The following is a 66531-nucleotide window of genomic DNA, read 5'->3' as shown; positions in this document are numbered from 1 at the left end:
ATTCCTCTTTGCTGCTGCAGCGGGCACGGTTACAGTACCAAAAGTCTAAAAACAACCCACAGATGTTCACTACTCGTCACACAAAACTCCTTAACACTGCACTCTAAAAATAGAACAAGATCCCAATATGCACTGGGGTTTATTTTTGGGCTGCACATGAGCTAAAAGTGGGCTGTGGATTATAGGCACACTATATTGCTTTTTGATGATGAGAGGCACACAGGCCTTGGAGGCGTCTCTGAGAACTCTCTCAAGTCTTTTGAAGCCCCCTAAGTCAGTCCCACCGATGCAACTCTTTCTCGTTTTTTTTTTAAAGGTTCTCTGAAGCTACGAGCTCAGCACAGGCTAATGGGTGAGCTGTGATGAAGGCTCATACACGCAGGGATCATATTTCATCAAGGCTCAGCCATAATGATCTCCTCCTACAGTGTGCCGGGCCAATGGATTTCATCGTATACAACTCAGGAAAACAAGATTGCAGCACCGAAAACTGCTGTGTCATAAAGAAAATGATGACTGGAGAATATAACAAGCAAAAGACTCAAACGTTAGGACACAGCAGAGTTTTGTGGGCCGTCAAGCTGTCACGACCGATACATCTGCCACAGAAAAAGGCTAATTACCTGCGCAACCATATGAGCAACGATTCACTTTTTAAGACATTAAAAGAGAGGCGATAGAAATAACAAGCCTGCTGTGCCAGGTGCTGCTGGGTAATGCTGTGGTACTCATGAGACAAACATTGGGCATGTTATCATAAAAATGACATCTTACTGTACCCAAAGGACTTCCATTGGCGACAGGGGACGGCTCTCCCGCAGCCCGCGGACGACAACCTCCCATGGTTCTCTGTGACGTCGACAGGTAGGGAGGCATGTCTAAAACAAAAGGAAGAAATTGTGTTACAAAGCAAACGCACTCCTCACACTGACATAGAAGGGCATACGTTAAAGAAACCATCAAATGCTTTGAGGCTGCTCTGCATTTAAGTCATCCATTTTCCATACAGAGGATATTCCCCACCGGGGTCTTGTGACTTTGATGTTCGTACCTCCCCGATGCTCTCTATTTCTCAGACTATTTTACAACAGTTACTGCATCATATTTCTGTCAAATCAAAAAACCTAGCAAAGCAGATATGACATTCTGTGGTGTGACTTCCCCTTAGTCGGAGTGCAATTTTTTTTTAACATTACAAAAAGATAACAAAAAGGTCGCAAAACATGGTTGGTTTCAAGCCACGCGGTATTACCACGCGTGCATACCACAAAATACACTCATAATTAGCACATTACAGGGAGAAGAGAACAGGACACAGCGTCTACATGGCATACGCTTGTTTATAGTGTCTGCATGACTTTGTGCTGCAGCTAAAGCGATCTCCCGACATTTTTTGGGACCATTTGTAATAGATTATAAGTATGTTCTTCATTATCTAACGAAGCTTGCAAAATCCCACTCTGAAACCCTGAGTAATATCACAGGCTAATTATGTCATGGCTGCTGTTTCACCATGGTGAATTATTAATTTTGTAAAATGCTAATATCTTAGCTCTGGCTGAGTTAGAACTGTGAACCTTGAATTAGTCGGAATTTATATTCCTGTCTTCTAACTGGTTACTTTGACATAGTGCTGCAGAGTCAAACACTCCTGTTCTATTGGCCTTGTTTCAGATCTGTCAGAGCAGGCCTGACGCACACACACACCCACAGTGACAGTTCATAAGAAAAGGCAGTTCTTCTTTTCCGCCATGGGGAGAACTTCTCGTCCTTCATTGTCTTTCCTTTCTTTCAGCGTACATAGCGCAAACACATTGCTGTGTTTTGTTTCATAGGAAAGCGAAATCCAGTTTGCTCAGTCAGAAGGGACCAACACAAAGACGGCGAGCTCGGCGCCCTACTAACGGAATTGAGCGTTGTTCTCCATGGACACAAGAGGAAGGAGAAGAGGGAAGATGGTAGGTTTGTGTAATCCCTGCGACAAGACGACACCGGACCTGAAACAAAACACTGTCACTGACACATATCAGTTAAACTGCCCTGACATGTACCCTGGCTGCCATGGACGGCCAGCCAGCCCTTTCTTGGGGTTAGATATAGACTTCTGTGTGAATTAAGCAGGTCAGTCCACACATTGTGCTCTTTCAGAATACTGTCCTGCCTGCAGATAGAAAACCGCAGCTACAGAGCAATTTCAGCAAATTACTCATTTGTTACAATCAAAAGAAGTGGCAGGAGTACAGTCTCTTTGCTCCAATATCAAATGAGTTCCTCTGGTATGCCATTCAGCTTTGTAAACAATCCGACAATATGTAATACACTAAACAATACTACAAATTGGCATGAACACAAGCGAGTTAAAATGGGTTGGAAACGCTATTCTTGCTGCTGTTTGTTTGGAGACTTTGAGAGAGCAAAGCTTTATTCTGTCCATTGTCATCTCTACAGTCATCTCTTCTCTGTTCATCTAAAGTCACTGTGGAGAATTACTGCGAAATAAAAGCCAGAACCCCTCAGAGACTTTTAAGAATACCAGCAGTCACTCACTATACTGCAGTTCTCTGACAGGCCACTCTGGCTTTCATTTGTGTCGGACGACCAAACCTATTCGGTGAAAAGAGGCTCTTAGCGCCGCCCGCCACCATCCCAAACGATATGAAATTTCAATTAGCCCCCCCCTGTTGTCAGACCACCCCGAATAAAAAACAACTGCCTGCCATCCATCACAATACACAAGCGCCACCAGGCACAAGTAAACAGGTATAAATACCAAGAGCGCAAATAGACTTTCAGAACTTGTTCAAATTGTAGACAAGAGCACTTTCATTCTGCACTCTAATTGCCATTGCTGCGATCAAGTGTCGTCTGCTCTAGGCTTTTGACGTGCGCGAGTCTGGCTTTTATTGGCAAACATCTTATCATCACACGTTCGCTGAAGAACAATCCAATGAAAGCGGGTCACTGAGGGCTGCCGAGCGCCTGCTTTTTTTTTCTTCTATCTCACCGAGTTCCTAATCACATCTGAATGAAGCCATTCATTCTGATTACAGAACAGCAGACCAATTAAACACCGCCGAGTTGTTGTTCCTCTCTCATTACCCACGGAGTGTGTATGGAAATAACACACAACATCAGCGGCAGGGCTAGTCTCTCCACACAGAAATATAAACACCCTCTCTACAAACTTCTATCAAATCAGTGCAACGCAATCCTTTTGGGAGCATGGCTTATTTATTTATATTGCCTGAGCCAAGTTCAGCGGCTTTTCTATTATTAATGATAGTGAAACCTAGCAGGCCTTGTAGTAACCCACACAATTTTTAATAACAGCCACACTCACTTCTTGTGTCATAGTGTGGCACATTAACAGGGCGAGAGATGTAAGTGACTGTAAGTCTGCCGTGCGTTGTCAGCAGAGTGCTGCGTCGGCAGTCGGCTGTGATTTTTTAACAGCGTTGTAAGCTCTGACACAAAACGGGAACTCGGAGCCAAGATAAAAACAATTGACTGATAGATAACTTCCCCGCAACAGTCAGAGCCATTTGGAACTGTCTGCTGTTTCACTTTAAAAGAGATGCTACTGAATAACTCCACGGAGACACTATATCCATAGGGGAAAGCATTAGAGGCAGCTGCGGCGTACAGTTAGTTTTCACAGAGGCTGTTCCTTTGTGTCTATACAGTAAAGCCCAATCCCTTACGAAAGCAAACAAAGGCAGTAATCATTTTTATTTTAGGACGGAAAGTGAATTTGAAACTGAATCATAGCCCATATTGTAACCCATTGATGTGAATTGCTGAAGTTATCTTTCCAAATCCTATATTTCCTGTGAAATGGCGGTTATCTCAAGTTTTGTTATTAGGTGTCCAGTTTGTATAATAGCATATTACTTATTATTATTAACTATATATTATATAAATGGCTATAATACTCTTTATTAGAGAATATTTGTGTTTAAAAGTATACTGCATATCAAGTGTTTAAAATTGCACAACTTGAAACTAATGATTTTTTAAAAGGACGGGAATAGCAATTAAGGGAAATATTTCAATGGTACAAATTTAAATATTCAGTCTTTCTTTCTTAGAATAAATGTGTCGCATGTTGAGTAGCTTTACATTCTACGGTATCCCCGACTGCACCTGGCACATAGTGGGAGACCAGCTGCTCTTGAAGCTTTCCATTGATGTGCAGGATTAGTGCCATCATCACGTCCATTGCTCAAAGGCAGAGGCAGAAGTCAGCAATCACTTCAATTCAGTCATATCATTGGCTTTTTGCATCCAACCCATGTGTGCAGCTGCCAAAGATCTGTTGGTAGTGACGTGCCTGTGACGATCAAACTACACCAGCTTACACAGCAGCACGAAGACAGTCTTGGCACATACACATTAACATTTCACATTAATGAAGGGAAGATTTTTTTTTAGGAACTGTGGCCAAATTCACATCCAAGAAAACGGCACGCAGAAGGCTGCTGCCATTTGGATGCTTTCCAAAACACATCAAAGCATCAATTTGATGGGACAGGATTGTTGTTCGCCTCTTAAAAGCCTTGCCTTCCATATTTGTTGCTATGCTTTTAAGACTCACTCCACCATCAGCAGTTGCTCTAGCTATAGGGCCGTGAGATATGGATAAAAATACATCTCATGACAACCAGAGGACCTTCTTCTCAAATCAGGTATAGCACATCTTTGTACCTGTTAATATTCATTACACTAGACTGGACTAATGGAGATTCCTGTATTAATAAAACATATTGGCTTCATTAATTAAAAAATCGAATGATAATAGATGACAAACAAATGTCAATAGAATGTATTGCAAGACACTGCACAGTATAGGTGTCCAGCCACATCATGATGCCCGACAGAGTCAAATTTCAAACACTGCAATTATCAATACTGAGTTTAAGACTGAAAACCAGTCATGGCCTTGAAACTGATTGTGCAAGCTTACCGTTCACAGAGATGTGTGTGCAACATTTCATGAGTAACCTTAATGAAAGTCCCTCTTTCATCCACAGGCAATTTCACCCGAGGCAGAGTTTTGAACTTCTAAATCTGTGGATAACATTCATCATTACGTGTGTAGGTTTTTGAGTGAGGATAGGTTTTGTCAGACTACCTTTGAACAGTTAAACAAAAAATTATAAACATTGATTAAATACTACAAATTGCATTTTGATGTAAACTTTTTTCTACTAGGATTACAATTTTTCCCCTTGCGTGCATTAATTCACATGCACATCTCTCACTCTCTCTCACACACACACACTCTCACACACAAACTCCCACACATATACATTTACTGTGATAGTATCAAGACAAAGACTGACACACATTTTCGGGCAGTGGCCCTCAATTTTGCGCTGGGACATTTAGAGCAGAAAGTAAAGCCGCATGGGGTGCGCAGACAGAGAAAGCACCAAAGGAGAGAATAGACATTGGCCTGGAAATCTTTCACTAAAAACACGCAACAAGCTCATTCACACTCATAAACTGGTCTAGACACAGTCAAGTCCTTATTACACAGAGAGGCAGAGGCTGCTTGGATCCCACAGTGAGGCATCACTGAAGAGAGAAGGGGTGTGCTTACCAGAGAGTGGCACATCTCTACACACACAAGTCATATTTCGTAGCCCTATTACAAATGATGGATTCGCATCACATTTATTTATTTAATTTTTAAATCGTCCCACATCTCAACTCCGACAGCAGAGACACCGCTCCAAATCTAAAAAAAAACAAGCTAACAAGAGAAGAGGGGGACGTGACATTGCACTGCACTTGACATACAATTTCATCATTTTCCTCCGAACTGTAATATCCACAAACACCAATAACAAGCCCTATATCAAGGCTGCCTCAACCTTTCAGAGAGCAAAAAGCACTCACTCGGGCAAGCAGCATGATGCTAGGATTTCAGCTTTACAAACTTAAATCGAGACACTTAAAGGTCCCATATTATGCTAAATGCACTTTTTAAATGTGTTCCAACATATCCATGCGTCCACGGTGTGCCTAGAGACTGCCAAAATATAAAGAAAATAACAATCTCTCCTTTTCTCACTCTCTCCTTTTCTGAAACCCCCACCCCTCCCCCTCAATATACTCCAGTCAGAATTCTCCCAGTTTCTGACCTCACAAACTGGAAAGCCAGAAGCTTCCACTGTGCAGCCCACACCCCTATTTCTTATTGGTCCACGGCCCTGACAGACAGAGGGCGAGGCGTATCTGGCTTCACTTCCGGACAGGGGCGGGGGCAGCTCAAAGATTGTATATTTACGAGGGGAGCTGCAGCTCTTTTTAAAAAATAGGCCATTGTGAGATTAGCTGAACATCAGCATAGTACAATAAATTATCTGAAAGTTTTTTTCAGCAAACAATTAAAGAAAAACGTATTATGGACCACTAAGACCATATAATATGGTGTATAATAGAACCGAAAAGTGTATAATATGGGAGCTTTAAATAAACAAGATGTCTTCACCAAAGCATTTTCTATTGGCAATATCAGACAGGTTTATAATTATGAGCAGGAAAAAAATAACATACCTGACCATTCTGGATGAGTCACATTCAGATCTGGAAAACAGAAAAAAACACTGTGTCATTGATGTTAGTATGGCAGCTAAAGACATGTAAAGTAACATTGGGAACAATTGCTTTTCCTGCTGGGAAGAGATACTTGAAAAAGCTAACATAGCATCCTACATTGGTTTGCTGATTCATTTGAAATTGCCTCAAGGGAGAGCTGAATCTTTCCAGTAATTCAACCACCTGTCTCCATGGCTTTTGGGTCTGCTTGTTTATTGTATTGTATTTTTAAACAACATAAAAAAAGATATGTGTGATTCTGTTATGTTTTAGGTTTCAAGAGTTTTAAGAATATTTTTGATGACTGCAGGGGATAATATCTTGAATTGCAATTATTTGAAAAACATGTTACTTTACTCTGCCCCATGGATGTTATCATGTAGTCGCTGTCGTGCACGCTGTGCTCTCCATTTTCGTTCATTAAATTTCACCAGCACTTTTAGAACTAGGCTGCAGTAAACGGCAATACAACAGCGAGGAGAGAACACTTTGTACAACAGAAATTAAACGTATCCTGTTCTGTGAACCATAGCGCAAAGGAGCGATAAAGCCACTGCATGGCTGCATCAGGGCAAATTTATGAGCTCCCCTGTCGCCTCTTTTAACTTTTCACATGGAGAAAACAATGGAGGTCTTTATGGTAAAAAGACCGAACATTGAGGAACTATACAATTAGGTGATTTAGCTGCAAAGGTTATCTCACTGCACTTTTACACTTTTTCTTTCATTGGCTTACAGAAATAATGATAATCTGTGTTGTATAATGCTGTGGCCAATTATCTGATGGCTGAGTGATTTCTTTTCTCCTTCCTCATCACTCTTAGTTACTCGTTAGATATCTATTCTGCTAGCTGGGCACCTTTCTTGACACTCTTTTATGACTTAAACATCTGCCTGTGATTGTTATATCAGCAGAGACGCTCTAGCATCCTTTGATTATCCCGCAAAGCAAAAGCACACAGCAAACCTGATACCACTGCGGTTTTCATTAGAGCGAAACCCCATTATGACTGTGGAATTAGGTTGAGGTGAAACCTAGAGCTGGGTCAATATAATGCAGTCGTACGGGTGAGATTCATTGACACACATGCTGCAGTCCACCTCCAATGGCAATTACTGAAGCTATCGATTGCTGCGTATAGACAATACATCATTGAAAAAAATGATCAAACCAAACCATATATTACAATATTTTTTGCTGAATAATATGGCCGTATGTTAAGCTGCTTGCACACATCAGCTTAGCAGCACCAAGATCCTTAGAGCAAACCAGAGCAAGGAAGAAGTGGATAGAACCCTGGACAGCTCCTTATTTTCTTGCAGTAATACCACAACAGATGACCACTACTATACTGCTAATCTACAAAAATCCTCATCTGATCCCAGATCATTTCTAATACATTCTGTACGTTATTTTAGGCTCTCGGTTTCAGTGGCAAAGCTAACTATTTTGTCTTGAAATGAATGAATTCCACATTTTACCATCCTAATGATGATAGATATGTGAGTGGGAGTTAAAATGAAAGTTAAGTTTTCCTTCTGCACTGCGCAGAAAACACTGGCAACTGAGGTTCATCCAGGTACAATACAGAAGACTTTTAAATAATGCATGAAATGCCAAATCCCATTGGAAGTATCCTCCAACAGGAAGGCCTCTCCACAAGCTGTGAGATTTGTTTCTCCCACGGTGGTCCACAGAGAAGCCAAATCTCAGGGGGCCAAGGCAGGGCCGCCCATAAGGGGTAGAAAGTGGGAAAGCTTTCTAGGGCCCAGCCACCAGGGGGGTGCAGATTACCTAATTTAGCCAACCTTTATTATGAACGCTATATTCGCAAGAGAACTTTCTATAAAAGAAAACATTTTATTCATTGTTACTTGGGTAAAATATATCACATTTTCAAAATAAAAGTCAACTCACGTTTGTCCAGTGAAATGCTATTAATGTTTAGCCAGTGAAATGCTTTTACTGTGAAGCCGTAGCCTTAATGCTCCTTTTGTTGAACAGTAACTTAACCGCTGCGCGCTGAACTATTGATAGTGTTTTTTAATGTAGAGAGAGCCGTGTCCCTGGCATATAGAAGCTACACACGTTTAATTGGTTAGAAAAACCGGCAGAGCACAAATCTTTCCCCAGACAAAGTGGCCTGTGGTCTCAATAACTTACTAATCACTTAGACTAAATTGGCGAGTGTTATATTTGAGCCCTGCATGACACTCTCCGCTGATCACAGTGATGGTGCCGCGGAGACACTGTGCATGTTATCTTGTCTTCTAACTTTATAACTCGCGTGTGGGTATTTTGACAGAAAATGTTATAGACTACGCATACGTGAAGTGGAGCCGTGACGTCAGCGTTACCAGGGGAAATGGTTTTGGTGTTTACAAGAAACCAAAACCGTTGTGTTTTCCAAAAAATCCTTCCTGGGAGGTGATCTCAAAAACCTGCGGTTTCATGCCTGCGTTTGCTGTTTTCATGTAAATTATATAGTGCAACCGCAAGAATATTTTCGCGTATGCACCGTTTCATGTTGTCGTGTAAAGTGCCCCTTAATCTAACTGGCTAGAACCGGCCCTGTGTACAGGTATGGGTTTATGTAGGAATAAGCGCATCATGCACATTGATACAAGTTCAGTACGAGTAAAGGGGGCCCAATGACTGGACCTTTTCAGGGGCCCAGTCATTTGTCTGGGCAGGCCTGGGCCAAGGCTAAAACTTCAGGCCAGCTGCTTCACTTAAACCAAACTTACACTGCTGTCCTTTCTGTCAAGCCGGTGTCTTTAACTTGCCCTCTTACTGAGTGCATATGTGTGTTTGTGTATCACTTGTATGGGATGTATGCGTGGATGGCATATGTGCCCTTTATTTTTCACCCGGCTCAGAGTGTTTTGCAATAAGGACAGGGCCTGTTTCCTGTTGTGAGGGAGGAAACGGACACACGGCCCACCCAGTGCATAAAAATAGCTGAGTCAGAGTTTATCAATCTGCCTTTCTGCAGGGGTAAGTGCAACTGGACACGACTGCAGAAATGCAATGGTCTGCTCATTTAATCATAGCTCCCGGCTTGGATCCAAACAAACTGGAACATCATAAACTGCGGACCACACAGCTGTAACGATCTTGCATCCCTTTTTTGAATGCATTTGTAGCCTGCATTTACCATACCCACTTCTGTACCCTCATGTACCGCATACCATGTATCATAAAGGCTCCCACACTTCCCCTTAAAGTGGTTTTACTTCCCTTGCCTCTTTCGGGAACAATCTGCTCCGATGTAATTATAAACCAATTATTAGTTTTTTTGGCTGTAAGATATTGAGTAGGGTTAAGCCGTGAAGAAATTGGTTCTTCACCACCAATAATGGCTAAGAGAAAAACAGCAGTGTGCTTAGGCAACGCAAAAAAGGCTATTTCCCTTTTCTGACTTCAGAGTAAAATCAGAGGTTATTACAGTTTGTCCAAGGTGTGTGATTGCAGACACATTTTCCAAGCTTCCAAGTTTTTATTTTTTTAAGTGTCCGTACTGGAGTTTGTAATAGGTGCAAAATATTATTATTTTACCTTCTTTACTCTAACATTTGAGAGTCCCTCCACTTGGAAATCAGAACACGTAGCCCCTAACTTACTCTATGATTATGAAAACTATGGGATTCCTTTATAAACTTTACAGAGTGCTCAAGTGAACTGATAAGAGAATTTATTTGGATAGTTACCCAAACAGTTATCGGGTTTACTGAGCATTACTGGGAAACTCAGCGGAAACCGTCACGGCCATGAAAGACTTCAAGCTTTAGCAAACAAACCCCTTCAAGCCGTGATGAAAAGGAATAAATCACATTTGAAATAACTGAATTCACAAAATGTTTCTACAGCGAAAAAAGAACAGCACTTCATGTAGCTTTCAGGCCTCAGCCTCCATTCACAACAGTGTCACAGAGTGATCAATGACTTGAACCCTCGGACGCCCTATAACAGCTCATTTACGCTGACAGGTTACTCAGAAGGCAAACTGTGAAGCTTGACGTTCTCGTACAGTATTTCATAGTTATGGTCAGTATTTTATAAAATCCATTTTTCTTGAAAGCACACAGCGGCGATGATAAAGCGACAGGCGTTTCAGCGTTTGATGCAGATTTTTCTCAGTCCAGTGCATAAATGAAGGGCATTCATCATGCATTAGGCTCTCCAGTGGGCTACATACTTGTGGCGTTCATATTACTAAGACCTTAATGGTCTGTATTAATCAGCGACTCATTAGAGGCAGAAATGTGACTGGCTAAGCAAATCTAATGAGTCAGTCCAGTCCTCTGTAATGGTCTGACTCCCATGGTTGCTGTCAAATTATGTATCTATGAAGAGGTTACTGGTTTGACCCCCAATAGCTGTTTGCCCCTGGTGACACACACACACACACACACACACACACACACACACACACACACACACACACACACACACACACACACACACACACACACACACACACACACACACACACACACACACACACACACACACACACACACACACACACACACACACACACACACACACACACACACACACACACACACACACACACACACACACACACACACACACACACACACACACACACACACACACACACACACACACACACACACACACACACACACACACACACACACACACACACACACACATCCAGACTTGATATACCGACTTTGTCACTCATCAGCATTGTTGTCAAGCTGTGAGCAGTGTCTTGATCTATGAGACTTTGGAAGGCCTTTCATCTGTGAAGCTGCACCCAGGTTATGGATCTAAATTCTTAAGACGTAGTTTTGGGCCTGGTTCAGAAGCTTGACGCACATGCTTGGGTCAGTTTAGTTTAGTTTTTTTGGTTAGGATTAGGGTCAATTAACATAAAATATATGTTGTCACCTGACCTAAATTTGCCTGGAATCGAGAAAATACCACATTCACCCCGGCTGCATTCCTGAACATATTGCTTGTAGAGTGGCCCTCAGAATTCCCCGGGTTGCGCGGAACACAAAGTGCCCTGCAGGGTGGAACACACAGATTAATAGTATTACAAGATTAGTAGATGGCAACTAGTTCCAACCAAAGGCCAAGCCAGCTGTGAAGAAGTCCTTGTTTGATGACTGAGATGATTGTGTGAGCAGAAGATCCTCATCTTTGTTTGGGTGTTGACTCAGCTTCCACCTCATGAGTGATCCTCAAATGCTCGCACACTGCACTTGGCAAAAACAACAACTAGTGGCAGCGTTTCAAAAAGCTCTCCACAGGTACATTGCAACAAATTGCCTTTGATTTAGCTGCTGCTTCAGCTGGTTTTGACAGCTGCGAGAGAGATAATTGGTTCACACTGTGAAGAGATACAGAATGAACCGCAACCATTTTTTGGCCCCCATTTGTAGACTTGGAAAGCTCCAGGTAAAAGGGTTGTAAAATAAACAAATAGTGCATCAAACTGAAGAATACAGACTAAAGAGTTCGATGAAAAGACCACTCTCATGTCAGTAGGCTGAGGCTCCACTAAATACGAAGATACCGCCAGCAACTAGCTAGCATAACTTAGCATTAAAACGGGAAACAGAGGGAACTAGTTGACTCTGTCAAAAGTTAACAGTCTGCACTTAAGCTCACAGACTAACATTTTATATATAACTTTAATAAAAAGTTTTATAAAAAGCTAAGCTAACTGGCTGCTCGCTGTAAATCGCTTTTTTCACAAACAGACTGACTGGTATCAATTTTCTCATCTAACCTTTGGCAAGAAAAGTAACACGTGTTTCACAAAATGTCATGCTATTAAGGTTTTGTGTTCCACTTTGAAAGAAATTATAATTATAAGTGTACAAGACCTATTTACCTCCACTTTAATATCACTAGCCCAAAGATATTAAGTAGTTTTCTTGTAACGTTTCTGTTGACATTTAGTGTTACTCACTAAAACATAGCTTGTGTATCCTGGACTTCTGACAAACATGTTAAATGTATTGCTTTCCTCATCAAAATACTTTCAAAGCCCACACTGAACCATGTATTGTTCAAATGTTTACTACCTAACAAACTTATTCCCTGCCTTTGCTAGTGCATTGCTATAAATATTTGCACTTTATTACCTCCGTTTAGAGCAGTGTGAAACCACTGATAGGATGATCATGTCACTCACATGCTCGTGCTTGAGAGCAAACTGAACTGCGGATCAACTGGTAGCCTAATAATATGGCTTCATATAGTGCTGGTCAAACCGCCGACAAGGTAACATTTTAGTGCAGTTTAATGCAAATCAGACTCAACTTCATTGTTTGAAACTAAAACGTGTGCATTCAACAGAAGCTATATGATGGCCTAACACTGATCAGTTTGGGGCTTTTGTTAAAACCATACATGTATATTCACACATACACATGAATCTGGCGGTTTATGCCTAAAGTTCCTATGGTTGCAGATCATTCAGGTAGAATGCAAATGAGGCACAAGGCTTTGCTTTTACATCTGCATTTCATTCTAGCCAAGAATATGAAATCTGAATGATCATAATCTAAAGCAGTTTGAGAATAGTCACAGGAAATAATAGCATAATAATAGCAGGGCTTTATCTTGCTCTTTAAAGGTTAAATCAAACTGAGGCAGCTGTGCAGATTTGAGTTTGGTGAATTAAACATAATATGGTTGTATGACTGATACTAGGATGTGGCATCTGACCCCCCCCCCCCCCCCCCTGGGCCTGGTGTGGGCTTTACCAGTAACACCATCAGATAGCGCTAACCGTGCTCATTAAGGGAATGGTCATCCTTTCTCATAGGCAGTCCAGCTTCATTAAAGCGGCTACGAGTAACATTTAAATATCTTTTAAAAAGCCTCATGTTTCCTCTGATAATCATAAATTACCTTTAACAGCAAACGAGACCATCAGTGCAAAGAAAGACGTTTTTAAATAGTTTTTATTACTGCTTTTGGTCTGGTCGCACACCCAGTCCGATTTTCGGTTCGCTCGTGCAGGCTCTATGGTCACATATCCGTATTGGTCGCAGATTTCAATGTGGCGCAGCAACGTGAATTGAGAAGCCTATCCCTCCAGGTGAGGGAAGGGGAGCGGGAGCCTTGTTTGATACAGTTATTTGTCGTCATAATGACTGATAACGGGGCTGAACCATCAAAGAAAAAAAAGAAAATGCAATGAAAATGCAATGAAGAAAAGCTAAAAGGGAGAGTGATATAGGCTACGGGGGGGACGAGGGCGTTGCCAAGCAACGTGTATACAATTTCACGAGAGCGAAACTAGACTGCAGCGTTTACTCCTAAATGAATGAGCGGTTGGTACTAACACAAAGTTTGCTTTGCTTCACCATCATCAGATAACCATTATCTGAAATAGTAATTATTTACAACAACATAAACACATTACCTCATCGTGATCCATACTAACTGCTGTCTATCGTTCATTCGCTTTCTGTGAGGAGTCGGACACGTAATCTTTCAGCTCTGTGAGAGAGAGTAGTTAGGTGACACTGCTGCATCAACTCATTGCAATCAGGTGCGTGTGGCAGTGACTGGCATTAGTTCATGCAGTGTCAAAACCACTCTCACGGAGCCGAAAAGAGTCCTCACACTTTCAACACACGGACATACACTATATTGCTCCCTTCTCAGTTCACACTCATGCGCCTGGCACGAGCTAGAAAACAGCTTTGCGACAGCGGGCGTCGTAAAAATACTACCGCTTTTGTCCAAAGGGGACGCCAACGTGCCATGTTACTCGTAGTGGCTTTAAAGGACACGGACCAATCCTCAACTGTGTACTAATGTGCCTGATTGAGGGAACCAGAGGCCAGCAGTGCCTGACTTTACCTTCCGTCAAGACTGCAGCCGGCCACAATGAGATCCAACATGGGACGGTCCATTACGGATGAAGGCAGCCTGCAGTTGATTTTGTGTTCAAGTTGCAAATTGTCTTTGACCATTGGATGAGATTTATTGGTGGGTCTGAATGCAAATCATGCGTAGACATTAATTTAGCAGGGGTCTTTCATTAGAGGGGGGCTTTGCTCGAGAGATCGAGTTCATGTGCTCATAAATCTAGTCTGACACACTGATTGTTCAGCAGAACTCTGGGTAAATAAGTGGACACCGCCAGCCACAAGAAACAGCTTTCACCATCATTCTATCATTTCCTGCCGAGTGGTCCCACCACAACACATGCTAAAGCTGTTACGCTGGCTTGGGGTGAACTATTTATGAACTTGCCAATCTCAAGTCTGCAGGCCTTAGGTTAGCTGAGGTTTTTCTAGGCAGCAAATTACGGCATAAAAGCCAATACACAGTCAATATGACTAAAACAGAAGGCAATTAAATCCATAGGTGACTTCAGAGTCATCATTCAGTACAGGCCAAAACCGACATCCTAAAAAGAACCTTTATCAAATCCTTCAATGTCTATTGATCTACTCCTCCGTCTAAAAACTCCTCTGGCCTTGCTTCCAAGTACGTTAGGGATGTACTGTTCTGTTTAACGGACGAGATCAATGTTGTAATAAAGTAAATGAAATGTATACTAAAGGATCTGTCAGATCGACATCAGTAAAATCATTTGAAATCCGACATATTGCAAAATACCATGCAATGTAACAATTATTTCATTATTGATGAATCTGCTGACTTGTTTTTTGTCTACAAATAGTCCATCAGAATTCCCTAGAGTCCATGATGACATTGTCAGACTTCTTGGTATGTCCAACCAACACACAGATATTTAGTTAACTACAATGTAAAACCAGGAACAAAAACAAATCAACACATGTGAAAGGCTGGTACCATCAAATACTTCTCTAATATATTCTCGCAAAACATTCTCGGTTAATTTACTGTTGATTGACTAAGACAACTTCAAATCTTTTCAGCTCTACAATAAAGCAAAATGGTATTCAATGAAATCAAAGATTTTGTCCAGATGAAAGTAAAAACAAAGCCCCAAAACAGCAGCAAAGCAGGCAAAAATAACAGTGAAATACCTCCCATAACCACTGTTTGAAATTCAAGAAAAACACATGTTTTTGTACTATTCGTCTTTCACCCAAAAGTCTTATTTGCATAATCATACAGCTACTTCAGCTTGTCAAACACATTCAACGGCAGGTCTTCAGCATCAAAGCCATTGCAGTTACTGTAAATAGCAGCTGAATATATGCAAAGAATGTCAACCATCTAAAAAATATGGATATAGGCCTACTGTATCTTTGGATATATATTTTTTTGGTTTCTCACAACCAGGAAACATTCTGGCACACATCCTTTACCAGGATCTGGCACAAACTCAGCAGCTGGAGAGCTTTGCTGCTCATTCATCAGCGCTGAAAATTCCTATTGGCTCCGTTAGAGCATTAACAGGAAGAGAGTTGGAGTTAGCAATGATTTGTTATGGTATTCATCAATATTTGATTACTCAAGATTACTTATGCTTATTCACTGACAGGGATTCATACACATAATTTAAATGAATAAAAAACAAAGAAAAACATCCACCTCCACAAACACTGCCGCCGCAGCCTTCATACTCGTATCCAACACCAGTGCTTGTATGAGATATAACACTCCCCTGAATAAATCTGTTCTAGTAAAGATTGTATACCCAGCTGTCTTGTATGGTGTAATCGGTAGCAAACTACCAAAGGGCATTGACATAAAAAAGTTTGAATAACTTTGTGTGCATTTGAGAAAAACTTGAACCATGGCTGTGCAGACAAAGTTATTTCTCCAGCATCAACATCTCCGAATACTGTTCACACTCGGTCAGCTATCTGGGCCTGAGACGAAGTTTGAATGTTCAATGTAGGCTGGCAGATGCATCCACCAGCACCAAGATAAGAAACAAAGGCACTTGCAGACACTCTTTCACTCCGAACCCTGAGCAGACAGGATCAAATCATGGTGGATCCATTATGATATAAATCAATAGCCACTCCTGCATCATGCAGACAAAATGTTTGTCAAGACCACTCTTCCATTTGTATTCAGAAATATTTTATGACTTTTTGTCATAGGTATTCAGAACTTTTACTTAAGTAACAGTAGCAATACCCTATTGTGAAAATACTCCACATACTCCTGCATCTCAACCCGTACAGTAAAAGTATACATTACCAGCAAAAACTAATTATAGTACGTTTATATTCACTGATCAGACAGACCATGTGTGTTTGCTTGAAAGTCGGTTAAACGTCGGAGTCAGTCAGACTTAACTGCTCCTGAAAAGTATATGCATCACTTAAGTGTGCAGCAAAAACTTGCAACCCAATCTTGTATTAGCCGTCATTCAATTCCTAAGTGAGCACAAGGGCTAGCAGTAACTGTAGTGTTGTGTTGAATGCAAACACCATTAGGAAAGAGAACTGCACAGGGTCAGCATTAACACAGTTGAACCAAAGGGCTGACAGGGCAGGAAACTCAAGAAACCTGATATGTGTGTGATTGCTAATTCTTTTACCGAAGAAGACTGCACCAACCATCTGTTTGCATAGACCTTTGAGCTAGAAGGAACTAATAATCTCAAAAACAGGATTTTTTTTGCATTGGATTTACAGAAATCGCTCAATTTAGAGTGCCTCCTACTGTTGTCTTTCGGGGGTCGGGAGGGGGGGGGGTCTACAATCACTTCTGCGGATGATTTTATGGATCCGCACCAGGGTCAGTGCACGCCAAGAACCAATTCTGAAACCTGTGCAGCGGTCGCACATCCTGAGAACTTGGCCGACAATGTTAACCAGGAGCCTGTTCTGCAGAATACACAGAGAGAAATCTGTTGACTTGGCACTGCAGGTCCCACTATCGGTGGTGCATCACATTTCCTACTCTCTGCATATTGAGGGTGGAGGGAACAACTGTGCAAACAACATACAAGGAAAAGCCTTTCCATTTAAAGCCAACCCAAGATAGCAGCAAACAATCTCATTTATCATTCAATAGCAAGAAATTATTTATCCGTGACTCGTTTTTGGAACAGAATATGACTGTTATACACGTTGTCAGATTTTTCTTACTTACAGTTTACGTGCACAGAAACTGAGAGGAAAATAGAAACAGAGAGGGATAAAAGCATCAAACTGACACAGATGTTTGAATCGCAATACGAGAGAGAGAGAGGGGGGGGAATGCAATATGACTATATATCCTGAAACAGTATTACATGGAGACATGCACCTCTATGCAAGAGCACACATGTAGATGAGAAATTGCAGTGAAACAACTTTGCATATATAGAGTATGTAAAGCAGGGTCACTGAAGGCTGTGAATAATAGCAAAAAAACATAATTTGGCCTTACTGTGACCTCTCCCCATGACCCCCCACAATGCTTATTTTCCCTCCTAATAAAAATGTTTATCGCCCAGCATGAGCTCAGCGGTTGGCTCTTGGCACGGCGCTATGATCCAGGGTGGAAACCTGATTGGGTCTTTCCACTGGGGAGTTTACATGCTGTCAAATACTCCCACAAGGTGCAGTCATGTCTAAAATCTCCCTATTATGAGATTTTTCACACACTATTCAAGGGATTAAGATAGTTTTTTTGTCTCCTTTGGACAGCCAGTTATTAAAACAGGTGTTTCAGAAATCTAATCTTGCTAAATCCTTCTACTTGTCGTATGTCCTTTTTGTGGATAACAGATAGTAGAATACTCTCTTTTTATCTCTTCCTCTCTATTTGAGACCAATAATGGGCTACTATTGGTTTTCCAATCTCCTAGCTATACTTGATGGCAATAGCAGTTATTGCGCATGCAACTGTTTTGACCTGTTTCCTTGTAGGTAGGGTGTGGGAAGGTGAAAGTCAGTTCCTGATTACATAGCTAGAATGACAACCACCATGGAAAAAGGGCAAACGGACAGGCCTGACCGCACAAAGAGATGCTGTGTCCACATTCTTGGCATAATGTCAAAACCATTGTCATGTCGCTGAAATGAACAGCTGATGTTCTAGTTTAATCTGTGTTTCTCATGGAGGATATCGAGGCAAGGCCAAGGTGTGAAGTATGTGTTTAAACAACCTTCTGTTTGTGGATGATACATATTTGGGCCACTTTCTCCAGCAGTTTTATTAAACTGTTACATTAACACGGTGAGAGTGTCTCCACTCAGGTATGGAGAGTGGAATTGGACATGTTTGAGTATTTTCAAAATAAATTAATGATTGGAGTAATATTGAGTCTCAATTTAATCGGATGAATCAATAAATGATCACTTTTGTCAAAGGATAGAGACAAAAAATGTACTAAAAATACAAAAAGAAATTAATCAGAGATACAAGCAGCCGTATATTATCAAGCTATCTCTGCTCATCATGACAGGAGTATCTGTACTGAGAAGTGATTTTAGGTGACATTCTCAGCTGCATCAACAAATACATTTTTGAGATGAATAATTTAGTCTTTCAAATATCAACAAGACTAAGGGTCACACAGCCACAACAGTGAATACCTAAAATAAAAACAAGTATAGGCTAAAGTAAAGATGGCTAATAAAAGGGCTATCTGAACTGCTCTGGTTGGCACACTGTTTTTGACCTTGGCAAGTAGCAACAAAAAAAAGGATGGCTGTACAGCGATCATTTTCAACACAAAATATTTAAACGCTATTTCTACATTCTGAAATGACCTTTTCAGATCTTAGAATCTGTCTTGCCTAAGATCCATTTATTTTTTAAATGGCTCACCGCAACCCTGAATTACATTTTAAAGCTATATCCTCCATAAACCATGCTTAACCATTATTAACTGCTGTCATATTTCATCAGGTTCACTGGGATAATCGCCCGGCTCCTCGCTAACCTCCTGTGCGAGTCAACCAGAGCTGGACCGAAAATAGTGTGCAGACAGTGTGACCGTACAGAATGAGGGACGATGACAGGCCGATTTCTTTTCAGGATAATGGGACAAAATACTCCACAATGCCCTGGGAAAGATTTATAACAGGGGCATGCAAAAAAAAAGGGCAGTGTGTTACAGTATGTCCTGAATGTTGTGAGTCTGGTTTTATCAGCCAGCAAAGACATGCAGTCCATGAGTCATCAGTATTGATTTTGTGCCACTGATCTTCACGACACTATCAAGGCCCACCAGGACACAAAGGTCAAGCATGATCACATGATCCAGCTGGCTGTCAAAAGCTTGAGTTAAAACATCTGCAGGCAGTAGTGTGTGAACTTCAACACTGGACTGGTGCAGGGAGGGTAATCCTGACATCGGATTTCTCACTATCAAGATCTAAGCATTCCTGGTGTAAAATTCCACTACATCTGCCCTCTCCCTGCTCTTCTCTTCCAAGGGCTTAACCCACTGCCTGCCAATAGATCTAGGGCCAGTTCTAAAGGAAACATCCCAACTAACTTATGTGCCTCTTCCCCCCCCACCCCACCCCCAGGTTGTAGCTATTTCGAATTCCATAGCCTACCATGGATTAAGACACAAACGAAGATGACAAAGCAGAATCATCTGATGACCCATCACAGACAACTCACAGCACATTTTATGTAGGCCCAAATATGAAACATTTTAGCAAACACACTTGCAAGTTAATAGAACCATGCACATGTTCGCATCAGTGTGTATAGTCTATTACTCAGCACATCTCAATCTGAACTTGATTTGCTAAATATTTCACATGTAGGCCTATACACACACTCAGAGTGAAACTACACTGGAAATAAATGCCTTCGGACTACATGTTTGTGTGTTAGGCTACTATCACTCCCCAAAAGACATTGGTTGGTCTGGGGAAAAGTCTGCATATATTCCAGATAAGGTCGGAACTCGATCGTTGCTCCCAGAGACACCCATCTTCTGTAACTGGGTCGTGCGGAATTCAAGGGCCCATTATCTACCAGCAAACATAAGTAAGAGGAAAGCCTCTGATGCTCTAATAGCCTAGTTGCAACTGCGGATCGCTGTGTGGCAGTGTTGGACATGAACTAGCCTACATATGGGATCTAATTTGCAGGAATTATAAATCAATACAATTTGCAACTTGCAAAAACACTTATAAAGGAAATAAAGTCAAACAGAGAAATACCACACACACACACACACACACACACACACACACACACACACACACACACACACACACACACACACACACACACACACACACACACACACACACACACACACACACACACACACACACACACACACACACACACACACACACACACACACACACACACACACACACACACACACACACACACACACACACACACACACACACACACACACACACACACAATGATATTAAGACTTACTTTTCGTGCGTGATGTTTTCTTTGATGGCTCCCAGAGCGAGCAGGCTGTTGCTGCCATGCAGCAGCCTGCAGGTTGCCAGGTGCCGCTGGTACTGCCCCGTCAGACAGGCGTTCTCCGTGCACAAGTCGGACACTTGCTGCTCCAGCTCCTCGATCCTTCCCCTTTGCCTCTCCAACAACTCCTGCTGGGTGTCGATTATCTTGTTAAGCTCCTTCAGATATTCCACAGCCCTGGTTGGGTTCTCGCTCGGGCTTTCCATGTCGCTCCGGGTGCGTTTTGAATGTGCGCTGTGGTTCCCGAGAAGCCGGGGGGGGAAAGTAGTTCCCTGTAGTCCAGGCTCGAGAAAGGCTATTAGGCGCAACAATTCAGGATGTTGCGCCTTTTACGCCTCGCCATTGTTTAACTCGGTGTGGATGATCATTCAGATCAGCAATTTACTCCCAGACCGCTCGTTTTTTAGAAGTCCCACTGCACACAAAACTAAAGGCTTCTGGTTATGCCTCGAGACCCAGCTGTCGGCTTCAAAATATCAATTAAGCAAATGTGACTGTGTGGAGACATTGTTAGGACGGTGTTCGGCTCTCTGTGAAGTCTGGCCGTGTCCCCTGTTAGCAGCGCGGTATGACATGTTCTGTAAGGTGCCTCTCGCTCCATGCTGTTCCCGTGACTTTTCGTAAACAGACGCTGGCTGTCAGGGAGGCGGGGTTTCCAAGTTTTATGAATCTGCAGGTCGCGTCGAGCGCAAGTTCCAGGGACGGCCCCAGACTGTTGGGGGCCATCTAGGCAGGATTTTGGTTTGGATCCCCCCTCCTCCTTATGTCCCTCTTCCTCCTAATTGTTATGCTGCCAATTCACCCGGCACTGTAGCCTACCAACTTGTGTATTGCCTATTAAATAGCCTACCTTCTCTTCTGATTTCTTATGAGGAACTTCTCTGAAGAATATAATCATTTGGGGTGACAGCAAATTCTAAACTGGTTGAAACATCCACTCTGCAGGCGTGTAGCCTAATGATATACCATCTGGACATTGCAATATAAAGACCATTCTCGCACACAACCTATAACTGGTCACTGTCTTGATTGTTTGTTTGTTTTTCCATAATGTCTTGTTTTTAATGATTTTATGATGATTTTATGCTTTATAAGGTGACTTTGGGTGTCATGAAAGGCGCCTATATTATATTATTATTATTATTATTATTATTATATATATATATCCTGGGACTGCTGGTTTTGTAGGGGACAGCCGACTCAAATTTTCCATTATGCCCATCTCTGAGCTTATTGTTTTGTCACTATTTGTTGGGAAAATAAGCCTTAACTTAAGTAACTTTTTATTATATTTAGTTATATTTGTATGTTGTTATTGGTTAAAAATTAACATTTCCTAGGGGGGACCGTTAGCAAGTGTATCACTGTCATTAGCAAGTGTATCACTTGTATCACTTGTATCACTAAAAAGGGTAGGGCAGGCTCTGAGCAAAATAATAGTGAAAGAAGCTGCCTCATGAAGGGAGGTGAATATTCAATTAGTCGATACATTTTTTTCCATCTTTTATAAATACGTCAGAAAATCTTGATCCATTTGATAAGCATGTGTCACCTTCTCTCTTATCTCTCTCACACAGACACACTATAATTGTAAATTCGAGAAGTACACATTTTTAAACAACTCAATTGGAACGTCACCTGGCTGTGTTTAATGCTGCCTACACAGTCTGGTAGACACAGTGTGCTGCTGCTTCTTGCCTGCAGAGTTGTTTACTATGCTGTCTGTGTATTGCCATTCAAAGTGCAGGCTGGCTGTTACCCCCCTCTGGTGAACGGATCATGATGGATAGGGACAGGGTGTGTAAGTGTTCAAATAAAAAAATGAATTCACCATCCAGCACATCTGTAGGCCTATGTGAGATTTGCACAGGCAGCATCTCATCCCATGTAAAGAGGCTGGTGCTTAAGTTTCACGGTTGGCCATCTCATTCCCATCTGCCCATCTGCCCTGCCCTGACTGAGACTGTGGCTGAGGCATTCCGATTGTTAAATGTTGCCATAAAACTGGATCCAGTGTGACAACTGACATTAAGATGATGGTAGGATTTCGATGACATTTTAAAAGAGGAACCAAAAAAAGAAAAAAGGAAGGTCTAGGTATAGTGTAGTAGGAGAAAGAATATTAAAAAAAAGGTTAGTAATCAGTGACTGAAGCTGGTCAATGGATGCTTGCATCATTTGCTCTGCTCTCTCCTTGGAATCGCTCTCCCATTGCTGGCTCAGTTTCCAGAACAATGCAGAGTAGTAATAAATAAATGATATTGACTCCTTTTTGATCATTTATTTAAGCTCAGTCAATGTGAGTGGCACATTACCTTAAGCCTGCACACGGGCGATATGAGATTAATTGTGTTAAACGTGAAGGGAGGCAAACCAGTGACAGTGGGAAGCATTTTGAGGACATGGAGTACATAATGTTTTTCTCCATTTGTCCCTAATCAACATTGCAGGAGGCCTCGGCAGGCTGCAAAGGGCCTTGGCATGCCACCCAGAGGGATATACAGTATACAGCCATTAACAGCCAATAGACACAGGGCATCTCATCATGTTAGATACTGTCAAATGCCTCGCTTAATTCCTGACACGTATATTTTCCAGTGGTATACAGTATGTTTACCGCCCCACAAACTGCACAAGCCATCATTAAGTTAATGGATCCGTTGTGGGCCCTTCACACAACAACCTGCCACATTACAGAAGCATTGTTAGAATGAAATGAGACCATCCTTCAGCTATTAGGAGGCAAATCCATGAACTTAGACCGGTTAGAAATGTCCTTCAGTGACACATTGAATCCTTTCCAGCTCTCCGGTTTCAGCTCCTTAATAACTGACCATGTGTTTGTAAGAAAAAAAATAAAGGAAAAGTGGTTAAAAAGAATACAAAAAAAATTCCTCTAACCTGAATCTGATATTTTCATATTTCCCGGCTCCATTCCCGGCTCCATCAGTCATACATACCGTCTACTCATAGTAGCTCCAGTGAGTTTTTGGAGGTACTGAAACTCATGACTTGTAGGATGAGGGAATGCCAGCGACCACAGGATATTAACCACTTCAAAAGAAAATACTGCTTGTCGTTATTATGCTCTTTGGCTCTCTACTTTCTTCCCTTTGGCTGACCAGTCGTCTGCCGGTGCCAGTGCGGGATGCCAGCCGGAAAGAGATTTATCACGTGAAATCGCTCATATATTTGCACCCAGGCGCAGTCACTCGGAAGTCCCTCTCATTTCGGCCCTCGACAAAACATTTGCCAGCTGTGATGGAAGAAGGTCTCCAATCATTTCACCAGCAAAGTAGAAAACTTTTTTTTTTCAGAGAATGCCAAATAGAGTCTGCTGAGCCCAACGACCACATACAGAAGTCCATTTGTGTGATGGATCTGAACTGTCTGGCCCACAAGAGGGAACACTGTTGGCCATAAAGTAATTGACTTGTAATTTCTGATATTCATATAATACATAATTAAAGTCATAAATACCAAAACCAAATAGGTTATATAGCCTAGTTATAGTTTCCCCAGGGGTGCTCCTGCAACAAATCACAAACAGCAAGTAAGTAGAGGGAGTTAGATCAGATTTGCATTGACCTTTGTATCCTCCTTTAGTAGACCTCTGAATGTCTCCCTTCATATCTCCTACGAAATCCAGTCCAAAACATACAATCCAAAACGTAAAATCCACTAAAGCTTTTCACTGTGCTCAAAACAGCAATCTTGGACTCTCTCTCTCCCCCCCCCCCCCCCCCCCCCACCTCACAAAGAGACTGTTTTCCAGGCACACCTTCTCACACCGTCCCTATCTCCCTGTGGGAGCAGCCTTACCATTCTTGTCAGGTCTCATTCAAAACGCCCAACTCATTGATCTCCTCCACTGACAGCACGGTAAGCCACCTGGAACAGTGGTGGTGGTGGTGGCTCCACAGGTTTGACAGGTGGGCTTTACGCAACCCGTTTTGCCCCTTATGGAAAAATAAATTGAGTGTCATTTTAGCTTAACATGGATGACTGCCTTAATGAGCTATAGATATACAGTACGGTCACTTTAAAAACCTGCACGCCACTGTCATTCGATGAGTGTATTTTTTTTTTTTAACGCTTGTTTCCACTTTCAAATTTCATCACATTTTAACTGAGGCAGACAGTAAATCAAAACCAATGCGCTTGCTGATTTCTCGTAAAGCCAGCTGCTGGAGTGGAGAGCCAATCATTTGATGTGTTGTCACCTTACATAACACACAATAGGTAACGTTTTTTTCCTCAGCCGACCAAAATCTTAAGAATCCCCTTTATACCCTGTGGTGGCTGGCTACTGCCTGAGCTAACACATCTGGTCTTTCTCATAAACACTTCTTAGGAAAGCTTTGAGGCTCTGTCTACCAAAACAACAGAAGCATTGTGGGAAAATAATTCAAAGACTAGAGCTGGGACTGTATACAGTGGCTTCAGAAAGTATTCAGACCCCCATTCCCTTTTTGCACACCTTTGCAGGTGGCACTCCAAATAAAAAGCCAAGTGCATTCTTTTTTTGTTGCTTTAATTGTCCTTGAGATGTGTCTATAGAACTTGATTGAAGTCAACCCTGAGGGAAATTTAACCAGTTCACATTTTTTTTAAAGGCCCACAACTGTGTATATAAGGTCTCACAATTCACAGTGCATTTCAGGATTAAAAAATAAACCAAGCCATGATGTCCAAGGAACTCTCTGAAGTAAAAATTGTGGCAAGGCGTAGATCAGGGCAAGGGTATAAAACCTTCTTTTAAGCTTTTAGTCTTTCCCAGGAGCACAGTGCACAGTGGCCTCAATAATTGTAACGGAAGATTCTCGGAACTGAAAGAGAGACGTCTAACGATGACATTTCATGGAGGCTTCCAATCAAATCTGACAGAGCTCCAGGGGATCTTCCGGGAAGAATGGGACAAACTTCACAAATCCAGGTGTGTGTAAAGCATCTAGAGACTTAACCAAAAAGACTCAAAGCGGTAGGGTATTTGCTGCCTAAAAGGGGCTTCTGCAAAGTACTGAATTAAGGGTCTGAATAGTAATGCAACAGTTTTGATGGTAACAAATGGAAATGTTCTCCATTTAAATAAATATCGACAGCAAAAAGTGAATCTGAATATCTTCCAAAGCCACTGTTTGTCCCGAGCCTGACACGTTATTTATTCATTTGTATTTGTGTGTGTTGTGTGTCTGTAGAAGTAATTTCAAAAGAGCCCCTGTGATAAGCCGTGTAATAATTACAGCTGAAATGGTCAGTTGATCAATAGAATAACGATGCTGTTTTTTTCTTATGTATTAATACGTCACTTAATAAACAAGTGTCAAATGTTCTCAAGTTTCAGCCTCCTAGTACTAAAAATAACCGGAACATTAGTGTCAGCACTAAATATGGACCCGTGCCTTACTTAGGTGTAAATGTTTGAACAATAGTAAAATGCAAAACGGATTGTGTGGTTTGGTGCACATTCCAGCGTGCTCACCTACTCCAGAGTGTGTAGTGGTTGCTGACATGCAGGCATCCGTGGAGGGCGTACAAATGAGCTAGGGTGACTGGGACCCACCACAGCAGTGTCGCAGACAGATGGCCGATATTTGATCAGCGTTCGCAGACCTTTACACATCCTTAGGGAGCCAGAGAGAGGGAGAGACAGACCCTCTCAATCGGTTCGGTTTGCGTGTAGGCCCACAACAGGAGACTGAAAAGAGGGGAGTTAAGCCATTGCCTATATACACAAATCAGTCTCTATACAGACGATATTCGCATACTTGCCTTGCATTTACTGGTCACAAAGCTAAGCAGTTGCTTCACTGTTTTTTCAAATACTAAATAAACCAGGGAAATAACTATAGTGCAAGAAAAATGTAACTATGGGAACAAGGAGGAAAACAAAATGTATAAAAGATCAAAACATGGAACAGAACTAATGCAAACATGTAATTTATATGGATGTTAGTGTAGAAGACTGTAGGTCAAGTGTGTGTGTGACAGATTCAGTGTTGCAGGTGGAGGAAAATCTATAGTGTTTTGTTCAGACTGGATTTACATTTGTATTTCTAATAATCCGGAGAAGAAAAGCTGCTTCCTGTAAGACTATTCATCTGTCCAAATGAGTGTGTGGGTAGATGCTTGTTATTTGTCTGGTAAAATGTTGTTTTGTGAAGCGATTTCTAAATGTATTTGATGAATAATTACAAGACCGATGCTGAACGTGAAAAAGCAAAAACTTTTAATTAGCAATGGATGGAGAATATTCACACGTGCAAACATAGTATGTGCCAAAAGCTACTCGGATATGATTGTTAGGCAAGACTAGAAGTCTTCCAACACACTGAAGTCATCACACTGACTTCTCCTTACAGTAATACAGAATTTCACTCGCTAACATAAATACGATTGTTTGGCAACTTTTTCCTCCAAACACAAAAATATCTTAATCAAAACAATCTAACACTCAACACTGAAACAGAGGCATTACATGTTCAGCAATGAGACTATTTCACATTTTATAGCTTTTGGCATTGAAGCAACACCAAGTTAAAAACTGAAGGATTGTTCACATTCATTAAATGTTTCACATTTATGAACTGGAGCTGCATGCATAGTGGCTCAAAAACAACAATCTTTAATAATGGGGAAATAAAATCTCCCAAAAATGCCCAAAAAACGATATAAACCAACCTTTTCCCGGTTAGGATTATGCACATTTAAAGGGTTCCTCAACTCATGAGGCGGACGGTTTCAGTGGGCAGCATTTTCACAAAATGTATAAGCTGCTCATAAAAATATTTTCAAGTTAACGTTTGCCTTCCGTCATACAAGAATAAGGTTAATCCTGAGTTATTACATTTCACAAATTAAATATGATACATAGCACACAAGGAAAAGGCAAACAAACACAAAAAGCAAACGTATTTAAGCCCAAATTAGTGGTTTGGTTTTCTAAGCACACTTCAAAACTCTTAAAAAAAAAACAGTTAATAACCGAGTGCTTTTGTATAAAAACGATTTCCAAGGCAAACCACAAAAAGACACACATACAGTATCTCACAAAAGTGAGTACACCCCTCACATTTCTTCACATTTTTCTTTATATCTTTCCATGGGACAACACTGAATAAATGACACTTTGATACAATGTAAAGTAGTCAGTGTACAGCTTGTATAACAGTGTAAATTTACTGTCCCCTTAAAATAACTCGACACACAGCCATTAATGTCTAAACTGCTGGCAACAAAAGTGAGTACACCCCTTAGAAAAAATTTACAAATTGGGCCCAAAGTGTAAATATTTTGTGTGGCCACTGGCCACCATTATTTTCCAGCACTGCCTTAACCCTCTTGGGCATGTAGTTCACTAGAGCTTCACAGGTTGCAACTGGAACCCTCTTCCACCCATTTATGACAGCATCACAGAGCTGGTGGATATTAAAGACCTTGCGCTCCTCCACCTTCTGTTTGAGGATGCCCCAAAGATGCTCAATAGGGTTTAGGTCTGAAGACATGCTTGGCCAGGCCATAACCTTTACCCTCAGCTTTTTTAGCAAGCCACTGGTCGTCTTGGAGGTGTGTTTGGGGTCGTTATCATGTTGCAATACCACCCTGCGGCCCAGTTTACGAAGGTTGAGTGCACGTGGTCAGCGTCATACACAGAGGTTGGCTTTGGAAAATAGACGTATGAGTGCTGCCAGCATTGCTGAAGGGCTTGAAGGGGTGGGGGGTCAACATGTCAGTGCTCAGACCATACGCCACACTCTGCATCATACTGGTCTGCATGGCTGTCATCCCAGAAGGAAGCCTATTCTAAAGATGATGCACAAGAAACCCCACAAAAAGTTTGCTGAAGACAAACAGACTACGGACATGGATTACTGCAACCATGTCCTGTGGTCTGATGAGACCAAAATACATTTATTTGGTTCAGATGATGTTAAGAGTGTGGAGCGGCAACCAGGTGAGGAGTACAAAGACAAGTGTGTCTTGCCTAGAGTCAAGCATGGTGGTTGGAGTGTCATGGTCTGGGGCTGCATGAGTGCTGCCAGCACTGGGGATCTACAGTTCATTGAATTCTAACATGTACTGTGACATACTGAAGCAGAGCATGATCCCCTCCCTTCATAAACTGGGCCGCAGGGCAGTACTGCAACATGATAACGACCCCAAACACCCCTCCGAACGACCACTGGCTTGCTAAAGAAGCTGAGGGTAAAGGTTATGGACTGGCCAAGCATATCTCCAGTCTTAAACCCTATTGAGCATCTTTGGGGCATCCTCAAACGGGAGATGGAGGAGCGCAAGGACTCTAATATCCACCAGCTCCTTGATGTCGTCATGAATGGGTAGAAGAGGGTTCCAGTTGCAACCTGTGAAGCTCTAGTGAACTACATGCCCAAGAGGGTTAAGGCAGTGCTAGAAAATAATGATGGCAAAACAAAATATTGACACTTTGGGCCCAATTTGGACATTTTTTCTTAGGGGTGTACTCACTTTTGTTGCCAACAGTTTAGACATTAATGGCTGTGTGTCGAGTTATTTTGAGGGGACAGTAAATTTACACTGTTATACAAGCTGTACACTGACTACTTGACATTGTATCAAAGTGTCATTTATTCAGTGTTGTCGCATGGAAAGATATAATGAAATATTTGAAGAAATGTTAGGGGTGTACTCACTTTTGTGAGATACTGTATATACTGTATATAAACCTATAAACCTGCTTCCACACAATAACACACACACACATAAACTGGCCTTGTTATCATCTTGCAGCTCTCAACTTTTCTGCTATTCTGCAAATAATGTTTCTTTTAAGCATATGTACCAACTCGTGAATACAACTAAATGAAACTGAGATTTTGGTAGTCGCATCCCACAACATTCACATGGAGGGACAGAGGCACATTCATTGTGTATTAAGGGCTAGAGGACGGATAGTGCTTCATCAGGACCTGTAGTCTGGAGAAAAGAGATGTGCCGGTCTTTGGCGGGGGAAGCGATTCCCATCTGGAGTATGAAAAGAGCCATCTATAACAGAATAGAACAGTCATTAAGTGGACAGAAAATGTTACAAACAGAAAATAAGTGGAGAAAATAAGTTGCTAGCAGTTATAAATGTACAAATATGGTGGTAATTAGAAAAGGAAATTGGTATAAAAAAGTCTCCCCTGTATCATGTTGCAGCCAGGGAACAGGCTATGAATTGTGAAATTAAACACTGCTTGGGGCAGCTTAATTTACAATAAACTGGGCGACTTGAGGAATGATACAATGCCTTTATTGCTTGGTTTAACATCAATATGTGCTTTAAATTACGATGGGTGAGGTGGCATTTCAAATAATATATTCTGATGCCAGAAAATTGTCCTGGGTCCTTCTTACTAGTTCTCTCTCGGTACTACTAGCCTACTAGTGGCATCAATGATTTAGGGGTTGAACAAAAATGTTTTACTCATTTTGAACCAGATATAGATTCCACACATCATAGGTGGATCCCTTTTAAATGCATGCTCTAGAGCAGGGGTTTTACTTTTATACTTTTATAATGACCAAGTCAAGAAGATCTACCTACTATAAAAAAGCAAAACATTAGGCCCTGGGGCTGAGAGGTTTCGTAGGCCCCCTGAGAGTCCGTCTACAACACAAAACGTGTAATATTTCTTTTGATTAATAAACAAATGATTTTAAGGTAATACTCAGGGCCTTTTAGGGGGGTCCGGGGGCATGCCCCCCCAGAAGAAAAATTTTAAACTTTTAAAGTAACATTTTTCAATCTGGTGCATTTTGAGAAGATTACTAAGGCTAAATCAGCAACGTCCTATGTGAGCTATTTAGTACTATTATCTGGAATAATTTGGGGACACAGAATTACAAAAAAGCAGAAAGAAAAAATGTACAGGTTTAAAAAATCTCTCTGTGAAGTCTTTTTTTTAATTTTTTTAAATACAGTATACCTCAATATAGGCCCCTGCTCTTCGTAGCCACGAACAATGTAATTTAAAAAATATCAAAAATGTACTGGTGCCAGATCTCTGTATGCCCCCCCCTACCTACTAAGGTTAGGGGCCTATAATGAGCCAGTCAATTGTTTATTTTTTTAAATAAAGTTGTTCAGGGTCTTCAAAGATTAGGAGCCTATATTGAGCCAGTACATTTTTTTATTTTATTTATTTATTTATTTTTAAGAATGCCTTCGCGATCTACCCACAATGCCTTCGCGATCGACCGACGTAATGGGCACCCCTGCTCTAGAGTCTAGTCAGAGGCTGGGAAGAATCACAGTGACAGTGACTTTATCCTACCTGAGCTGGAGGGCGGTGTCCTTGCGATGAAAACAGAATTATAAGCTTGTTCCCTCGGAGAGAAAACAGCATGGAGGACTGCAGGGAATAAAGGCAAATTGTAAATGCACCATAAGTGTTTGAAGATACATTTTTTTTTTTTAAATCACACAATCACACAATTTATTCACAACTTTAACTGCTTCAAACTGTGATATACACACAAACATAATTACCAAGTTATGTCAGTACTTGTTGTTGCATTACTTTTGTTATGAGAGACAATTAAGTGCATCAAGAAGGCATTATTTTCGAATGTGTATATTAAAAGGCAATACAGCATTCGTTTTAGCAGCCCTTATTACAATAAGAGGGAAAATAATTATAAAATATAAATGACAATAATCTTTTTTTTTTTTTAAGTCAGCCTTGTATAATCCAATCACACAAAACTATACCACTGTTCTCCTCTTATCATACAAAATAATAAAGTTACTCAAACACTTTTTATTAGTCCCTTTAACTACCTCAGTTTTACAAGCAGAAGCATTTCCTACAAAAACTAGTGACCCACCGATGATGAGGATAGCTGTGCCGGCCAGCAGAGCGAACAGGGTAAGGAACATCATCTGATAGCCGTTTATGAAGCTGTGCAGGGAGTGGGCCCCCTGCGCCGGAGGAGGAGCTGCAGACAGACAGGCAGAGAGAGAGACAGGATGAGATAAAAGGCTGTCAAAACCTCTACAAAACATCTAACAAATATTAGCTGTGGCACACAGGGGATCATGCTGCTTGTAACAGTGTCTTGGCATCTGAAAATCTGCCTTATCTGTGTGCTTACGTCATAGAAATAATACTGAACGATAAATTTGAGTGTTGGTTGTTAGATAAAACGGAACCATGTGAAGCTATACCGATACATAAGTTCCCTTTTTTAATATTTCAGGAGTACTTCTAGGACTGTCAGGGGATTAAAATGCAAGCCTGAGGCACAGTGACTTGTCATTTGTGCAGAGAGGATATCTGACCTTCCTTGGCGGTGTTGATATCAACCACGTGAATCAAAGTGACGGGGATGACGAGCCCCTGTATGTAGGGAGAGCTGCTTATGGATATGGAGGCAGAGACCGCCGCACGAGGGTCCACAGCACTGACGGTGTACTTTGAGAAACTGGGGAAGTCATGGTGTACTTCCAACTCTTGGACGGCAATGTTGGGAGAAGTAGGCACCACCTAAATATTTTTGAACGGTTTCAAGATACACACATACAATTTGTTCTTAAAAAGCTGGAGTCAGGGATTCTGGAGAATGCTTGTTGTAAAATTCATTTTTGGTCAAATCATTAAATATCTCCTCACGATCCACTACCGGCCTGTACTGTGTGTGCGCTGAGACTCTGGGAGCTGGTAGGTTTACTAAGGGGGCCCACTGTAGCTAGCAACAAGCCCGTTTACAGAGCCAAGGCTGTGTATTAACACCGGATATCTTTTCAGCGCACACAGTACGGACAGGTAACGGATCGTGAGGAGATATTAATTGATTTTGACAGAAAGTTATTTGGACGGATTTGGAGGACTAACAAAAGTCATACCAGCTGCAAAATTGTAATAATATCACATTTCTATTAGATGTTCTACTAGAAAGAAGGTTTTGCTTGACCTTGATGTTGGATAGGGCGGCAGTAGGGCCGTAGATGGTGAGCTCAGCTGATGGGTGCAGGTTTGAGAGCAGTAGCTCAGTCTGGTCAGAGTAGAGGCCCAGCTCTATAGGCAGCAGAGCGCTGACTTGTTCCCCAGAGAAGGGGCTGCCTTCCAGGACTGCCTTCACCAGCAGGTTGCTCTTTGACATGCTCAGAGTCCGGGTCTGTTGGTCATTCATTGGCCGCAAGGTTATGGAGCACGTGTAGAGGCCTGGGGGAAAATACATACACGTCATTGAAGTGTGCGTTTGGGTCAAGAAATGTCAATAAATGTCACAGTGTGCCCAAGATCCATAAAAGCAAGAGATATTCCCATTCAATTCAAATCCCGGAATTTTTCACATTTAGGACCTCATAGTGCGATTCAGCTGAGCGGTTACAGTCTTGTACACACACAGTGGATTCCCTCAGAGATAAGTGGACAACTACGCTGGAGTACCAAAGCCCAAACACAATTAAACCGGGGCTTTCAAGCCACGGGGACCCTTCTCCTCGGTTCGATACATCACCTGGACACCTTTTATAGTCCCTGCTAAATTCATTCCAAGATCACTGCAGGTATTGATTATGCCCTCGTAAACAGTAATTTCCCAGCAGTCATGTGGAGCATACACATTAACATAGTGCCTATGTTTAAATGAATTTAATTTAGGAAGACCGGACGCTTCTAAAGACGCAGAAAATGCCAAAACAATCAATCATCCTGTAAAAATACAGGATTGGACCCAGATCAATTGACTAACGCAAGTCATTTAAAAATCAAGGTTACAAGGTTAACAAGGTTGGTAACTGGGCCAGATGCACTATATTTGAATATAAGGAAATCACTCAATATTGTCAAAATGCTCACAGGCCATATGCCTAATTATAAGCACTCAATGGTTCTTTGACCATGCATGTGAGCTGTGGTCTGAGTTCAGGTCAGCCTTACCAATGCTGGTGTCAAAGCTGGTGTGTCTTTTGAAGAGTTCATTTGCAGGGAAGTCAATGGCATCGATGGTGAAGCCGAGATGGCAGCTGACAGAGGTTTCTGGCTGCAGCTGAGAAATAGCTTCGGCCTGAGCAGAGGAACAGGTTCCTGCAGGATAGAGCACACTTACATAAGACACAAAACCCTTGTGCTTCATTACATAGTGTTCATAAAAATAAAAAATAAAGTAGAGATTAATGTTAATGACTATTTTCGGTATCCTTTCAATTTCTGTAGGGCAATTCATTCAATTAGAAAATTGACATGAAGTAAATAATTTTTTCATTTACAGTTTTGCCTTTTCACTATCTGGAGGAGAGTTAGATGTTAAATAGGAAGTTACAGAGAGCAGCCGGTTAGCTGAGTTTAGTACATATAATGGAAAAGGGGAATGACTTAGCGCGGCTCTGCCCAAACATAACACAATGTGTTTAATCTATAAAACAACCTAAGGGTAAAATTGGCATTTCATTGTTTTTAGGGGGTTATGTCTGACCATTGCTTGATTCTCAGCCAAAACAAAAATCCTTGTAAACACAAATTGTCACTTTGGTTTTACTACAGATTAAACAAAAAAGCTATAACATGTTAATTGGTGACATTTAGAGGTGCTACTGGGTGTTTTTTTGCTACTGTTGGACAGAGCCTGGCTAGTTGGTCCCCCTCTTTTTTCCCCCACACTCAGCTAAAAGGCTGTTGGCTGTAGCTTCATATTTACCACAGAGATATAAGAGTGGCATTAATCTGTTCTTCTCTACTCTAGGCAAGAAAGTGAAATTAAGTGCATTTCCCCAAAAATGAAATGACTATTCCTTTAACTAATGCTTCGTTAAAAGTGATTGAGTTCCTGTACCAATGAGGTTGGTTCCTCTCTCTCTGGTAGTGAGCAGGACCTTTGTTTCCTCTCCGGTCCTGACCGGTGTAGACTGTGCCATGGCTGCGGTCCTTGTAGCTGCTTCGACGACCACCTTCACAAGCATTCAGAGAAAAAGAAAACAGCCAATAAATCTTAATACGATTCAGGTGTGTGCTTGGAATAATCACATTTTAATTTACACCGCAGCTAATGGCTGACATCAATCACACCAGACTCTCATTGAAACTAAACTAATTAAAACTAATCTGAGTGTTAAATATAACATTACTGCTACCTCTACCTGCATTCCCCTCTCACATTGGACATACCTCCATTCTGTTCCTTTAGTTAATATGCGTGTGAGCGCCTTTTCTGTTTAAGATAAAATGCCTCACACCAAAATTCTCATCAATTCTTGTTCTGCTAACAGGAAATATTCCTATCCCCACTGCAGGTAACATTCAGCTCACGGGCAGGAAGGTGCTGGACTGGAGGGAGTATGGTGACAATGAGAGACAGACAATTAATCCTTTTCCACGCTCCATCGTGTGGGAGATCTCAGTAAATTGTCTTGCGCACACATTAGGGCAAAAACAATGTGTTACTGAAAGATAATGATGGATATACTATACACCTTGTTGTACTTTAATTTCTCCTTACAATACATTGCTGAAGGAATGAATGGGATTGATGCTCTAGTGGAGAATATGGAAATCTCTGGAGGATAGAGATGTCGAGAGTAGAAATGAATAAAACCAGAGAGGTGTGCCGTTTGAATAATTGGAAACACACGGTACCGGTTACTTCTAGCTCGTTCATCACAGCCATGATAAAACCATGTATACGCTGTCTTTGTGCCTTATCAGAAGAGTCTGTCGGTGACGCATTGCATCTTAAATAGTACTTACAGCCTAAAGATAACTTACCTCTGAGTATGTTTTAGCAAGGCCAGGAATCTCATAGTACACAGTGACCGTCCCAGAGTCTCTGGCCACGGCCGCACCACTTTTAGGGTCCAGCTGCAGGACACCATTAGCTGAGGAGCTCCAAGTACCATGAACAGCTGCAAAGAAGGGAAGATAGAGTCCATATTTCAAAATGATATGTGCGCATTAGTAAAAAAAAAAAAAAATGCTTATGATATGCAAGAGAAAAATATAGGCATGGTCTAAAAACAAATAGGTACTTTATTCTTACAGTAAATTCAAAATAAACTGATAAACTCATGAAAAAACATGGAGATCTCTCACCATCTGGGCTGGTTAGGTGGGCATTAAAGCAGACCACATCACCCACCACCAGCCTGTAGGCCTCATATGGGTAGATGGCATGCTCCACAGGTATTGGAACGTAGTCGGCCACACCCGTGTTTCCACTGTCCCACACTGCAAGAAGAGTGAGGCCAACATTGATGGTCCTGACGGTCAGCGTGTGGTTACCAGGCCCAACCCCCACCTGCACCAGGTCATCTCTGCAGGCCAGAACAGAAGTCAACAATTAAGACAATAATTATTAATCTTGTAAAAAAAACAAAAAAAACATGAAATACTCAAAAATAAGCAATAGCTTTTCAAGAACAAAGAATATTTAACTAAAAAAATTATTTGCATAAAATAGCATCGTCTTTGTTAATAAAATCATTCTTAAATGTCAGTAGTATTGTACATGATAACAATAATAATAATAATAATACTAATAATAATAATAATAATAATAATAATAATAATAATAATAATAATAATAATTTAGAATAGTTTTGAAAATAAATAAATAATTCCCATTCCTAAATTCAGTTTAATTTTGTATTTCCTGCTATGGTAGCTCTTATGGCCTTTGCACACCAGACAAGTCACTAATAAACGGCACTACAATGCGACTCATTTGAAGCGGGAATGTTGATGCGTCTGACTATCGAAAGCAATGAAAGCAACAAAATACTTTTTTTTTTGCCTCCATCTCCAAAACCTCTGTACTGAACAAAAAGGCCAAACTGTTCCCCCAAATAACAGCAAAATCCAGATGGATCCTTCAAGACTCAATAGGATCTAATCAAAGGCCAGCCTCTTAGTCCCGAGACTATCAACTCTGTTCCGCTCTGATTTTGATACTTTCCCCCTAAAATGATCTGTCAGCACCCGAAGAACAAGGTAACAGAATCTATTTATTGAGGTCCTTCACTGGGAGAGCAGCAATGCCATTAAGTTATCTCACACACTCACTCAAAACTCCATCTGAAATGAGTCTGAAGCAACAGCCTAGAAATGAATGCCACTTCACCCTGCCATGACCTCAACTACTCTGGTTGCACTGTACATATATTAATACATAACAAAGAGGAAGATTATGGTGTATGTTATCACTGGCTAAGAAAAAAGTCTGAACATTTTGTTGTTCCAGATTTATGATATTAGTTGATTGATGCCATAATGATCCACCATGTCAAATGCCCTAAAAAAAAAAATCTAGTTTTCAAGAAAACTCGTTTGTCCATTTTTTTTTATCAACAAAAAAACAATCATGCATAAACACATTCCAAATTCAATGCTCTTGTTTTTCATCTGGTAGAGGGTGTGTTGACAGAGCTCGTCTGGCAGAATTTGAAATACTATCGGACACGAGGTCCTGCAAGGCTGGGTGAGGGCCTTGGTACTCTCTATCTATATATAGCACAGAACAGAAGGATAATAGCTTTTCAACCTTGGGGCACTAAACCAACTGCTAAACATGTCCTCCTCTGCCTGTTTAGAAGTCATTTTTCACTCATTGAGTCACACTGTTTATGAACGTATGAATTATGTCACTAGATGACGGCCACATAATGTGTTAAAGGACATATAGATGTGAGTGACAAACCTGTTCGTGGCAAACGTAAGGTGGGAGTTAGAGCTGTGTAAGGCCTCTCCGGTGCTGGCGTGAAAGTGGACATTGAAGGTTAGCACTGTTCCCAGGGGAAAGGCTTTCAGGCTCTCCCTTGTGTCCGTGTAGAGCACTGGACTGGTACTGAAGCGCACATAGGACACAGGCACCACCTGGGGAACGAAGGGAAGAACCAGTGTTACATACAGTAAACAAATGACTATGTAAACTATCCTTTCAAGGTTCAGATATGTCCTGTAAATGCTTTCGAGACTAGAATAATCCCTGAAGTATTCCCTCTAGAATGTTAGAAATGTAAAACAAAAAATGTGAGCTCACATTTAGCCATTAAAGAGTTGCTGATTGTTTAATGAACATAAAATACATACTGTATATTGTTTCATAGACTCATGGGGAAAAAATGTTCATCCTTGTCATGGTGTTTATTTACAAAACCCAATTGAAAACTAAATTGCATAGATGTGCAACCAGTGGATGTAGACGTCTCCTTATTAAAGTCAAGTTGCTTAAACTTACCTTTATCTACCTTTGGGAGGCACCATATTTTAGCTCCGCATTCAGATTTTCTAATTACAAACAGCTGTATGATAATAAAGTGTTCAAAGCATATTAATCACACCGAGTAATTTGGAATATGAAATATGTAAATGTTTCAGCAGACTGACAAAACATAGCTCATTGAATAACATCTTGCAAGGTAGTTGCTATAGCTGACCTTCACGGCGAGGACGAGAGTTTGATTGACACCAAAGGTCTCGTGTGAGGTGATGAGCAGAGAGGAGATGCCTGTGAGAGAGCCTGAGAACAGGAAGCCCTTATCGTCCACTTGAGCGATAACGACCTGGTCAGGGTGATCCAGCATCTGGTAAGAGAGTGCACCAACACCATCCCTATTGGAAGAGACATAATCAAGTTTATCCACGTCCCTGTCACTTTGCATTGTAAGCATAATGCTTTCAGAATTAACTGAACAAAAAAAAACCCTGTGCAGGCACTTGTGACTCACCTGTTAGTTTGGAGTTTGATGGCTGAGTTCGGCGCCAACAGTAACTCCTCAGCCTCTACGTCGGGATTAAGCATGTGCAGCTTGTCATAGACCTTGATAAAAGCAAAATGTTTGAAATTGAAATTTTTAGAGGACTTTAATAATTCCTTGATGTTTTACTAATAGTGACATATCATAGTTTAATGCATTTTGAAGCTGGACACATTCAACTCCGACTCATTTATAGTCTTATCACTGCACAAGCAACTTCAATTCTCCACTGCCTTAAATGCCAGATGTCTCTATTATGAAGCAGCAGCAGGGTGGCCATAATACGCAATGTAATCCATTAAAAGGGTGTTATAAAATATCCAAAAATGCTGTAAATTATAAAGCACCGGAGCTCAGGAAAAACAGGTATGATGATGTATAGAGCATTTATTTTTTTCCAAGTGCATCCCTTCGCAAAGAGTTGTATTCACGCTGCTGTACCTGGATCTGAACCTCGTCTGTGAGCTCCTGCAGATCGCCCAATAGCTGCCCAGCCATGGGGTCAGTAGCTCTGAGCACCACCTTCAGCCCAGTCCGCCCTCTCGTTCGTCCAGTCACACTCATGCCAAAGTTGTGTTCTGACTGGAGCTCCATGTTAGCCTGAAGGAGACACACAGGCACCATTATGGAAACGGCAAACATAGCAGCAGCAAATTAAATAAAACAAGCCAAAGTAATGGGGAAGCAGTGACTAGGCAGAGGCTGAGATGAAGGCAGAGACATTACAGATCCTTTTTTTTTCCCATCATGCTGTAATGCAGAGACAGCACATCTTTAGTCAATCTGATAGAAGCATTGAAAGGACAAGAGCCAAAAATAGAAATGGCTCAGTGGCACAACTGCAAGTGATATCAAATGCAAGAGCAAACATCGTGTGTGCACAGTACTTCACTGTGTCTTGGCTGGACATCCAGAATGTCTCTCTTGGTGGTGGACCAGTGGAAATGGAGGCTGGGTAGAGCATTGCCAAAGGAGAAGGGCGTTTGACTACTGGTCAGACCCATCACATAGACAGGCATCTGGAAAAAGGAAAGGAGATTCATGAAGGTGAATCTGAGTGAATACAATATCGACCATTTAGAGGACTGAATTCAGTTAATCATAATGCCTCTGTTAGCAGTAAAGCTTAGGTATGGGCTATTTTTCTAAACTGTCATCATACCTGTGTTCCTGTCTTCATTCTTGTGATAGGTGCTCTGATTCGAATGGCCGTCAATCGCACAACCTCAACTTCTACTTGATCCTGAGGGCATGGGACAATAATCAGCTTTCATCTCTAAAAAATCTACAGCCAGACACTAGGCCGCATCCTCTGTATATATTTACCTGAGACACAACAACTAGCTTCCCAGTCTCGGCATCAACCGCTTGGACCAGTCCAGTCACGGTGACGTTACCAATGGTAACACCCCTGACATGGCCAATTCCATTGACAGATGCTATTTTCTCATTGGATATAGAGAAAAGGATATTGGACTGAGGCTGAGGGCCACCCTCAGATGTGATCTGTAAATGAGAGAAAAAAATTAAACAGGGAATGAGATTGAAAGAGAGAAAGCAGACATGAGAAAAGTTGGGTATCATCTTTTAGATAGGTGAACTTTGAAACACTGACGTTCATCAATGAACGGTTGATAATAAATGCAGATAGCTATTATCTGTCGGGAATTAGACTATTTAAGATTGGAAAAAAATAGATACACAACCTCAATCATGTGTAGTAGTACATAGTTCAATGTTCAGCAATAAGTGGCCTCTGGTAAATGCTTTCTAATTAAGGCATGAGTTGAGAGAAATGAAGCTAACATCCTCTTCCAGAAGAGTCCTGGCAGAGGGCTCTTTTGGAAGCTAAACTGAGGACCAGATGAACTCTTCTGGCAAGACAAACTGAGGCCAGCTGTTTGCAGACGAGGCTTGAGCATCAATGGAATACACACCTGCATCATCGCTCCAATTAACAGAGTAATTTTCCTTGGGATGAGTTTGAACGGTGGAAAAACCTAGAAGTGAAGAACATAAAGAAAAGGAAATTACAATATATACAAGAGTGAAAATTTGAACTGACCTTTTACAAATTCACACAAAGTTATACCTCGATTGGCTGAGGTGCAGATGCAATTTTATGCCCATTTTTATCCACAAGGAAAGCTGAAAGACTGGTCTGACCGATGGAAACGCCTTTCACAATGAACACAGCTGTATCATCTTCTGTGGACTCTGCTAATGGTCTGCAAAAATAAAATAACAAATATATAGAAATGTATTATTAAAACATTATTTATAAGTTATTACATCATCAAACTTAACAAGTTCCACATGACTTACTTCAGAGAGACTATGGACGAAGCACCCTTGAGTTTTAGATTCATGAAATGGAAATAGCTCACTGAGAAAGGCTTCTTTTTATCATCCAAGACTCTGACATAAGCCCTCACTGATTTGCCAATCTCCACCTGTAATACAGAGGAATGAACAACCATCATCAGAGAAAAGGTTCACACATGGGGCAAATCTCCCGCGTTAATTCAAAACAGGCTGACTTTCGTGAAAATTGGGTGAGTATGTAGTGTTTAGACATCATTTAAGAATTTCAGGAATGTGTGGTACTGATAATAGGGATCATCTTGTCAAGCCGTGTCGTGACCCTCAAAGACGAGGGATCGTGGGGCTAGAAAGACACTGACCTTGTCAACCACTCGAACATAAACCTCCAGGATGTCAGAAACGTGCACTGTGGCCTTGACAGGTGCTGGGAAAGCCAGACAGAGGTCATGGACCATCACCTTAACTTCACCTGGGTGGATGGGAGAAACCTGGGCACACACAACAAATCAAAAGTGATATATTTTTATGATATTCACATTCATAACTGTGTATTTCTCTTGAACTAATTCCATCACAGTGCAGAGCTTCCCTGTTACCTCAGCTGTTCTTTGGGCCTCCTGGAATACCACGTCTACTATCCCTTTAAAGCTGGTGTTGACAAAGAAATAACCGGAGCCTTCTTGCAGGGCCAGGTTCGCCTGCAAAATAAAACACAATCAATGCTTTTTGACCAAGCTGAAAACAAGCGAGTGTGCGAGTAAAAAGGATGACACATTACGGAGCGATTCAGAACACTGTGCAAGTTCACCGTGGTGCTCTTTTGACAGATGGCCTTGCATTTCACATTAAAGGCGACCTCTGACCACACTCAACTCTATGAAATCCTCTTACACAGGTCACTAGATGTGATTTAACCCCCAACCCCTGCCCAGCACTGCTCCTTATATCACACAAGATTAGAAAAGGGAGGCCTCATAGCAAAGACGGGAAGGGATATCAGCTTGTGCCTAGAATATCAATGATCAACATTTGATTTGCTTCAGTTGATACCAATGGGTAATGGGAAAATAATTAAATGTTCCTGTTCTGCATGGTGAAGAAGACTAAATAATATATTTGGATAAGAAATCAAAAAAAGCAGTTATACCAAAAACCAATATCTGTCAATGTTTATCCTTGCAAGAGTAAAGAGATGCACCTGGGATATGTATGTGAAGCCACCACAGCATTGATTAATCTGTCCCTTACCCGAACGTCTGGGTGGTTGTATATTGTCACAGAGTCAGGAGAAATCTTCACATCTTCCACCAGCAGGAGCTCCAGAGTGGCTGAGACAGGGATCAAAGGGTCAAACTGTCCAGTAGAAGAAGGAAAAGAGTTGACAAAATGAAATGAGTGGAATGCATGCAAATATAGACGTTATACCAACATGCAAAGCAGGATACTGGTAATGTCCGATTATGAAGGCTGAAGTGTGTGTGTATAAATGAAAATATTTTAGGAAGTAAGTTAAAGCTTGAACAGATCAGACAGGACAATAAAAAAAGCTTAATTATGACATTGCACGTCAAAATGGCATAGATAAAAAAGAGTGCAATCTGATGATTCCAAAAGATACATGTATCAAATGGACATTTCCATCACAGTTATTCCTTTTTATTGTCAAAAATAAAATAAAACAGAATAAAAAAAACTAAAGAATATCTCACTAGACTTAAAACTATTTTCACAGATTGATTCTAATTTGAATATTGTTCAGCTGCTTCTGCTTTTTAAGAGGAAGTGAAAAACATTTTGAACATGTTTTAGTGGTTGATCCGCTCCATTCACTTACTGGACTAGGAACTTTGGCTGCTGTGAGGTGTGAAACCTGGTAACCAAGAGCTGTCACAGTGATGGCAGCAATGCCTGTCTGATGATGGACAACAACTGTCCGACGTCCTGCCACAGATGACAACAAAGAAAAGGGAATCAAAACTTTTTTTTTCAAAAAAAAAAAAAAGTAATTACACATACAGTAATGCAAACGATTTGTCATCCCTTATCTAAAGCAACAGACAGCACAAACACAATACAAAATGTATTCACAGTGAAAGGTGAACAGATAATTCCCTGTGTGCTTCCGCTTTCTTGCAATTAAATCCTGTCAGAGCTTTCTCCCCTGCTTTTACCTCATTACTTTACAAATGTCCACAAAAAGAGAGTGAAGTTAAGCCGACAAACCCACATTTTCTCTAAAAGACAATAAAACAAAAACAAGCTAACAAGGTTGTCACAATGTTTTACCGTGAAGTCTCATCTGTTTGTTGCCATCCTCGAATGGCAGCAGCTCCATGGGCAGAGTAGGTTCAATACTGGCCAGTGACATCTTGGTCGATTCCCACATCATGCTCAGAGAGCTGAAGTTGTCAAACTTCCTTCCTTGTTGATCAAAAGCAGCCAAATCCAAAATGGGGTTCCGATAATTTGAAACGGGCACCTAGAAAAAGATATTCATGATCAATTAATTTTGTTAAAAATAAGGCTTCCATTATTTATCCTTATGTACAATAAGCTCAAGATACTCTTAATAATTTTGCAATGTGCAAGTCCTTTTTGTATGGTAGCAGTCACTTTCTTCAAATAGCAGGCGTCTCTTTTTAGAACAAAGCTGACTGCCTCCTTTTTAGAACAAAATCATTTCACAAACACCAAAATGACCTTTCTTAAGTTATTTCAGTGTAAACCACCATGGACAAAGGTAAAAAAAAAATCTATGTGTACGCAACTAAAGACAACAGGGAAAAGCTCTTTTGACCCTAGTGAAGGAAACACATACGTACCAATTGTTTGTTCTGCTGCAGCAGTGGGCAGGTGAGGTCTAGCTGTGGGCTGGTGTACACTGGGGCCAGTGTGAGGCGAGACGGAGGGGCACATACAAACTTGACCACTGCCGGCTCCACAGCAGGATATGGATTGGTCACACTGGCCTCGTTCCCCACCATCACCTCAAGCACCTGAAGAATGACATCATGACAACAGTTACAATACAACAGTTGTATTTCTACAACAATTCTGAGCCGTGACAGTACTAAAGAGTAAGTGGTAATAAAAATCAATTCCGAGGTTTTGTTCTCAAGGTACAATACAAGGGAAAAGTTATGAAACCTAACCATACAATTATTTAGTTGGCGGAATGAATGGTAAACAGACACAAGAGGATTTGAGTGTATCCCACCTGCTCTCCCAGGGCCTGGCAGGTTGCTCGGACCCAGTGCTTGTTGTGGTTGTGAGATGAGGGGTTGGTCAGAGTCAGGCTCACGCTGGACTGGTCCTCAGCTCTCAAGTTGCAGAAGAACTTGGAGGGCTCTAAAACCCAAGGTCGTGGTCCACCCTCAAACAACATCTCTTTAGAGGAGCCCAGAGTCACCACGGCCACGGATACAGGGTCAATAGCCTGCAAAGAAAGAATTAAATGTACGAGCAGGACACTTTTAGTAGGATGTAAATAGGGTTGCAAAGGGGTGGAAAGTTTCCGGAAAATTTCGCTCGGGAATTTTGGGAATATTCAAAATTGGAAATTATAGGAATTAACTAAATGTTGGTAATTTAAATGATTTTTTTTTATATCCAAACATAAATCTAAACATTTAAACACTATGTTTGGTCATAGGCAGACATCCATGCACAAACATACAATTAAAAAACATTACATTTGAACACATTTATTTGTAAGAAGAACTTTATCAAGTTTTGATTATTTTATGAACAATCAATAATTTCACTTAACAACAAAAAGATGAATGTTGAGTTAAATATTACTCATCTGTCTGACCCCACCCATTCAATAAATAAAGTCAAATGCCCCCCATGTGATGGAGGAATGCACAGTGCATGTAGGGGGCGTGGCCTCAGTACCCCTGCAGTAGGATGTGTGCTATGTGCAATTTGCCAAGTGTACTTGCATAACATCTGGTTGTTTTAGTCAAGATTATGCTAAAATATATTGTCCCCAACTATATATAAAATCACAGTTTAAGCCTCTGTTAACCTGGTCTAGTAAAAATCAATATATGATATCATGTTGGGTGTCTCAATAAGCTTTAAAAAAAATCTGATTTGAAATTAAATGTTCATAAATACTATAAAACTTAGTTTAAAACACTGCTTTTTACAGTCTAGAACATTTGCCTGGACTGAAATAACATAGTTAGGAGAATTTAGTGCATTTGGGTTGCTTTAAATTTAGTAAATTCCCGTTTATTCCCGTTAATTCCCAAAATTCCCATGGAAAGTTTCCAACTTTGAAAATTCCCGGAATTTTGCAACCCTAGATGTAAAACAATAAAAAGTAGGTCTGCAAACAAATTTCCTTAAAAATTATAAAACTAAAGCTGTTTTTTTATATCTATACCAGCTGTGCCGTTCTGGTGTTAAAGAGGAAATTAGCTGGAGGAAATATTGAGCTGAAATACACAGTATTTCACTGCAAAGGAGTAAAAGTGGGTCAACCTTTAGCTGCCAGGGCATAAACAAGTGAAGAAACATCCCAAAAATGTCTGCAATATTTTGAAGAATACTACTCAATCCCATCATAAAGAATACATTGCCTCAAAGGCGGTGCTTCAAACAGCATGTCACTGTACAGATAACCTTAATGTAATATGCATACAAACCACAGCTAATGGTGGATCAGGAGTGACAACATGGTTCATGATAGTAGATTTGGTCACTGTATCACAATAATAAATGTAACACCGGTAAATAAAGTACTCCACCACAACAGTTGAATTTGGTTTCAATTCTGTCCAGTAATACACAAGCCCCCAGCATAGAAAATACATCAGTATAGAAAGTGTATAATTAATTATTTGAATGCACACAGCATAGAGGGAAGTCAGAAGAAGATTTTAACACTAAATGATTTTTGCATTTCTTCCTGTATGACTGTATAAATGTCAATGTGTGCAAAAGTAATTTTTTCCCCCCTTAAACAAAGGGTCATTTTGCTTTTAGGTTAGAGCATTTTAGGTTAAGTATACTATCAAATAAACAACTAAAACCCCAAGAAAATAAGTGGTTGGACATGACTTCTGGAGGCCTTAGAATTTTTTTCATTTAAGAAGGCAAAGTTATAAATCTAAATGTTAACAATTGGCATGGTCCTGGATAGATGAAACCTTTGGACTCACTCTGAGAGGAAGATAGGCAGCAATGGTGATCTTGGCACTGAGGTGAACGTTGCCATGGGTGTAGCTGACAGTAAGCATGGTGTAGCCAGAAGACAGGGCTTTGGCTCTCACCCCACTGCAGTGGTCCTGGCCTGGAGCCAGCCTCTCTGGATCAGGACAAAGAGACAATACAATATGACAATGTACAAATAATCACAATTGTTCATAAAGGTGTACTCATTTATCATCCTAACACAGTAGTACAGAGAGCTCTTAGTATTTATCCCTGCCCTCTTTTTGATTAATAATGCAAGATTCTAAAATTAAAAACATTGTAGATTTAGCTAAAATAATAATCTGAAAGCCATAAAAGAATGTAAATGATAGATTGTTAAAGAGGATTGTGCTCTTCCTGTTTGAAAAGAAAAGGCCAATATTGGTGTTTGGCACTGAATTTATTTGGGTGGCCGACTGATACTACAGAAAAAGATGTTTCTGTATTCATAACCATTTAAATTCTTCCTTACATAGTGTGAAACTGTAATTTATTGAAAAGTCTCCTGCACTGGTGCTTGTATAGGAAATTGTAGCTGTTGGAGCTATTCAGTTGTACAATTTAATTATAAAACATTTGTTTAGTTTGTTGGCTTGATGTAAAATAATTTGATTATTTTAATGTTTATTATCTCGTTTGCATTATAAGTTAAAGTTAATTTGAGTTTGTTTATTCTTTTGTTTTGCAATTATTGGCCAGCTGTGGCGCACCAGGTGTCTATATATAGAGGTAGGTGGGCATAGGTAAGAGAGGCACTGGGTAGGGTCATGGTTTTTTACCAGCTGCACGAGAGAGACAAAGGAGATGAGGCGGCCAGTTCCACGCTGTTGCACATTTATTTTGTTTGCTTGTAAGATTGGAAAATAAACCTTCAAAACGCACATTCCCGACTGGACAGTTGACTCTTTTCCCTACCCTGCGTAAGATTCGTCCCCCTAGTGCCTAAGTGGCTATGATTTTGATTACGTTGCTTTGTTTGATTTCTTTATTTTCAAGTTACTGTTTTATTGAGGACAAATGGCCACTACAGTAGCGATTGGGAAAATGACTGTAGTTATTTAAGTTTTTATTAGTTATTACTGCGACAACCACAATTGACACGTTGGGTGAACCTCCTACACAACACACTGGACTGACCACAACTGCACTTGTGGACTGCACATTTTCATTAAAGAAAGTGAGCAACATAATCTACCGGTATATAAAATGACCACATGTAGGTTTACTCCAGTTTTGCTAAATAAATGAAACCACAATTCACTTTCATGTCTGCCTGGCTCTGGTTCAATTGGCCATTAGGCAGACCTCACATTGAATAACACTAAACAAAGAGATCGATGAATGAGTCCTAATACCATCCATTGGTTAGTGACCATTACTGTATCCCATTCAACACATAGTATTCCATGAGATAAATATACCACAAGATTTTTTGTTACAATATGACTCACGGTCTAGGAGTTGGAAGACGCCCTGGTTCTCCTCCTCAACCTGCAGGTCAAAGTGGGAGCAGTCGCTCAGCATGACCCGCTCTCTCTCCACCTCCTCCAGCAGGCCGAAAATCCTGAGGGGCAGATCCAGGACCAGGCCCACCCTGGCCTCCACTGGGCAAGGAGCAAAGTCCATGGCCACAGGCTCAACAACGTACACCTGAGGGAAAACAGCAAGAGGTGTTAAAGAGTGTTGGATTGAGAGTTGGGAATGATATTAAAATAGGCAGACTGAAGTTATTAGACAGCAATGTGTATTCTTAAAAAAAAAAAAAAAAAAAGTTTAAAGATTTTTTTGGGCATTTTCAAGCTTTATTTGACAGTATGGATAAACATAGTTGAAATGGGGAGACAGAGAGAGGGGGGATGTCATGCATTAAAGGCCCAGGGGTCAGATTCGAGCCCACGACCACTGCTCCAAGGACTGAGTCCACATGGTATGCGCTCTACCCACTACCCCTACAGAGCGCCCCAACAATTTTCTGTTTTTGTGATTAATGCTAAAAAAAACTAAATCTGTTTTGTTTACAATTATTTTACACAACCTCACTGATTACATAAAATACTTCCATTAGATAAAGTACAAATCACAACCTTTGCTAAAAATGTTAAGATGGAAAAAGTCCAAGGAAACTTAAACAAGTGAAAAGTTGTTTCTCTAGCTCTCCTACATTTTTTAAATTGAAATAGTTTTAATTCAAAAAGGTGGATAAATACTGCTGACTTTGAAAAAGTAATAAAATCCAATGATGCCAAATAAGTAAGAACGTTTACTGTGAAATCTGCATCAAGAGTGAAGGCTTACTGTGACGGAATTAAGCAGTAGCTACTTTGGGAACAGCAATGATGGAGGAGCACTTTTCGGAGCATCTATATCTTCCCCAGTGCTCTTTTAAAAGTCCCTTTCAACCCCTCTGAAAGCAAAATATATTCAAGGCAATAGTTTTGTTTTAACAAAAAATTGATAATTTGAGTCTTTATCTCCTTAAATACTGTGAGGGCAGAATTATTTGTAGTAATGTATTTCTACAATTACTCTCTTGTAATCTTGCTCTAGTCATTATGTGTTAGGAAGTCAAGAGATTCTTAGATAACTGTAGTGTATGTGGAATGTTTATTGGGGGCGATCTAACTGGGTTTACCTGTCCCTTTGAAGATATCTAGTTCCTCAATACAATACAATACAATACAATACAATACAATACAATACAATACAATACAATACAAACACAAGACCAACTGTTTTCCTGTTTACCCTGAGGCCAGTCCAAGCACACCCCCCTCTCCTGAAGAGGCATAAAGGCTCTCTGAAAATACAGTTCAGGCAGGCAGTCCCCTCCTGGGCTGTCTCCCTGCAGGTTTCTGAATCAACTTTACTCTGTGACTCTGTTGTTTTGTCTTATTGTATTATGTAATTAAATTCTTAAATTCTCTGAGTTTAGTCTTCTATTACAGATATGTCGGAAAATATTGAATTTCCCCGACAAATACCTTCGAGTTTAGTCATAAAAAAAGAATCTACTTTAATAAAACTGTACCGTACTGTAAAACATTTACTAAATGCTTAATTGCTTAAACCTGCAGTGTGTAGAATTTTGGGTTTTATTTCCTAGCAGATTTTGTAGAAAGTAATTATAATATCCATAAGTACATTTAATTTAGTGCATAATAGCTGAAAAAAATGTTTTTAATTATTATTTTTTCCCTTAGAAAGGGTCTCATATATATCCATATTTCTGCATATTTTGGACCAAGGCCTAGTGCCGCCATCTTGAAAGTGTCATAGTTGGAATGTCATTAGGTGCATTGTTTCAAATTTAGAATTGTTCTTGTCCTTGAAGGCCACTGTAGCTTCTGTTATTATTCGAAAGGGTTGGGGTTACCCAGGGAGTGTTGCATTCTAGAACTTTGTAGAACTTTATTGATGATGTCATATTACACACTGCACCTTTAAGTGAAATCACACAATAACTAAAAATGAAATCTATAAAGTAATCAGTATTTGAAACTGTGCTATTTAATATCCATATTTAACATGTGTGTTGTTTCACCGTGTGACATTTTACAATGCCAACTTACTTTGGTCTGGCCGAAGTGTAGAGGGTTGCGTAGATCGTGAGCAAAAATTACGCTGACGCCAACGTCACTGACTGTTGTCATCACTCCTTTCACAGTCACCGTGGCGACAGCTTTATTGGAGGAAGACCAGCTGAAATTTCCACTCCCTCCTGTCGCCTGTCACAAGCATCACAGAAAAGGATCTACCATTAGAACTAGAATGACATTTGGCAATATGAATGAGAGTAATCGCTACAAACACACAAGAGGTGTGAAATGCTCGACACTTTGGCCTTATTGGCATATCGTCTGACAAAGAACAATTACCTTTATTGTGTACTGATAAGCTCCAATCCTAGGTTGCCATGGAAATGTGAGAATACTGGGACTAAGCACTATGGGGTTATAGATTTCGACATCCTGTTCATTGTGGACTGGGTTGGCGAGTGGATGGACCTTTCCACTCTGAAAACAGAACAGAACAGAGGCCACAGGAAATGATTAAGCTCTCTCTATTGAAGTGTCAGAAAACAGCCAGAGAATGAATGCAGTAATGATGCTTCAACAGAAATACAGACGCATAAAAAGGGTCACAGTTGCAATTAAACTCACTTCATCCACAACACCACTTAACATAGCGTCGATGAGAGTCAGCCCCTCTTGCAGTGCTTTGACACGATGATAAGATCCATTTACAGAAGACTGCTGGAGTTCAAAGTACTCCCCGGGGAAACCAGTGCCAATACGGACATTCTGCAACAAATAAAAAAAACACATGCAGATTTTTACTACTGCCTCTGTGTGTGTGTGTGTGATTCTAGACAGAAGCCTGGTTTGAAACTTTTACAGACTCTGTTTTTTTTTTATTTTGCGTGTCAATAATTTGATTTGTTCATGCTTAAATGGCGACCATTCCCTCATCAATGGTACGAAATATTGGTTAATAAAACTTGTGGGCTAGCAAAGGGAGGCTCAACAAATCTCGGCTCTCGGATGTGTTTCAGGGGCTGTTTATACGACAACAGGAAACGGTGCATATGCGAAAATATTTTCGCGGATGCATTATATCATTTACATGAAAACAGCAAACGCAGGCATGAAACCGCAAGTTTTTGAGATCAACTCCCAAGGGAGGATCTTTTGGAAAACACAACGGTTTTGCTTTCTTGTAAACACAGAAACCATTTTCCCTGGTAACGCTGACGTCACCGCTCCACTTCACACAGTATATAACATTTGCTGTCAAAATACCCACAAGCGAGTTATAAAGTTAGAAGACAAAATAACATGCACGGTGTCTCATCGGCACCATCACTGTGACCACCCGCCACTTTGTCTGGGGAAAGATTTGTGCTCTGCCGGTTTTTCTAGCAAAATAAACGTGTGTAGCTTCTATATGCCAGGGACACGGCTCTCCCTACATTAAAAAACACTATCCATAGTTCAGTGCGCAGCGGTTAAGTTACTGTTCAACAAAAGGAGCATTAAGGCTACGGCTTCACAGTAAAAGCATTTCACTGGCTAAACATTAATAGCATTTCACTGGACAAACGTGAGTTGACTTTTATTTTGAAGTACGCCTAACAGGAAAGTAGATGCTCACAAAGCCCCTTCACTATCAGCATGTCTTCTGTTTTCACAAGTTCAATGTGGTGAAATAAGAGGACAGAAAGCGTTTACTAACGTTTATGAACGTTAGTGGCATTAATTTTCGGTTACAGTAAGGTTGTATGCATCAAACTGTACCGGAAGAGATATCTACTAGGCCAAGTGTCACCGCTGACTATTGGCTTGGCATGCCTACTACAGCGATTTCGGCCCGTTTCCTCTGAAAACATGTGTACAAGTGAATATTTCAAATAAATTGCGTCTGAACGTGTTTTTTTTTTTTTTTTTTTAAACAAAAACGGGAAAACTGTCACGTGTTCACCGTGTAAAGGGCCCCTCAGGCTGTATCTACTTTAAAGATGACCAAAGCATTTTCCACTATTCCATTATACAAGAACTAAGAAAATCATTTGGAATGCTGGCCCAATATTTGAGCAATGCGACTTATTATATAATATAATATTACTAATACAAAGCAACAAAAAACAGAGCAAATGAAAATAATTATTTGTGGGGCAACAAGCAAACAAAATGTAGACTGCTTATATAACTACAACAGAGGTTGTGTTCTTTACTTATGATAAAATTGGAAATATAATACATAGCGGTTTTATTGAAGCACACTTACATCAGAGAGGTGAAATTTGCTGCCAGATTTATCAAACACTTCAATGATGATTTCATACACTCTGCCTGTTTCCAGAACCCAGCTGTCTCCTGGATGAATCTTAAAACCTAAACAAATTACAGAGAAGACAGAGGTTAGCTACATCTTTCAAGAACTGAGACTATGAAATATTTCATCGTGTTTTCAATGATACGGGCATAATAACAGACCTAGGTATGCTGGTTCAACCACATACAATGTGCTGTTGGGTAGGCGAGACACTCCTTGCATTCGAATGCCTAGGTAAAAGCTACTAAGGAAAATTAAGCCAGACACACTCATTGACAGTGACAGCTCCAAACATACACTCTTGATTTGTTTGCCAAATGCACAACACTACTTCTAGTTGGCATTTGAATCAGGCTGTCTGCTCACAGATAGAGAACAAGATTTGACATAAACACCCCTTCATCGCAGCAGTTACGGTTAGACAAAATCCCACACTATATATTCTCAACTCAAGGAAAAGAACATGAAACCATTGTAATAACTGCTACAGAGTGCTAAGTACGATTTGTCGGAAGGATACTCTTATGATCCAGCACCACGTTCATGTGTCCCAATTGAATTGCTGTAACTGTGGAGATGCTTTGATCTAGACTGGCCACAGCAACTTCTGGGTTTCCATTAGTGCCCACCACGCTGTTCTGAAGGTGCAGTTCATACTGATCACTGGGCATAGAGACCTCTGAAAAAAGAAAAAAGAAAAAGAAAAAACACAAACAGAAATGAGTTTTAGGGCTGGCATTTTCCATACTTGTCAGATATGAAACTGGACAGATGATGGCACAGTTGCTCCACTGATTTAGTCACAGTGGCCCTCATTTATCAAACTTGCGTGGAAACTGGTGCAGATTCTGGCGCAAATACCTCCCTACGCCAGGTATCGCGTGGGATTTATCAAACAGTCGTATCTCGCCAATCTCGGCGTACGCCACGCAATTATTGATAAATGCAGCGGCTGAAAACAATCGTACCACGCCCCTATATTTTCTCAGTTTAGAGGCCTCACCCAAAGGTTTTGCGACATGGATATGCGCAATACGGCACTTCCCTGAAGTAGAAATTGACAGAATAACAGCGAAAGTAGAAAAAAAAGAGTTTCATTTCGGAGCATTAGCCTACAAGCAGCATCAAATAACGACAGAAGGCAGCAGTTAGGAAGGACATAACTGCTGCGGTCAACAGCGTTGGTGTTGACTCAAAATCGCCACTAAAAAAAGCGTGTTGCTGTTCTGAAATGCAACCAACTGGGGGTGCGGGGCTGCGGGCATAATATAAGTGGTGGAGGAGAAAAAGACGCACCAACTGTCCGATAATGGTCCCCATAAAATAAATAGAGGTCTGCAGAGATTTGAATGATTAGAATGTATTGGCCCTTTTAGATAGCACTACTCAAAAGGGTTTTAAAAACTAAAAATAACACATTTAGCGTTTTACTGTATGACAGCATGCGCTTGGCACGAGTGGTCAGCCCGGCCGTCAGCTGCACAAGCCGACCCGGCAGCGATCAGCTGTGAGAGCGCCCCCTGACCTGCTGAGCTGCTCCACCAGCAGATCGGAAAAACGTGCCGGTTAAGGTGGAAATAAATCGCTCGCTTTAGCATCAATGACACATTAAAAGAGGAACTAACATCTACAAAGTGCGTCAAATAAATAAAATGTTAAGCTGATTGTTGTGCCGTGTATTTTTTTGTATCATAAAGAGCAGTGTAGGCCTACTACATATTTAATACTTAGGCTAACATTTTGAATGAATGCAGCCCCCGTGCCTCGGTGTCCCCCCAGCTGCTCCAAAACGGAGACAACTGCCCTTACGTGTGCGCACTATTGAATCAGCTCTCCTACTCAGTTGCACACCATAAGCTGCTCATTTTTAAGTGATTAATATCTTTATTTCGGTCTTATTTGCACTGCATTTGTATTATCTTCTAATAATTGTCCAACAAAGTCATCGGCTACCCGGCACAGCCTGCACTGCGAGTCTAAGCTGTTTTCAAATTTGCGTACACGAGCTGAGAGCTGGCGTGGGATTTGAGCGTACCCTACGCTCACGTCCATATTGATAAATGCCGAGATTTGCGTGGAGATGTACGTACACCCATTTTTCTGGTCTACGCAAGATTGATAAATGAGGGCCAGTGAGAGACATCGATGACTAAACCACATTTGTTATTCGTATTTAAGGTATCAGGCCGAGCTGTGAGTTTAAAGCTTCTGAAACAGTACATTAGCTGAAGTAAAAGTTGAATAATGTACTTTATTTGGCGGTAAACAAGAGTCAGACCTGTGATGGTGCCCTGTCTTATCTTCAGGACTTTATATCGGATGGAAGTTCCCGCCATTAAGTAGACATCGTGTGCGGGCATCAGCAGGATGTTCTCTAAAATCAGCAGCCTCACCTCCGCTGCGCCCACATCCTGTGACACAGAAACCATAGCAACAGGACAACACAACTTCAGCTTCCCGCCTTAAAGTGCACGTGGTTGAAGTCTGCATCTCAGGAGATTTACTAAGATCATCTTATTTCCTTTTTCAAATTAAAAAAACAGACCAGGCTGTCTTTGGCTGTAACTATAAAATGAAATATTTCAAGTCTCTTTTGGTGTCAGCTGCAAACTAAATATAAACAATACATATTGTATTTATTTGATTTTTTTTTTACCTCTGAACAGCTTACCTTATACAATGGCTCTTGTATTTTAGCCTTCAATTTGGCATGTCCTGTTTTCAGTCCTGACACCAAAATAATATCGCCCTGTTTCCCAACACGCTCCATTTCAGATATATATCCAGGGGGTGTGTACGTAGACTCTGAGAATTTGAGTACCCTTGAGGGAGGAAAAGAGAGGAAGAAGAGGAATCAGGAAGCAAATCCGCAACATGACACTACTTTGATAAGACTGTATCTTTTATAGTTGTATGGTTAAACTGTTAAATCAATGTACTGCAGGTTGATTGTCTACTTTAGGTTTGGTTAAACAAACAAGACTGCTAATTGAAGTTTGAATGGAATATTAACACAGGGGAAACCTACCGTAATGAATTGTAGGAGTCAGAGAGTCCATTCACATCTACATCTTTCACTAAGGTCCAGTCAAAAGTTAGACCTGAAAGGTCGCTGAAGGTGTTTCCTGCAACAGAAAATAATACAAGACTCTTCTTTTAGTCATACAACTTTGAACTTGGGAGTTTTAAGGCTCAGGTCACTAAACTTTTTTCTGAAAGCTCTTGGAAGTCAAATGATCTCCAAACCAAACAAAACCCAATAGGCATTTCATCACAGGATACTTGCTGCAGTATTTTCAATCGACTCCATCTGAGGAATTGAAAAATCACTTTTAAACTAAAAGGAAACAAAAACAAAACACCAGGCCCTACAGTCATCGTTGGAAAGAATCAGTCTGTAGCTACAGCTCATTAAACCGAGTGCTCAGCCTCAAATGGACCCGGTCGAACAGAACAAACAGCCACCTCACAGTAGCAGCCTGAGGGGTTAGAAAATGCTGCCTAGAGCCAGAGACCTCATTACTCTGAGAAATCCTCAAAGCAGCAGAAAAAAAACAATATGGAGTGGTCTCCCTACAATAGCACAATTGTGTAATATTACATGTATCGATGTAAAGGATGCTTATTAATCTTAAGGGGCTATTTATTATCAATAAGACCAGTAGCTTATGGCGAAAAATCCATTATACTGTGGTAAGCTAGTACAAGTCACCTTCAGAGTCCAGTGCATGAATTTTGAGTACCAGTGGTGAGTCCTCAAGATGAAGCTCTCTAGTGGTCGACACTATCTGGATCTCCTTGATGATGTCGACAATAGCGTCACAGCGCAGTACTTGTCCTGTAACTGCAAATGAAAGAGGGGACAAAATATCACATATACAGTATATACTGTATAGAGTACTACTACTATAATGTACTTTCAACAAACATGGAAAAGCGGAGAAATAAATGGCTAGGTGCTTTAAAGCCCAGTTCAGACTAAAGATTCGCCTTGCAACTGCTTGCGACGAGACGGTTTTAGAACGTTGCGGGGAGAAATCGCAGCAGTGTGAACTGCTCGTTGCAGCGCTTTGCAAGGAGTCGCAGAAGATTCAACATGTCAAATCGCAAGGTCCAGTTTTAGAACGTCCAGGCCAGCTCGTTGCGAGCAGTTGCAGTTGCGTCTCGTTGCAAGGCCAATCTTTGGTCTGAACTGGGCTTAATAGAACCAGTCATTTAAATAGGCGGAGCAGTCATTTTTGTTGAAGCACACAGCACAAGAATCTTCTTCCTGTATCAAACAGATACTCTACCAAATGTGTGGAAATGGCCAATGAGAGTGAGGGATCTGAATCATTCTCTGCTGCTGGCAAAATGCTTTACAGCTAATATCCAGTGAAATGTTGTGGTTTCTCTGGTCTTGTAAATGGGCTGTGGCACGAGCCATGAGATTATATCAGATTCTGTTTTGGCAAATCTAACACAGCTACAGTTTGTTAGACCGCATTCAAAGCCAGTGACTGTGGTCTGAACAGATGGTCTTACTTTGTTTTTGTTTTGTTTGTTTAAAACGAAACAATTAGGATGTATGGTATGGGCCAATGTGTCTGTTATTCATAATAACAAAGCTGATGCTTACAGCTAACAGTAACGAAGGCAAGACATGACATGCCGCATTTCACACAAACAAAAAATGGGAAGGGTGAAAAAATGTCTTGTGCAATTACACAATTTCCATAACTTGCAATTTTTAGGGGGAACAAAGCACATTTTTACATCATCAGCATTTTAAACAAAGACCATTGTATATTTTATAGGAGATTACTTTTTAGGACATTTCAGTAGTATTTCATACTGTATATCTGTTAGGAAAATATATTTCTTATTTTAATGATATTATACCCCCCTCATTAATTTGCATTTACCCATTGTATAATCATTTAAACACTTTATATATTCTTCACATTTGACTTTAATAAATGTTCTCACTTCATTCTTGGTGCTTTGGAGACGAGGAGGTAGAACAGCAATACAACTTAAGCTGATTTTCCCATAAGATAAGCAACATTCCTGAAGCCAACAGTATCTGCTAGAAAAAAGGCCTTTCTGGCCAAGCAAGTTTTAGACACTTTCTCGAGCCTGTTTAGAGATAATATAATGCCTCTGTTGTCGAGAGAGGACGCACTTTCTTTTTGACTTTTGCTGTGTCTGCATCAGCTGTCCTGTGATATCACTTCATTAAACATCCTCTGAGAACTTGGAAACTTTTCTCCAGTCATTCTTTATTTTTGCCTTCCATATTTCCGAATAAACAAACACGTATTTTTATTGTTGTTATATTCCACATACTGTACTTACACCTTGTTCCGTGGCTTTACCTACTATTACTAATACAACTGATCTTTAACGCTATTATAGTATGTGTATTTGCTTGTCTGCTTCTCCATTGACTCAAAAAAGTTCAGAAAATGTACAAACGTGCAACGGGACAAAATTATGCACAGATTATTTTTTCCAAACTCACGCATTGCAACAGCTCTAGAATGAGCCACTTTTGTTTAACAATTGTTAAATAAATAATATAGTGTACACAGTGTACTTACCAACATCTTCAGCCAGAATGATGCTGGTCAGTCTGGAGGGCTGGGTGGAGAGAGCCTGAAGAGAAGCTCTTCTGGAGCAGCCTCTGCCGCTCTCTTCATCCACAGCCCGGACACTCGCGACCTCTGGTCTGGTGGACGACCTGGAAGGAAATGACCAGACAAAAAAATTAATTAACGCTATCTTTCACTAACTCAGGCTTGTGAAATGATGAAATAAGACAACACAATTGATACTATTACAACCTCTATAGTAGAAATGTAAGTTGATACAGAAAGAAGATTAAAACCAAAGTATTTGAAAAATGTAATTACAAAAAAATACATAGAAACAGGTCATGTAAAAAAAAAGTTGCGAATTTGGGGTGAAATAACATGTTTATACTTGGGTTTGGAGCTGCAGCTTTACTGTTAAAGTTGATGGATTGAAAAGTTGAACACAAGACACGAACAAAAGTATAAAAAAGTACGTTTAGAAATCAATTTTTAACTCCATGGTTTAGCCGTTCTCCGGCACCCACATATCGCCATGACCTGACAACAGTTCATACAGTAGACTTGGCCATGTGGCCTCAAATGCCCCATGAAATATGACACCCGCATGCTTTACTACTCACCATCTGTAGCAACCTTCAGTGGTTTCCAAAGTGTAGGAAATTTTTGTAGTTCTCGCAAGCGGTAGCAACACTCTGGGGATGTTGAGTTTCGAGGTACCGTTAACTTGAATAACGGTTGTTAATAATAGCAATACAAACGCTGATAATCCGGACGAAATCATTTCCGCAGAGATTTCTTGGCACCGGTCGAATGAATGAGCGTTGTGTTTCTGAACTAGCTAAACTTCCTCCGTCCCATTAAGTTATCTGTTTTGAGCAGTAGTTTTGGTTGTAGTTGTGGCTCTGAGACATACGTCTTTTCGGGAGATAACATCACAACTTAAGCTCTATCTGAACTCACACACGCCGTCTTCCGTCTCAGTTTCAGTTCGAGTCAGGAGATAACGGAAACACCGGGAAGCCACATGATAATAACAGACAGCAGTTACAATGTCCCCCCCTCCCTTGTCCTTCGCTTTGTTTATGCTGTCAAATGCTTCGAAACACACAGCGACTAATAATTTGTACTCCCCAGTTGTATGTCAATGTACACGGTTAGCAATCGACAGCTTAGAATATGTATATTTTGTACAAACAACCGCCATTAGCAATAATTGGATTTCCAGTGAGCATGTCGGGAGCATGAGTGAGAGATAACGTCACAGACGACGGCGGGCAACCGGAGGCATGATGACGCTCGTTCTTAAAGGTATAGTTTGTTATTTTTATCAGCAGTTGATTATGAATTGAGTTTAATTGAAATTAATTTATTTTAATTTAATTATATGCCGTTTTTATCTCACTATAACCAAATAATGTATATTCAAATCGAGTGTATAATTGAATCCTGTTGTAGTAGACTGGTGTTGTATAATATATTGACAGTTATTTTAAATATTGTGTTCCTCTCATGTAGCCTAGCTAGGCCTACTGTATGTAGGCTAGTTGTGGCCAAAGCTTAAAACACCACCACGCAATCCAATATGATATACCATTATGAAGGGTGGCCTCAGCAATGAACATACATGCTACCTGATAACTTAGCCTACATTCTTGATATACAGTTGCTGTAGCAACTACTTGTAAGTGTCTGAGTCATCCTCTGCCAATAGATCTGTGGAAAATAAATTAAAGTCATTAAAACACTAATCAAAAATTGGCCTGTACTACTAGGCTACACAATAAATGTCTGCTCTGAATGAGGAATTAATTTTATGTACAGCAGGGTATTTTAAAGTTGGATGAGAGAAGAAACTGACTGATTTGTTTACAGTAGCCTATGATTGGTTTTGGATATACTATAAATCAAGGTGAATGACCAGACAAAGCAGACCATCATGACCGTCTGGCTGTCATGCATTCTTGCTTTATGTCGTGTTGATGCAACCAGAGTTGTCTGTCTGTCTTCAGCATTCAGTCAAGAACATGCAGTGTATGACTTTTCACCCCTAGGTGTCACTGACTGCTTCCTGTATGATTCTCATCCAGGCGTGTAAGAAGAAGGGATGGGTTCCTCATATATTACATATGTAAACAAATGGAAATGTCACCAGCGCCCTTCAACCAAGCAAGGCTATGTACCACATTAACAGTGGTTGAAATCAAGAGCATCTAAAATGTAATTCCCCCTTTGTTTGTATGTGTGTGAGATCATTTTCTGGCATTAAAATTGGTCATGAGTTCAAATGTGAATTACTAACAGAATGTTAGTCATGTAGGCTATTCTCAGTGCAATTGGCTGCAGTATTTCTGATCCATTCTCTCATCCACTTTGAAGTTATAACAGCAATTCTCCTCTTGTGTGCCTCTAGTTTCTGGAAACAGAGAAATGCGCATCTTGATTAGAAGTTACACTTTGGTTTTGAAGTTTTGTTTTTTTGCATAATGCTGCTTGGTGCCAAGATGACCTATCATTTGAGACAGAATGCATCAGCATTCAAAGCCCAATCACTGACTGGTGCTGACTTCCAATAGGCTGGCTTTAATGCCAACAATAGAGTTCCCACTGCAGAAATCTAGACATATGATATACTGTATTCACGCTACAAGGGTAACATTGACTGAAGTGATAGCTGGCCCAGCTTTGTTTGACTTTTTCAGGCTAATTTGAGTTGAAATAAAATGGCATATATTTATTCAGTGCACTGACAGGTATTGAACAAAACCTGAGAAGAGGGTACAACTTTCATTTATTTTTGACAATGCCGCTCCTTGTGTATTTCAGTCCTACATTTAGTGTCATTGTTGTACTGGATCCATGAGCAATGTGAGTACAATTGATGTTAGGTGTGAATTATGTAATGTCTGAGAACATGGAAACCAAGACCTGTAAGTCACGCATTGTGTCTGTAGTACTTAACATGGAGGCTCATATTCGTTTGAAGAACCACACTGAACTCATTCAAAGGGAAAAGTGATGGTAATAGGGTTGTTATTGGATTGGGCCTTGGATAGCTCTGTATGCGATGTATTATGTATTAGGTATTTAGAGCTTAGGAACAATTAAGTACATCCTATTAAAAAAAAGTGGAAGGTTCTCAAATGGTGGACATAATTTTTTAGTTGTTCTCACTAGCCTGCATAATTGGTGAGTGAAACTATCATAACCTTTAAAAGTGAATGATTTCAGTACATTTAAAAAAAAAATCCACAGAGGTTGACCTTTTAGTTTCCATTGTTTTATATATAATGGAAACCCCCTTGTATAGATGGCAATGGTGGCAGCATTATATACTTCACTTACTGTATAACCACCAAAGCATTTATTGAACTGAAGACATGCAGAAACCCCCATATGGTATACATCAAATATTTTCCAATGTCACACATGGCTAGCATTCTGATCGGTGTCTCCTCATCTGGCACGCATCAGCAGTCACATCCTTCCTGCTGTAAATTCGGAAACTTTTTCTTGGCCACCATGCTGGGTTTGGTCCAAACAAGTGGGTGAAGGAGGCTATAGCACTTATTTTAAATGCTTACTCTATGGCAATGTTCTCAACCGGTGCCTCCACTCTCAACATAAATGTAATAGGCTTTGGAAGGGTCACTGCTTCAATTAGTTTAGGGAGGCACACAGCTTAAAGGTCCCCTAGGTGTGAGGCACAGTAAAAGCAAACTACTGAAGGCGGGCATAATGAAAAGGTGTTGCTATCCAGGGAAATCCTTTGGGGATTAGTTCAAATGATCACCACGGCACAACTCTGTGTGTGATAGGACTACTGATGTCCAGAGGGTCTTGACTGCAGTTTTTTTCTCTCTGTGATCTGTTTTATTTCCTTATATATTCATCACTTTCAGATTAACCTAGTCCTCGTAAAGTAAAACAGGGCCTTCATACAGAGCTGTCATGTAAGTATTAAATCCCTTTACACAATTTTAACTACATGCTTTAAATCCCCTTGCCATTTCCATGGCTGAGTGGGTTTGTATTAGCAGGTCTATGGGATCATGATCATGATCATGAACAATGGAGGTCATCTTGCCCCAATACTTCCATGTGCCCCCTTCTTTAATGTAAACATAAAAACTATTTATTCTCAATTTGAATAGATTGAACTTCATTTAAATTTACCTCAAGTAAAATTATTTCAGTAATAGTCTATACATATATGATGACATTAGAATATTTTAACTACCTGGGTTTGATATCACACTGTGCACGTTTAAAATATAAATATTCAATGCAGTAGTGAAGCAGAAATAAGCAATGTTGCCTTTTCATAGCTAAACCTGAAGCTCTTGTAATGTGGGGCTGCTGGCCCACATTAGACATGCCTTTTAACTAGACCCTGGAAAGTCTTTACAAGACCCAGGTGGGGAGTCACTTTCACCACGTTACATTTGGGTCTTAATTTTATTTTTATTTATTTGTTTATTGAACAGGGACAATGTACAGCACATAAGCAGTACCAGATTTAGCTATAAGCTAATTTTCATCTGTAGTCCCTGGGCAGGAAACAGAGTATTACATCTCTGTAATTTCCCTTGGTGTAGCCCCCCAGCCCCCTACAGAGCCACAGTTCCCTGTCGTTGCTGGTTTACTTTAGACCCGCAGCAGTGTGTTGATAGAAAACATATTTATAACATACAAGTAGATTTTTCTTTTAGAGCATTTTCAACTCATACTGCTCATTAAACACATATGAGGTTTTTGTCACTGTCACTGCCAAAATACTATGATTAGAAGATTAAAGCTGTACCTAACTTATTCATATAAATAAATGTAGGTTACATTTCAAGCAATTGCCAAATGAGTTGACACAAAGTTGATTAAGCTTATCAGCCCCCAAAAATGATCTCTGTAATTCTCAGTATGGCAGTGTTAACAGTCTGTGGGAGCTCAGAAAAATCCCAAGAAGCCCCAAAGAAATGTTTCAGTTGTCGATTCTATACTGCTAAGCATAAAAACTTAGACATAGAGTGGAAGGTATAAGGTCCATGCGCCATCACCAAAGGCTTATCTCATTTACCCGTAGATACACAGAGAGTGTAATTACTTATAATTCCTCATGTGGGCAACATAAGTTACACACTATAACTTTAAAAATTTAAATTTGACACGTTGTATGTGTGTGTTCTTGCTGCTAGTGTTCTTGCCTAATCCTTGCCCAATGCTGTAATGAAATGATGTTTATGGATGGTTCCACACTCCGGTGAAATTACTCTATATTACTATGAAATGAACAGATAACAGACTGAGGTTTACAATATATTACTTTAGACCACCCCACACATTACGGCTATGACCTAACAAAGGTTACGACACTACAAGGCGTAATCCACCTGTTTAAATACAAGCAGAAGATCAGGACAATGTATCACACAATGAATGGACAGATAACATTAAGGGCTGCTGTATTAGGAGGCCCAAGTACACAATGATGTCACCATCACTGGCATCAGTTTTAATGAAAACCGTCAAGTGTGTTAAGGCTATGCTCCCATCAAAAAGGACTGAGGCAAGAATGACTTCACTTTGCTCGGAGAACAAATAATAAACACAGTGTATTCAACTGCTAACTCTTATTCAATATCCTTTGCGTGAAACAGAGGAAAGTGCCCATTAGCTACTTTATTATGAGGCAGGGTTGCAGTCAGTGGGCTCGGGCAATTAGTAGTGGCATAAGTCACCATTCAAACATGCATGAATGGGAAATTACAACAGTGTGAGGTGCAATTACCTCTCCCAACTCAGTGCGTGTCAGATGACATTATCTCGCAGGCTCAGAGCCATTACTGAACTGAGCATTTCTAGCCCAGGCAGAGTCAGCAGAGGTCAACTACTGTGGGGGGAAACAGACCATTTGGTCCCTGCCTGTGTCATGAGGACATTTTTCCCTGAGTCAGAGGGCATCAAATGTTCTAAACCTACAAGGCACGTGGGGGCATTTATGTTTTTTGTATTCATTACAGAGCTGATTTATGGTTATGTAGAGACTGTTGGAAGTGTACAATTCTGTTCAGGAACCAGTGCATGCTATAGGTCTGGACAAAAGTTAAGAAACCAATCTTATATCGACATTACCACATGAGTTAATGAAAAAGGCTCTAAATTACCACATTTTTAGTTGCAATTTGTGAGAAATGTTGTTAGCTGTAAAGAACAAAACAAAAATTTTCATTTGACTCATTTTAGTTAAAACAGAGTCACTGATCATTTTGAGCGGTCTCTTGAACTTTTCCATAGCTGTAGTTGTTGAAATGGCACAAGGGATAATCTACCTTTTCCATGGTAATTGCCTTAACAGTGTAGACAGTGTGTTGTGAGCGAAATGAGTGACCACAGGTAATGTTTATTACAATTTATTATTTGGAAAACATCTGTGTAAGAAAGGCACATGTGAATCCTTACAGCCTTTGATGGTGTTTTTATTTGCCTATAGGGTCAGCAGCTTATGGGTGCGTGCTGCTCTGTTGTGTTTGAGGAGGGCAGGGCAAGCCTATACAGAAGAGTGACAACATGGCCAGCTCCGGGGCCACTTAGCTCATAGCTCATGTCACTTAGCTCATGCATTCAGGTTATTAATGATCATAGGAGAGGGTCAATCACAAGTTGAACCCGGGCTCAGGTCAGACTGAGATCACATGTAACACTCAAATAGGAAAATCAATACAGCTGTCACCAGTATGAAGTTATGCAAGGCATGTGAGTGGCTGTAAACATGCTTAGAGGATGAGTGGGGTGTGTTATCAACTCAAAGAGTTGTTATGTATAGCATGGGGTTGCAGTTCTTTTCATGTTTTGATCCATGAACTGCTCACAGCAGGTCATAAATGTAAAAAAGACAGTCATTTTTAAGCTCATTTGAGAATTAGGTGTGAGGCAAACATTTCATTCAAACATCGGAGTATCTAGGGGCATCTTTACAGCGTGTGAATTGTGTGCAGCAGTGCATTGCTTTCATTATAATAAAGAGGCAAAACTACTGACTCCTCTCTGTCACTGATTAGTCAAGGGAGACCCCTTAAACAAAGTGGCCAAAGGCCCCCGTGCCCAGTGTGCCTGTCTGATCAGTCTATTCATTCATTCACTGGGGCAGCTTTTGTCTTTATATATTCTTAGTAGTGACTCAATGACCCTGAAGATCAAACCGAGAGCCAACTGCCGCTAAAAAACGTATTCACTGAAGTCTGTTTAGAAGAAAGATTTGTACAATTGACTGTATTGAATTTCAGTCATTACAGCTGTAATACAATCCATCATCAAAAGGCTCTGTCGACAAAGGGCAAAAGACATCATGAGATGTCTGATGATGCTTGTATGAGATTGATTTCTCAGTGTGGTTGGCATTTCCAGGACTAATCAGCACATCAGTCAATCATTTGGCGTCACATTGGAAGCTGTGTATAGCTTCAAATATGGGCAACTGAGTTAAGACAATAATAATTTTGAATTTACACATAAGTACAAATAGATCTACACAAGAAAAGTGAAAAGTCAGTGATTTTCATTCCATGCCACTGTAAGTCTATTCTTAGACCATTACAAGACCATTGGCACTAATATTAATTGGTGTGTCTCCTATGTGAACTTCCAGCATGTATTTTCCACTGACAACACACAGTGTGTTAAATCATTGCTCGCATTTTGGATAATTGTTATGCGGAATAGGGACCAGGCATCATTTCGAAAGAGTAAGGAACTTTGTCCCGCCCCCCACCCCCCAAAAGAGAGGGAGCGGAGGGCTCTCCCAGCCTCCCAAGTGCGGAGCGTGAGGGCATAAACTTTACGCACAAAGTTTCCTTTCGGAGCACAGCAGCGCTGCAGGGTCGGAGACGCAAGGTAGGCAACTTGATTTTTATTGATAAAAACGATCGATGTTTGTGCTATGCACGAACTGATAGTCCACATTGAGCGTTTTGATTTCCACTTGACGAATTGACAGCGTGTGAGTAGGCTACAGAAACAAGCATTTGGATTAAGATTAATACTGTAATACTGCTTTTTTCTTCCTTTTTTTACCTTCTCTGATAGGCTTTTTTTAAACAAATGTAACGCCTAAATTTAGTTTCCTATGCCTATCCTATCATACACCGACGAGTTAAATAAAGTCTTTAGTTATAATTTATAGGCCTATGTTTTATTCAATGTGTAGGATATGTCTGTGACAAGTACAACATGCTGAGAAACTGTTTGATCAAAACGAATGCTGCTGAATTCCTCAATTTCACAACGAAATCTACTGTAAAGAAGCTTTAGACTAGAGTGTTTCGTTAATTCACTTCAATTCACTATTTGGTGATTGACGGTTCAGCGTGTTCGCTCGGGGGCGGAGGAAAGAAGTAGCCTAGTTGATGCGAGGGGAAAAAAGTGTTTGCACGTGGGTGTGTGTTTGAATTTTGGGCAACTTGGATGGCAGGGCACACATTTGCACTTTGAAATGCTAAGCAGGACATAAACAAACAACACTAAACAAACAACAGTAGACTATTCTTTATTTTAAATAACAAAAACAGGTTCACTTTTATTCTCAGTCCAACAGGTTTCCTTAATACCAAGTGACCTATTTCTGTGTTTAAATCCCCCCCCCCCCCCCCTTAATTTACTATGACTGCAGAGAGTTTTTGTTATGGTGCCTTCAGGGCTGAGGTCAACAAACCATGTGCATATTAATAAAGATCTGCAAGATGGTATGATTTGGTACCTGCAGCACACAAAGACATCATTTATGCTCTTAATGGAGCTGCATATGTCGCTTTGCCAGAGTACTAATATAAAGGAAGACAAGGCTACATAGGTTTTTTTTAATTTATTTGGAAGACCCATGGATGATTTTTAAGGTCTTTGGATCTCATTTTCATGACTTTTTATAT

General features: G+C 40.6%; 1 protein-coding gene across 1 annotated transcript; it reads right to left on the bottom strand.

Annotated features, from left to right (window-relative positions):
• Positions 1-29582: 29582 nt before the first annotated feature.
• Positions 29583-58397, bottom strand: nup210 (nucleoporin 210; the record flags this gene model as incomplete). The annotated part of the gene is made up of 40 exons (XM_080030712.1): positions 29583-29986; positions 31261-31338; positions 31814-31924; positions 32268-32472; positions 32900-33150; positions 33871-34017; positions 34763-34877; positions 35692-35828; positions 36016-36236; positions 37619-37794; positions 38358-38532; positions 38649-38740; positions 39120-39278; positions 39566-39697; positions 39841-39921; positions 40005-40184; positions 40616-40678; positions 40771-40906; positions 41004-41131; positions 41363-41491; positions 41600-41701; positions 42252-42356; positions 42838-42944; positions 43290-43482; positions 43826-43999; positions 44221-44439; positions 46175-46320; positions 47660-47858; positions 49778-49933; positions 50084-50221; positions 50369-50509; positions 51993-52099; positions 52202-52270; positions 52561-52719; positions 54319-54451; positions 54712-54862; positions 55069-55165; positions 55753-55884; positions 57623-57762; positions 58237-58397. The coding sequence occupies 40 exons, from the start codon at positions 58395-58397 to the stop codon at positions 29904-29906; spliced, it is 5628 nt and encodes a 1875-aa protein (XP_079886838.1). The 3' UTR covers positions 29583-29903.
• Positions 58398-66531: the final 8134 nt, after the last annotated feature.

Source organism: Ammodytes marinus (assembly GCF_949987685.1).
Source record: "Ammodytes marinus genome assembly, chromosome: 7".
NCBI lineage: Eukaryota > Metazoa > Chordata > Actinopteri > Uranoscopiformes > Ammodytidae > Ammodytes > Ammodytes marinus.
Note: the sequence above shows the minus strand (reverse complement) of the source record. Positions and strands in the feature narration are given on the sequence as shown.